Here is a 72,089-nt window from a genome sequence, read left to right as displayed (position 1 = left end):
AATTTAGATTATCTAAGAAAACACTGAAATAAAAACAAGCAACTCAGGTCTCTGATCTATTTTTATTTTAAGACACAGATGAAGGGCCATATCTTCTTCATAAGTTATCTTTCAAAAGCAGCCCCAATCCATGGTCCTAAAATTAGATCCTATCACTTATTTAACGAGGACATGTTCTGGAAACGTGTTGCAATTTTATTCCAGTTTGTATTCTGTGAAGAAAAGTTATTTGAATTACAGCTGCTGTCTTATAAATTTTACAAAATAAAATATTGGGGAAATTCGGTTTGTTAAGGGAAAAGCAGTTTTTAAGAATGATCTTGATACACATACATGCAGATCAGCCAAGCTGACCCATGCTATCCATTTGGATCTGAACTGAAATTAAAACATGCTATTAAACTTGGCTATCTGCACTAAGGATGCTAAGGGAACCTGCTAATTATTATTAGCTCTATCATATTCGGCAGTGTTGGCATCAGTATTTCATAACTAGCCTCAGAAAGTAAAATGTATAATAATTTCCTTTCCCTCCTACTTGCACAGCAGTCAACTGCCTAGGACACTTATAGGAATTTGAATCTTCTTGTGCCAGGCTAATTTTTTTCCCCGATCAATGAAGAGAAGACAGCAGATCTTCTGTGCTATTATTTCCTTTGGATCTCCTTTCCCATATATGTGTCAGTCCTGCAAACATTTATGCAGATAAACAGTTTTTATGTTTTCCATAACCTAAATTCAGTTTATGAAATATTTTCAGAATTTCCCATTATTTCTAGATGCTTGCATAGCTGCTGCTTATTATTAGCAAGATAGAAAAAAAATTGTTATGGAAATTTGTCCTTTTCTTCATAGTACACTTTGGCTTCATTTAGTGCCCCCCAAACCATAGAGAAGCTCTCACAGGCTTCATTATATACTGGCTCAAGCCCTGAGGGAATAATTCAGGAGTTCTGTTTCTGTGATCAGACATTCACTCACATGAGGATCACTGCTTCCCTTTTGCTGCCATTTTTGCTTGCTTTGATCCATTCCCCTAGTAGGCTGCTGGTATTCAAATAACCTTTCTTTCAACTACAGCAATACAAGTTATTTATTCCCAAGTCATCATTTCAGTTCTTTTCAAAATTGGCAGCGAACTATCCTGATAACATTGAACTGCACTATGAATTCTTCTTAGGAGGAAGAGCCCCAGCACTGGCACTGGCTGGAAAGCTGCTTTGCAAAAAAGGCCTTTGGGATCCTTGTGGGCCCCAAACTGAACACAGGTTTCTGCAGAAAACAGCATCCAGAGCTGCTCTAGGAGAATCCCTGTTGGCAGGATAAAGGAAGTGATCCTTCCTGTCTGCCCAGTGCTGGAGAGACACATCTGGCATGCTGAGTCCAGCACTGCACTCCTCCTTACAAGAGACACGGACATACTGCAGACAGTTCAACAGAGCCACAAAGGCACCAAGTGGTTTGGAACACCTGACATGTAGGGAGAGGCTGGGAGAGATGGAACTGCTCAAGGGGGATCTTATCAGTGTGCAAAAATGCCTCAGGCATGGGGGAGTGAAGAAGTCAGAGTCAGATTCTTCATTGTGTCAGGACGAAGATCAATAGGCATAAACTGAAAACCAACTTAAAATACAAGGAAATACAACTTAAAAATAAGAAGAAGCTGTCTTATCATAAGGGTTGTCAAAGCAAGGAACAATTTGCCCAGAAAGGTTGTGTAACCTCCAGCCTTGGAAGTACTCAAAACCTGACTGAATGTGGTTCTGAGCAGCCTTGTATTGCTGACCCTTCATGGAACAGATGTTTGCACTAGATATTCTCCAGAGGTTCCCTCTAACTTCATCTTTTCCATCATTTACTTTAATAGAACCATACTTTGTGGAGAAGGTATTGGAATGATTTTTAAATCCTTGAATCCAATTCCATGCATGTATATTACTGAGAATAATATCTGCCATCAGACATAGCAATGATGGGTTGTTAACTGTATTTGCAAGACTCAGCCTTTCATAAACTCAAGAAATTCACTTCTAACAAGTCCATGCTTTCAATTAAGTGTTGAGGGTTGTTCTTTAACAGAGCTTAATACTACACAACATTCTATATACACTTCACTGCTTAGACAGGTTTGATGGAAGGTGGGAATCAATAATTTAAGTTCTTTTAAAAATATGCATAAGTACATCACAGAGAATATAAAAACTTCAAAAAAAGGTGATATTATTATTTAATGCCTTGTTGATGAGGTTTATTTTGGTAAGCTTTTGACAGCACAAGGTAACATATCATCCTTGCGTTGACACAAACACTATCAAAATATGAAAGGATGTACAGCAGAAAAAGAACTGCATCTAAAATAGATTTTTGAGAGAGAAAATTATTTTTTTTCCTTCAAAATAGTTAGATTTGTTGTTGTTGTTCTTGTTAGAATGCTGCCAAATGACTTTAAGCAAAATTAAAAAGAATTTTTGTTGCAGTAGTTCACTCTTTCCAGGTCTATTTAAAATTCTCCATTTCTTTCTTTTATTTCTTTTCTTTATTTTTCCACTGTTTTGGCAGTATAGCTGCTTTTGTTACTCACTATACTGTGTAGACAGTGCTATTCATTTTTACATTGCAGAGCAAGGCCTTTTCCTATTTTTCCCCTGTATTTTTCCTTTGTTTGGTTTGCAATGAGCAAACTCTCTCTCTGAGAGCTCCAGAGGGCAGTGTTGTGCTGAAAGCATAGGTTCTCTTGGCTCTGCCTGGATATTTTTTGGGAACCAGGAGGCTGAATGTTATTTACTGAATGTTATTTACAGACTTGCTTGAATGGCTTAAGTCTTAATTCACAATTGCCTTGGATATACACACTTTATGGCTGGGGTCCTTGCAACAAACAAATGAGCTGAGTTTGTGAACATACTATGGTCTTTCAGGTATTCCAAATGCTGTTAGATGAAATAAATTTTTAAAATAGAGGTAAAAATATCAGTCATCTTAAATAATGCTATGTCAGATTCACCATGAGGGTTCAATGGGCTGGAATATGGATTTCCCTCCTTGTATCACACTGCAAGGAAAGGAGGAAAGAAGTCATCCCCACGAGGGTGCAAGGCAATGCTGCTCCCCTTCTCCCTCAGGAGCTGTGCAAAGGAGCAGTTTTCAGTTCCAGCTAAGGGCTCTCAGGAGCACACTGCAGTGAGAAAGCCTGCAGAAAAAGCAGCAAACTGCACAGCTCCTTCAAGTATGGTCTCTCACACCTTCTCTCTTACTTCTCCTGCCTCAATGAGGTGTACACCTGAATTACTACAGACCTGGCACAAATAGGATCACCAGGTACAATTGCCACTGCCCTCAAGACTCCTTGAAAATTTTCAGACTGCATTTTTTCTCATTTTTCAGGCATGTTTCACATGGACACTTAGTTTGTGTCTGAACTGACTGTGTGATGCACAGATGGCTACTAACAAAGGGTTACATGCCAGCAGCCTTTCAAACCACCACACTCTCCCACTCGGATCCACATGTCTACCTCTCCATGCATTTCCTCTGCTCCCTGTCCCTCTATCCCTGTGTCTCCTGTCATCTGTCCACGTCACCTCTCCTTTCTGACCACCCACACTGCTCCCAGGTACTCTGCCTTCTGGCACTCTAATTCCTGTCATCTGTATGTCCTCCTCTATTAGAATAAAGTCCAATGTCCTCCACCTTTCTCCTGCTGCAGTTCTCCCCTTTGCCCTCCTTGCAGTGACCATGGTTTACTCTTTCTTTGGTCCTCAGAAACAGCTCTTGCTGCTCAGGGTGCTACTTGGGTTAGAGGCCTGAGCAATAACAACAAAGCTAGGAGTATTCTAATTCATCAACCAGTTGGTTCAGGACATCCTATGCCACCACAGCTCTCAAGTACAGAAGCTCTTGTTTACTCCCTCAGACTGCAGAAATCCCCTTGTGAGCCATGTGTGGCTTACAGCCATAGCTGGAACTGTTCGGATGCAAGACTGCATTCAGGAGGACACTTTCAAGAGCTGGCACACCACCTTTTCTAAGCATGCTCTTCTAGCAGCAGAAATTGGACAGGCAAAACCCCCATAGCATGGCTTGAACCCACCAGACATCCCATAATACCAGTCTGTTTGGATCCTTTGCAGACAATATGCATAGGAAGGTACTATGGGATGGTCATTGGGAGCTGAAATGAGAACCTGTGACAAAGGGCATAGAGCATTTTGCACTTTAGGTTGCTCTTGAGCCTCTGTACCACTGAACATTGAAGTTAGACTCAAGAGTGGGTGCTGCAAATCTTAACAGATTTAAGTGGTCCTGGCAGGGTAAATCACTGGGAGTAAATCACATGACATGTGGGGCATGAACTCTGTCTTCCTACAGTGAGACACTCGGCAGCAAACATGGGGGCATCATGCGGAGAGAGCTCAGGACATCAATTAGATTTTTGTTGAATTTTTGTTGAATAGGGACAAATATGATTCAGTTCTTCAGTTGCTGTCCTCCATTGCCTTAAGGCTGTATTAAATGGAAAAGGAGGAAGGGTAAAATAAAGAGTTGGGCAATACTTGGGCAGATCAAGTGGTGACGGGACAGTTGCCACAGAAATACTTCAAACCTGTATCTCCAGTAGCAAAATGTTACAAGTCTGCTTTTATATTCTTTGTGCTGGATGGTGGCTGCTCTGCCCTATCATACTACTAAATTCTATTTGGATTTTAAGGATCTACTAGGAGGTGTCCCTTGCACCACGGAGGTGACATGGGCACCCCATGGGTATCTACAATAGCCTCATTGACATGAACAGCAATTGACAAGGTGCTTGGAACTGCTCACAAGTGAAGCAGGTTTTCACCATCCTCATGAGGCTGAGAAATATATCTCTTTAAAGCTGCTCATACAGCACAAGGAGGCTTTGCTATTAGCTCTGTCGATAAACATATCTCGGGATTTGTGACTTGAAGACAGTGATGCTCCATGCCGAAAAAAGGGAGTGGAAAAGAAAATGTTGCCATCTGTTTGTGTAAAAGTTAAAATTCATGCACCAGATCTCCTGCACTGTGAAAGATGAGTTTTCTCTTTTTCTTACAGTCTTGAGAGTTGAGGCAGTTTTCATATAGCAAGACCTGAAAATAGACTGAAGGGTGTTCACCATCAAGCCTCAGCCTCTGATTCAGATGCCTACATTGAAAGCCCCCAGAAATCACAGAACCTCTCTCCAAAAATATCAATCAAACCATCATCCTGTTTGCTGAAGCTGCACTGACACTCAGGTGAAGCTGTGTTGCTCATGTGAACCCTCAAGGGCCACACCAAATCTCCACAGTGCTATTCTTGCTACAGGGTCATTATGGGTCACCCAGGTTTGGGAGGTTTGGGTTCTAACATTGTATCGGTATGATACCATTTCAAATATAAAGGTTTGAAAATGACATTGCTAAAATTCACCTGAATGATGACAACATTGCTGCCTGACAGAGGTAAATTAAAAAAAACCCTCAGGTATCAATACTTGTTTTTATTTATATTAGTTTTTGGTAACCCAGATATAGAATTGCCTAGACAACTGTGACTTTGTCATGTGCAACTGCCGGCTTGCATTTTTGCAGGCACATCTATCCTGACAAAGGTTTTTCATATTTAAAATCATGCAGATTATCTATTCAGCCCTCAGAAAACTCATTGTGATTAATTCAGTATCTCAGTTTCAGGCACTTCAACTTCTGACATCTTTCTTCAGGCTACAGAGAGCTTTATTAATTGTACCAAAAATCCTGTGCAAATATTTTAAAAATATTATTTAGTACTCAGTTAATTTTTTTTTATATGAGTATGTTACTATCTATCAATGTTGTCACGAGTCTCTAGATCTCAGAAGAGTTTTTTTACTCTGCTTTTAAAACACAATTTTATTCTCTGTTTATGCACATTTATCAGTCATGTCTACTCAGAAATGCTTATATCATATCTGAGGTCAGGAATTCAGCTGCATTTAAATTATATGCCAGATGGATGGGCAATGCATACATTTCAGTTCTTTGACAGCTTAATGAACATATCTCTTGGCAAGATGAGGTTATCTGAACATCCCAAATCATCTGTCACATTTGTCTCCAAACTTTTGGGCTGTAGTCTACAGTCAGCAATGAAAGCTGACACCTACACTGTCTCATTGACTGAAAAAAACAATTATTTGCTTCCTAGCACAGCTTCTTACCATGGCCTTGCAAGTAAAGGAGGTAAATCCTGATTTATAATGAGTTTCAGAAATCTGGAAACTTTACGTAACTAAATCTCTCACCCTTCAAGTAAGTTATTTTGTTAGTCATCTAACTTAACTGGCAAACTGTGCAGAAAAAAAAGTTTTTAGCACACATTTTCAAGCTGATGACTAATCTGGTTACCTCATTTTTGAAAGACTACCTGAAAGTACGATTTGCTCTAATCTTAAAGAGAACTTTAAAGAATATTTTTAGTTTCTCAGGAAGGAAAAGTCTGAGACATGTAAGTTGAAATTTCCTGCAGAAGACCAAAAGTTGGCAAAACAAGTCAAATAGGACTTTTCAGATCAATTTTACCACCTATACACCAACAACAATTAAAGAATCTATACTTAAGGGTGTTGCATTCCCTTGGGAATGGATTCACTAGTGTTTTAAACTGGAAGCCCAAAATGTCCTTGAGTTTCTTAAAATTAGTGGATAGCTGAAAAGTTGGTTTACAGGAATCACCCAAGGTCACCTATTCACTGATTTTAGTGACAAAGCTACAGTGAGAACCTGGAAGTTACTGGCTTTCATCCTAATGGTCACTTCACCAAACCAAGACACCTTTATGAGAAACAATGATAATAAAACACAGCAGTGCTCTCAAATTGCACCAAAACTGCACTTTCACTGTTCTGAAAAGCTATCATTCAGTCTGAAAGTTAAGAAAATTGCTGGGCCAACATGCTCTAAATGTATAGCGTCACAAAGAACATAGTTTTTCTTAGTAGAGTAATATTGCAAAAGAAGCAAGAGAAATAATATGGAAAGAAAGCAGAAAATCCTGTTAAAATGGTAAAAAGGAAATAATAGTAAGTAATGGAAACTATTCAGTCATTCTTCAAGTCCCTACTGAACTCAGATGCAATACTAGCTGCAAGACATTGAGAACACTGAGATGAAAGTTCATAGAATCATAGAGTAGTTGGGAACTGGAAGGGACCCTTTGAAGGTCATCTAGTCCACCCTTCAGCTATGGGGGGGCAGTTGTCCAGACCTCAAAAGGGTTGGAATCCTTTGGTATCCCTTCCCTTCCTTTTGGCATGGGTTAGCACAACATCATTGATAAGCAGAACCTCTCATAGACAACCTGCTCCTGTCTGGCTACCCTCACTGCTGGCTCTTGCCATCCTCCTGGCAAGATAGCTGCTCAGTGTTTCTTTGTGCCTCCCCATCCCTGATTGATACCATTCCCATTTCTTGTTGTTGTCATCCTCTTCATTTTTCCCAGAGTCCTCCATCTTCTGGAATGCCAATCGACATCTTCCCACGTTACTCCAGGGACATTCATCCAAATTTGTTCTTTCTGCCAGCTTCCTGTCAGCTATTCTCACCTCCCATCACCCTTTCCAGTAACTAGTTCTGACTCTCAACACATCCTTTATGGTTTATCACCTTCTTCTGTTCTCTCCCTGCTCACCCAACCATTCTGACATCAAGCAGTCTCTTCCTTAATTTGTAAAAAAAAGAAAGAGGATGGTGGTCTGTATCCCCTTTATTTTGGTAACCATTCTGCCACTTTATTCTACCTCTCCCTTTTAAGCTCACAGACTGCAATCACTACCTGGAGTCAATGTTCTTGTCTTTCACCAACTATTTTCATTGAACCCTACTTTCAACATGACCTCTAATTACCTCCTTCTAACTAATGCTGTGAATCAGCAGTCATTTGCAGTTCCTTCCTCAGCTTCAATGTGACTTCATTCTGCTCTTCTTGGCCTATCATCTTTTTCTCTTTATCAAGAGATTCCAATCTGCTCATGTTGACAGACTACCACTGACAATTATCACTGACAATTACATTTTCAGGGAGCAGCCTTTGTACTTTCTCCCAAGCTGCTCTTCTCTTCTGAGAATCCACCCCCTTGTTATTTTTCAATTCTTTTGAAACTTTACTTTTCAATCATCTCTCTAGAAAAGAAAAAGAAAAAGAAAAAGAAAAAGAAAAAGAAAAAGAAAAAGAAAAAGAAAAAGAAAAAGAAAAAGAAAAAGAAAAGAAAAAGAAAGAAAAAGAAAAAGAAAAAGAAAAAGAAAAAGAAAAAGAAAAAGAAAAAGAAAAAGAAAAAGAAAGCAGGAATATGCTGGGATCACCTTACTCATCATATTTACCAACACTGCCTCAAAGCAAACTAAACAGTGCTGCCTCATAATTTCTTCAAATCCCACTTGTCTATATCCTTCTTGTTTATCTTTTAATTATTTACTTTCAGACAGCGGCTGCTTTTTCACAGAACCTTAGATAAAGGGGTAATTTCCTATAAAGAGGCTATCAAGCACCATGGTTATATAAATACGAATTACAACAGGACTTAAGATTTCAGTGCTGTAAGAGCATAGTATAAAGACCTTGATAAAAAGAAAACAGGACTACAAAGTTATAAATGTGAACTGGGCCTTAAAAACTCATTTCTCAGACATGCTGGCCATACATGAGTGGAATATATACATCAATTGTGTGGCACACATCCATTGTCTTTAGAAATGGAGGTTTATACATAGAATCCTGTCTTCACTGTTAGCTATAGACATTTTCTTACTAATTTCAGTATGGTCAAGGGTTTTCCATCTCAATCTCATCATACACATTTTTTCAATATTTGCAAAGGAAAAGGCAGGTAGGATATACATAACAATAAAATTTTGTAGTTATAGTCAGTGACTAGAAATTATCTTTACAGCTTGGTTTCTGATTCTGTATTAGGTTTGAATGCTAAGTTTGACAATACCCAGGTTCCAAAGCCAATATTTAAAGGATCACATGCATGACTAAAGAAAATATTGCTTTTTTTTTTTTTGTGGCAGCTAGTTTTACATGGTCTCTTCTGAAATTTAAGTGAATAAATTATTCATCAGCCAGCACTTGTCCTTAGATGGCATAACTTAGATGTCAAAACCACCCAAAATATCCACATTTGCCAAACCTGTCTTGCATGGAATGGAATGAAGGTGCTTACATAAAGAAAATGCCAAAGCTGAAAATTAACTCTTTCAGGGCTTTAGTATAATCAAATATTGCAATATTATCATCATATCAAATATTTATTTAACTGATAAAAAAGGATCATAATGCTCCAACTGAAAGTGTGTTTACCAGTTAGACTGGTGGTGTTACTGGTTTAGGGGGAACAACTGGTTTTTTTTTGATACTGCCTTTCAGTTAGTATGCCAAGAAGAAAATTCAACACAAAGTTTTAATACAAAACATACAAATTTGATTTGCTTTCTCTGATACAAAAGGATAGCAAATCTTAGCTTTCCTGACAACATGTCTCTTGGAGAAAGATCATTTCTATAGAAGTGCCTCCACAAACACTGATGTCTGTCTTTCTGGTGGTGTACAGGGGAAAGGGAGACTGAATGCTGACAGAGGGACACCGTGTGAGACATGTGCACTTGTGTGCATGTATCCTAACTATGCCAAAGAATAGGAGTGGCTGACAGATGTGGTAAAACTATGAGGGGCCTCTACACCTATCTGCACTCTCACAAAAAGTCCTCACACCAAGGCTGGGCTGAAAAGGACTTGCTCAACATACACAATCCCTTTACACACATTTCTTTCCACCTTTTACAAAGAGAAACAACTCACAGAAAACACTGGAAGAAAAGTTTCAAAAATGTGACTGTGACCAAATGATGCACTGGAGCAGATCTCTAGGCTGATGAGCTCAATGCCTGTTAGTACCATGCCAGGTGGTTGGTGGAGGAGCCAGGCTATAATGGGCACTGCTGCCAGTCCACCCCTATCTAAAATAGTCGGACATAAGGACTCAGCTGCAGCATTACACCCCACCTGCTGCAGATGTCCTTACCACTACTTAGGAACTTAGAAGGAGGCTTCCAAATTAGGCCAAAAGCATTACTTACAACTGTTAACATGGGAAGTTATTACTGAATGTCCCTCACCTTCCTTGAATCTGATTTTAAACTCACTCATCATACTCAAGTGTGATATCTCATGCCCTTCCAGGGCTTGAGCTGTCCCTACTTGGTATCAACTATACTACATTATTTTGGAGAGTCTGAGAAATATGTCTGTGTGCATATAGACTCCCTCTGGGAACCCACTGAAAGATTGCTTTTGCATATACACTATGGCAGAGATTACATTTACAGTCCTGCTGTGTCATGCTCGCACTGAGAACTAGTCTAGTAAAAAACATAAATATTGATATAAATTACCAAGATCTTGTAGTCTTTATTGAGATGAGTTTCCACAAAAGAGATGGAAAATTTTCCTAGAGTAGGGATTGTAGGAATCAAGCCAAACTTACAAGTATTAGGTTTTGAATGGTAAGATACTTTCTCCTTTTGGTTTTTTTTTGCTTTATGCCCATCTTGCTACAGCTATGACTGAATGTGTTAATCAAAATTCTATAGAACTGTACTCATTTGTGTGTGTGCTTACTTTTCATTTACATAATTATCTTACAAAAGGAGCATTTCTCCTTTGTGCTAGATGTCTTACGATGTAATTTAAAGCCACAGTTACCAAAATATCTTATTCTAGCAGTCCCACCACTATCGGTTCTATAGCCCAGTCATTACCATAAATTATTATACAGGACCTAAATATACATTTCCAGTCTCATGATGTCCAAACAGTCCTTCAGTCAAAAAAATTAAATGTTCCCTGTGATGTGTCCTAAGAATCTGCATTTAGGGTTTTGGCACAAACAGGAAAAACATCTAAAACTTAAAATGCCTTCACAGAAAAATCAGGAAACACAGCTGTAAAATGCCTTAATTTAAAAAATAGGATTTGGGTGCTTGAAACACAGGACATTCTTATGGAAATGAGCAAGAACAAACAGTGATACATATCAGCATAATCAGTGCAAAGCTACAAATGCATTGTACTATGAGATATGTATTTTAAAGAATATATGGACTTGATTAAGCATGACATCAAAAGTTCAGTTGGCAATAGGTAGTACTTAATAGAGCAACTGAGATAGCATGCATTTTCAGAACAAACAAACAAAACCCAAACAAAGTCAAGAATGAAACAGGTCTTCTCAGTCACCTCTGAGGGGGCCAAGGGGGCATGAAATCCCAAACAGCTTATAATAAGCATTTCTCTCTTGGCCTCTGTTCATTCTGTGACTTCTGTTTTGAGGAGACAAGCAACTCTCACTTTTCTGTAGCCTATGAATATTGTCTAGGAATTTCTGAGCTCTGCTAATGCTGAATTTCTCCCATCAGTACTCAGAGTATGTGCAACCTAAGTCCTGCTTAAACTCAACACGGAGTGGGTTGCAGGCCCGTGGTGGCCGGTCCCACAGGAGATGGTCTCATATAGGACACCAAACAGCAGGATTGTAAACAGCTCCTAAATAGGGATGGATACTTTTCTGCACCCTTCCACCTCCTGCCTAGAGTAGTCATTGAACATCTGTGCCACCCTTTTATACAATCTCAAGAACCTGACTCACCAAGACTATTATAGGGCAAAACTTCCTATTTCTAGCACTTTCTTCAATTTGCTTAAGGATGTGAGCATGCCTGAACTTGAGGGTTATAGAATGAAAATACACATCTTTAACCACACTGCTCTTTAACAAAGGTGAAGTAGAATTCTTGTGAAGTAGCACAGCATAGTTTTGAATAATCTCTGGAGACAGTAATAAGCCGACCACTTGGAGAAGTTCTGTGCCTAATGCAGAGTTTGAAGTTGATATCAGACAAATTCTGGTTTTATATCTCTTGTGCTTTTTACATACAAAGCAAAGTGCAAAACCCGTGATACAAAGAAGTCTCTCACTGGGCTGCAAAAGCCAACTCACTATCTAAAGACATTGTTCTTTAAGTACATAAATCAGCAAGTACAGAAAATGTAAATAATTATTTCGTTACCTAAATTTTATAAAACATGTAGATTACTGTAATTACTTCATTTCAAATGTCTGAAGATTGTTGTTACTTATTTCCTTTCTAGACTACTAAAAAGTCAAACTTATTTACTGTGACACTCCTTTGATCCTCATATAGTTATATAATTACACAGATCAGCTGAACAAAAACATCACCAAAACTGTTTACTATTTACAATGAGCAATTTTAAAAGTTCCTCTTCTTTATCCACACTGGACAGTTAAAGGCTTTATCCATTTCAAGGGATGGCTTCATCATACCTTTTTCTAAAAGGAAAATATAAACTATTTTCAGCCCACTCACACAAAGTCTTGGTGTATAATGCCAAATTCTTTGATTTGTTGCATATGCACTGCAAAATGTCATCTTGTCCTGTTTTTAATGGCTGTGGCCAGAGCACACTTATGATCATGGCTGATTTAAGTAACTGATTTCTTCACACTCAAAATCACTGAAGTATACAAAAGCAGAAAAGTTCTATTGAATTTTATTTTGAAGAGCAGTATCTCAGACTGAGCCTTCTGTTTTCTCTAAAAAGTCAATCAGATTAGTAGTGTGCACTCACAGAGCTCTCAATGAATATAAACTCGAAGGAAGTTGCCTATGTGCTATGCAGAATTGTACAGGCAACTCTCAGTTGTATGTGGGTGTGTAACCCAGGTTGCAGATTAGCAGTGCTGTGCTAAAACAAAGCAGAAAAAAAAAAAGGAAAAACACCCACCATTCTTCTTTGGATTTCTGATCTCACTTTTACTGGAGTTTAACTCCATTCCTTGATAAATGTAATGCACATAGGGAGTTCTTATCTAATGGGGACATGCTTTGTATTACCTGTGTGTTAGCTTTATGTGGGTTAGTCTATTCCATTGCAAATTTCAATAATTAAGAAATGACTGTGCAACTATGGAAGAGCCCAGCTGCCTACAGGTTTATTTAACATTTGCTAAAAATCCATTACTTGCCAAAATATCTCTCTAACTCACCACAAAAATTATCAGAGTTCCCTTTAATATCATTTTTTTAAACCCATGAATGATAAAAACCTGCTGCATTATTGGATTCCTATTAATAGAGATAAAATGTTGAGATGCTTGAAAGTCAAAACAAAAGCAAAACAAGTGAACAAACACAATGCACTTAAAAGCAGACAGACAGAGTGGACTCCTCTGCCCCCAAGGCCTAGAGACTGACAAAAAGCCATTTTATAATAAGACTTTTTAGCTGTAGTAAAAACCTTAGCTGTACCAAAAACCTTGGCTAACTGTACATTTTTTTCATTTAGAGGGTAATTAACACTGATTACGTTTTTAAAATACAATGTGCTCTTGGGCCATGCAACAAAAACAATGGTTTCCTTGTGAAAAATTTGTGATAGGGAAAATTGTTTCCTGCTGCCCTCTCCCCATTCTCATTTTTGTTTGCATAATATAAACAGCATCTACTTCACGAGCAAAGCCAGAAGACAGAGATAGGCAGTGTGCTAGCCAAGTGCCCTGAGATCCCTGAACTACAAAGGCAGCTGGAAGGAACTGGCAGTGCCTCTCCATCCTCAGGGAGGGAACCCAGACACTGACAAACCCTGGGAAGCTGCTGCAGGAGCTTTTCTGCTGGGCAGGAGGAGTGGCTGAGACACTTCTCAAGGAGCAGGAGAAATGCAATACCCAGTACTTGAAACATTTGCTCTTGTAGAAGGATGCATGAAGAGGCTGCTGAAGGGCTGTGGGGCAACAGAGGGCAGGAAAGGAACAGGGGTAGAAACCTTTTTTTCAGGGAATCTGTTCTTTTTTTTTTCCTCTCTCATAAGAAAATTAAAACTATTGACTTAACATTACCCATGAACATTAAAGATGAAGGCAGATGTAAAATATTGTGATATTCTCTGCTATTCTGAAAAGAAAGGACTACCAGCCCTGTATTCTAGCTTTGGCAATAGCTTAACTCCCATTCTAAAATGAAAGCAAAAAGCTCTTCATACTGTGACACAACAGTGAACTGAATTGGAATGAACCTTCTTGCTCCTTTGAATTTATACCTTAATACATTAGTTTTGATATGCTGACTAGGATCAAAATGACACTGATGGCAAAAAGTGCAAGCACTGCTTTAATTCATGTATACATTCAGTTCTTTGAGGAATCTCTCTAAACTACTTGACATCCTGTATCAGCGTGTTCCACTGAGTATTAACATTGCATAAAATGCTACTTTATATGTTGGATTTTAATTTCACTGAACACCCCCTTGTCCTTTTAACACTGGAGAAAAATAAATACTTCTGTCACAAGATTTCTTACTGGCACAATTCTTAAAAATCCACTCAATAAAAACTACCTGCCCTTTCTCAGATAGCAATACAGTATTGTCATATAGCCAAAGGAATTATATTAATATCAAAAGAAAACCATTTATCAAAATATTTGCTTTCAGATTTGTTTACTGTTTATTATTTTAATTTACATCAGTTGCTCCTTGCAAAACTTCCAGGGAAATTATTTTTTTTTTCTTTCCCACTGCATAGTAAATACAGCCTTCTTAGTATTTCAGAAGTATAGTACTATAGAAATGCTAGGGCCTGCTTCTGCTCCAAATTAAGTTAATGGGAAAACACCAACTAACTTTATTAAGAGTTAAGTCAGGCCCCAGATTTGCAGCTTTTGAAATTTCATAGTTGAAAATTTTCTGGCAAATCCTCAGAACTGACTACTTCTACAACTATATACTATTTACAGCTTTATTTATATATACTTCTTTATTACAATATGTAATATCAATGTTCCTTGTAAAGGTTACTATTTTAAAGAAATTAGACTCAAGTTATTGCCAATCAACCTTTTAATAAACTTAAGTGGGATGACTTTCAGAATTTTTCTCAACATATGATTCAGTTTTTATTCACTCCTTTATCTTTGACAATTGCTTAACTACCTTAATTTCAAAGCCTTTTCCAGTGTAATAAAAATGTCCTTTTGGTAGAAGTTTATTGGTCCCATTTCAAATTACGTTCTGAAACATTCCTACACTGATGAGGACTCATTATTTTTAGCATTTTTTTCTGTTTCAACACAGTATATAAAGCCATGCCTCTCACCAATCAACCTCAGTATAAAAGTGTAAGTGAGGTCAAACAGATTGCTCACCAAATCTTTGATCAAGTTGTCTGATCACATATAGACACAACTGTCTGAATTGTTGCATATGTTATATAATGTTATCACACAAATTTAAGCATTTCCATTATTGACTGCTACTTGTTGGCATACGTTAACTTGCTGGTCATAAAACAAAGGAAATACTGAATTCAGACCTCTAGTCTTGTCTCTCCCAAAATTAAGAAAAATCTGTGTTCTTTAGGACTGGTCAACTCATGATTTTGTGCTTCAGTTACACACATTTTCCAAAATTAAACTGTGAAGTTAATGTCAAATACTGTGTTGTAACTTTAAATATAACTGACATATTAGAACAGATAGATGGGTAATTATGATAAACTACACAATAGTGCTACTGCAGATAATATCATTTATCAATCCTGTGGTCCCCATCATTCATGCATTTACAGTTTGGGAATACAGTGACTGCAAAGGATAATAATTCATAATGGCTACATTCTCAGTACTTCATGCTAGCTCACTAGACAAAATAAAAAAGGTTAATTGTATAACTGGAAAAATGTAAAATTTTATTCCAAGAAAATTAACAAGCTACACAGGTAAATTTTGGCAAATGCAACTTTATATTGAAATCCACACATCTGTATCTTAAAGAAGGAAAGACTCACAGACTCTAATGTATTTCTAAAATACTAAGAAATCATAGTATATGCTTTCACAAGTTAAAACTTAAATAATTTAAAACAACCAATACACCAAAATGTGCAGAAAATATAAACAAGACTGTGCCTTCAGTAGAATAAATGCTTCACAAATTGTGCAAGATATCATACTAAGGCTGCGGTCTCCCCATGACAGCTGTCTTAAAATATAAACATACACCAACTGCCTGTGTTTCTCAGAACAAACTAGAAAGGGCGGCACACCTAGAAAAAAATCATATAATCCCAGTGATGTGCATATTGATTTTGGGAACCATTGGAGTAAAAAGGAAAAAAGAGGACTAAGTGATCTTTCATGCACTCCCAAATGACTGACCAGAGTTATTGATTCAATTTTCCTTGCTTACTTGCTTCAATGCTAAACAAAATGGAAGATACTAGATAACCCTTTAAGGCAACATGTGTTTATTCTGTATAATTATAACTGTTCAATTATGACTGGATATTATCATTAACGTTGCCTAACAGACTGATATCTAGCTTTTTAAAAAATATAAATAAGAGTCTATTAAACTTTATACCAAATCAGCAAAAAACACAGAATACAGTTAAAGGTTAGTAATTTCACTGTTAAGGAAAATGGTAATTAGAAAGAGTAATATATTTGGCGAAAAAAAAAAATTAAAGTCAAAATCTGAACAAAAATACTGCTTTGGAATGCTCCCCAAAACTTACTCACAAGGCAAACAGATTTGTAAGTGTGATAATCCAATAATGCATGGCACATCTTTAATCAGTTACAGTACTTGAGTCCCCAGTTTTCAGTCTTTGCAAAATAATAATTGTATGAAATGTTTTAAAGGTCTTCAGATGTCTAAAATTAGTTTTATCAACACATTAACCTCATATCAACTTAATTTATTAAGATGTCCAATGCTAATCTTTTTGATGTTCTTATTTTATGTAGTGATATACACAGCATTTAGCACTGATACTTAGCACCTGCTACTTTCATAATCTAGATTTCAACCACATAAAGGAATTCAGGGCAGTAGTTCAGTCCTTTGTTCTTGATTACAAACCTTCAGCAGTGGTCAGCAGGAACATGTTTAGGTTTAAAACAGGATTAGAGGTGAGCTATTGCAGAGACTGCAGAATGTTGCCCAAATCCTTACAGCTGCTGACGTCCCATTCTTGATTTTCTCCTCAAGACATGGCTACAGGCCACAATTGCTTAGCAGAGAATGGTAGTGTTTCACAAGGCTAAAGATTTACAGATGCTCCCTCATATAACACAGTAAGGTTCCCTTGGTAACCTGGATTTTCTGCAGTAAAGAAGGGTTGTGCTGAAACAGCGCCTCAGCTCCCTGTTGGAGAAAATGCAGACAAAAGGATTGATTCCAGCTTGGGCAAAACTCATCCAGACAGCGGCCGTTAGAAATCCCCCAGGTACTACAGGCCCTCTTGCAAAAACTCTCCAGTAACAGGCTACCAAATAGGGACCCCACAAGGTCAGAAAGAGGAATGTCATGATGTAGAACATTCTGCTGATTCTCTTCTCCATTTTGAATTCATCTAAAACCAGTAGCCTCCTCCTGCCTGTGGTGTTGGCGTTTTGCCTGATTCCCAGCAAGGTTGGAGGTGTGGGACCCCTTCCGAATCCAGCCAGCCAGTTAGCAGCTGCTTGACCGCTCGCTCCGGGACCGTGAAAAGTCCAGTTCTGGCTCACTGCTGCAACAAACTGGACTGGCTTCATTTTCCTGCGATCGTGAACAAAAAATATCAGCTTGAGGTAGACAAGCTGTGTGGCTAGGAGGATAAGGGCAAGAAGAAGCATAAATCCCAATGAATCATTAGCCCTGAAGGAACGATGCTGGAAAGTGCATTGGTCTTCCTCCCTAATAAATGAATAGGTGCCCACATCTAAAACTGGGGGGAAAGCCATGGCTACAGAGAGAGTCCACACCATACAGATAACAGCCAAACAAGTCCAGAAGGTCAGTCTTTTCGTATAAAAACGGTGGTGGGCAATAGCTAAGTATCTCGTGACGCTTATGCAGAACAACATGAAAGCAGTGTGAAAGCAGGACAAAACCCCCAAAAAGGCAATCACTTTGCAAGTAAGAGTCCCATACGTCCACGTAGAGCCATTTTTTACCGAGGTGAAAACAAAAGGGAAACAAATTGCAGATCTGAGGATATCTGAGCAGCAAAGATCCAACAGGAAGTAGTAAGGAGCTCTATGCAAGGTCTTATCTTTGACTAGCAAAATGGAGATCAGAAGGTTACCCACCACACTGACTCCTATTATGAAACCCAGTGAAGTCAGTTTCAGAAAAGCTGTTAAAGGAGAGAGATTTTGCAAAATGTTGTCAGCTGCATGGCTGTAGTTCGCCATAGATGGATGGATGATATGTATATTGCCTCAGTCAAGTCTCATGATCTATATTTAAGAACAAGGAAAAAATAGATCCATACATCTTACTGAAAATGTAATCCACAAACAGAACTGATCTTGTGTCTAGTCATACAGTACATCCTCTTCTTTCTGATTTGTCATGCCATCAAAATATCTGAAAAAAAATCGAGCTATCAGTTCTTAAGTTAACACAAAATGATGTCAGAAAGTGCTAGCAAAGATGTTAATTTATGGAGAACCAAATGAAGTTGTAAATTTGAGTACTATTGTTTGTTTTTAAAAAACATGAGGCTTTACTTTTTTTTTACACTGACTATTTAGTACAATTGACTATTGGCAGATTTGTCTTGTTACAGTTTCACGACTGACCAATGCCCCTTATATTTGGTAGCACATATAAATTCACAGTTAAAGCCTCAGAGATTTTTATGAATCAAAAGATTCCCAGTTTGCAAGCCCAAGAGTTAATCACTGACATCTTTTTTAAAGAATCCCCAAAGACTGCTGATATTTTGACATTACTTACATTTATTTTATGGCTACAGTATTTGTTAATGTTTTAAGAGGCAACTGCTGTGTTGATATGGATCACACCCAAAGAAACCCTGCAGAATTTATGTTTTTTAACCTAAGTCACCAAAGCACATTAATCACACAGTGTTAGTTTATGCATTTTGTAAGAGAAACAGTATTCACTATCCCCCTCCCTTCCTGCTATAAACAATAATTTTATCATTTAGCCTTTTAGATAAACAGGTATCTAGACAGTCGATAGCAGTACGCCTTAGGGTGTCGTCCCCCCCGGCCTCCCCCCCTTCTCCCGTGCTTTAATGCAAATCGTTAAAGCCTCGACATAATTCATAATAAGCAACGGTCAGTAAATACTCAGTAAATACTGAGCAAAAATAGGCAGCACAGCCAAGATATAAATGCCCACCCTTTCGGGAGAGCTAGTTTTGGTTATGCCTAAATAAACACATAAATTGTTGGGTTGGTTTTTTTTTTTTTGGTTGTTTTTCCTTTTTTTTTTTTTTTTTTTTTTTTATTTTTTGCTAATTAGGGCTCCGTGATTCCTATTAATCCTCCCATTGAATCGTACCGGAACACATTTCATGCAATAAAATAAAATAAAGAGCTGTCTGTTGCTGCTTTTATTTTTTTTTTTTTTTTTTTGTTTTGTTTTTCTTTTTTCTCCCTCCAGAGCCAGGGACAGGAGCCACAGCAGGCATGATCAGGCTCCTTCGTTATTCACACGAAGTGTTTCCTATGCCACCTCGGGTGTACAAAGGATATTCCCACTGAATCCCAGCAAAATCCTTCCATTCTTACCGTCCACAAAAGAGCCTGATTGCTGCTGTGTAAACAGAGGCTGATCAGATCATGGCATCGTTTTAAAACCATGAAATCAGGCTCCCCCTCCCCCTCCCGCCAGCCCCGCCGCTCCCCCTCCTCCGTGGAGCTGTCCCCGCGGCGGCCGGCCCTGCCTCCGCACACACAGCCCGCCCGCTCACACGCACCGGCCCCGCTGCACACTCACACCGCCGCTGACACACGCACTCACGGCCGCGGCCGCTCCCCCGCGCCCGGCCATGCAGGGCTGGACTGCGCTGCAAGGCAGCCCGGGTGCCGCTGCCTGCCATCAGCCGCATCTGCCGGAGCCGTGCGAGAGCCCCCCGCGGCGGGGAGCTGGGGAGAGCGGAAGAGGCATTGTCTGGGAGGGCTTCCATCATGCCCCTTCATTGGAAATAAGCCCCGCACCCCTGAGCGGGAGAGCCCTCTCAGCACGCACCTGCAGCCGCGGCAGCCCTCGGCGCCCCCAGCCCCTCTCCTCCTACCTGTTGGTGCCGGAGATCCCCACATGCCAGAGCTGCTCCTTCCCGCCGACCGGGGCCCGCTTTATCCTGGCCGTCTTTTCTATTCGACTCTACCGTCATTCATTCTTCTTTCTCTCAATCCTTTTCCTTTCTCCTTTTTTTTTCTTTTTTTTTTTAATTTCCCTTTTTTTCCTTTTTTTTTTTTTTTTTTTTTGCCTCGGTACCTTGGCTGAGGATCCAGTCAGTGGCTCGGGCAGCGCATGCTCGCCGCGCCTCCCCCCTGCGCGCCGAGCCCCGTCCTCCCCTGTCGCAGCGCCACAATCTCTCCCTGTAACGCAGCGGCGGCGGCCGCCTCAATGAGGGCACGGCAGGCTCGGCGGCAGCAGCTGCTGCTGTCTCAGAGAGGGCACGGCAACCTCGGCGGCAGCAGCAGCGTCCTCAGTGGTGTGCAGGCAGCCCCGGCGTCAGCAGCCTCCTCAGTGAGGGGAAGGCAGCATCCTCAGCGACGGGAAGGCAGCCTCCTTGGCAGCACGTTCCCATCGCGATGTGTAGCCGAGCTGGATTTATTGGCGAGCCTGGGCAAGCCAGTGAGGAAAGGGAGGGGAAGAAATTAGGTCCTGCGCTCCTTGTTTATGCCTCTGGGCTCCCCCTCCCGCCCCATTCGCTTACGACGGGGGTCTGGGAGCGCCCGCCGCGCTGCGCGTCGCAGCCTGCTGTCAGGAGAGGGACCGGGCGGTTTCTTCAGCTGCCGCTGCTCGATGCTCCCGCTCGTGGCTCGTTTTCCTTCCTCCCGATTCCCACCCGGTGAATTCCTTCTTCCTGACCCCCGAGCCAGGGAGGGCTCCTTAACAAGTGCCGCTGTTCGCGGAGGGCGCATTCGCCGCGGGGCCGTGAGGACGCCGCACCTTTCCTTCCCCCCGGCAGCCCGTGGAGCAGCTTCCCGACGCGCAGCCCGAAGCCGGCGCAGAGCCGTCAGCGCGCTCGCTGCATGGCGGCGGCGATGAATCCGGTGTCAGCCTGTTCCGTCCGCGGCAGGGCCCGCGTTCCCCCTGGGCGCGCAGGGCGGCAGCGGCGGCCGCCGCGGAGGAGCGCCGCCCGAGCCGGCGGCCGGCGGGGATCGATCCCGAGCCGTCCCGATGATGTCATGCGGGCCGGTGGGCCGGGGCGGCGGCGCCGGGAGGCGGCGGGCTGGAGCCTGGGCCGCCGCAGGGGCCTCCCGCCGGCCCCCGCACCCGCTGGCACTGACCCTCGCTGGTGCCACCGTGGCAAAACCAGGAGGGAGAGGGAAGGACTGGGATTCCTCCGCCCTCCCGCCTCTTCGGTTCGTGTGGAAATTTATCCGGGAGAAGTGGGAACATGAAAGACATGCCCCAAGAGTAATTCGCTTTGGCTGCAAGGCAGTTGAGGAACGGCTTGTTTTGGGTCGAGAGATTTGGATCCTGAGGAACTTCTTCGCTGGGAGCTTCCATTCAAGCCAGAATAAATCCTTCTGTGGGACAGATTTATAGGGTTGATTCATAATGTGTGTCACATCCGTGAGACTGTTAGTAGACTACAGGCATTTTTTAAGGCTGTTGTCAGGTTTGGGTTCTTTTTTTTGTCACTCACTAAAAGGCATTGGAATTGGTTGCCAAACCACAAAATTAGCTTCAGTAGCAGCCTGACCAAGCCTAGAGGTCTCCAGCTACTGGAAAATACATGTATTTAAAACCAACATCACACTACTTCAACCATGTGACTTGTTTCAGATGAAATTTATTCTTTGGCAGAAAACCAACACAAAGCCCAGGTGCCACACAATTTTAATTTTTTTTTCTGCAAACACAATTATGAGGACGTGATGATGCTCATCTTTGGGGTGGCAGGGGTTAGCTTCACTTTTAAAAATTGCATTGTTGTTAAAGTTACTACTTTAAGTTGCACTTCTCATGTTGCAATCACCTAAGCTGTGCTGACCCCCCTCCTTTCTTTCTTGTTAAATATATCAACATGAACATGGACCTTTGAAGTCATTCTTAAAACGTGAAGGGCAAGGAAGTAGCTTTAATGCTCTCTCTAATGGAGAGTTCTCCAAATGCCATGCATGGAAATGAAACATTTGCAATGCAAGATTAGGAAGATTTATATAATATGTAGTACTGAATGACTATAGTATGGTCATGGTCAGGGCCTATTCTTACACTTTGGTATCTGTAAGAATGATGATTTTTTTTGTTAGGAGTAAACAATGCAACACAATCATCGTCATAAAATAGATCCAGTGACACAGGTTTTAACTTTTTTTATGTCTGGGCTTTCTTTTAGAGATGTTACAAAATTATGTTGCTACACAACATTTTAAAACTCAGTCTCCTTTTAGACCTGCAACAAACTGCTTAGAAGTAACCTGTGAACTTCAGAATTCATTCAGTGTTCAACCACCAGTTCAGCATAAATCCATTTGTCATCACAGGCGTAACCTGAGAACAAGTGTTCCAATTTTGTTCAACAAAATGTAGACATCCAGATTGAAGTGCCACATAACAAAGTTAGTTTCCTATCACAGAAATCACTGAGAAATGCATTAGGGAGCAGATTATCTCGTTCTGAGTCACAAATCTAAAGTCCATCATATGGTTTGAACTCCATGCTGTTTGTCGTAAGGGTAGAGTCACTCAAGAGAAACCTTTGTTGCAAAGTAAGAAAGTGGAGTGACATGATGCTGTGTTAAACTGTTGCATAAGTAGCTGGTCACATACTCCACGTAAGGGAAAAATATCCAAGAGAATCTGGAAGGTGAAGGCAGATGTCAGAAAAAGATGGCTCCAGAACACAAGAACAGTTGGAACATAGGGAGAAGAGATATGTACAGACAGGTGGTGAGGTCTATGCTAGCTAGTTCTTCAAAACAGCTGGACTAGAGATATGAAAGGTTCAGGAAAAAAAGTGTGAGGCAGCCCAAGTTGCATAGTGAGTGGATTAGGGTTAGCCAAGAAGAATTTCTTGGAGTTTTGGCACAAGGAAGGATCCTGGATCTTGAATTAATTGTCCACCACACAATATAAGGGGGGGTAACACTAAGGGCAACACAATGGAGGCTTCAAAACACAGAAGACCCCTGGTCCCAAACAAGCATATTAGAAGAAGTGATCACTCTTAGGAAAGTAAATAGCTTTCCTTGACTTTTTTTCTTTTTATACTTAGGTACTGCTATGCCCCATGAAGGAAGGGTAGAAGAAGAGAGTGTAATACAAGCACAAGCAAGAGGGTTCATGTAGCTTATTAAAGTTAGCAGCAGACTGACTAGAACTTTCACTAGAAAATTAGAGAGGCGAGACAATTTTGCTGATTTTCTGATTTAGATCAAAGATAAGAACCATCTCCAGGTTTGGACAACTCTACTATAAAGTTCTTGAGAGTTATGGCACAGAGCTCTTTCATTTTTTCCTGTTTGAGTTATTTAAGTATCATGGCTAAGAAAATAACTGGTGAAATACTTAGCTTTGTTAGTGGTGACTGAGGATTCTGTATTCCAAGTCTTTATGTTTTTTTTTGCAAATTAGATACTATTCAAGAATGTCCAAGGAACACTGTTTAGTGAATTGGATCCACTAAGTCCATTCCCAGATCAAGATAATCTATTTGGAGAATCCTACTTTGATATTCTCAGTCTTTGATATCATCTGCAGGTCTGGGCAGTTCTCTCCCTCTCTCCAGTGAGGGGATGCTTGGGTACAAATGGCCAAGGAGCCAGGAACGAGTGCAGACATGGGACACAGTTCAATCCTATTGCAGAGGAATTTGTTGGTGTGTTAGCAGCATTTGGGGTAGTTGCCAGCTGTTTCTTTTGAGGATATGTGCCTTAAAATTCACAGTTGTGAACCAGGTCAGGATGCTGCGTGACTCCCATGGTTTTGAACCTTTCCTCAGAATGGGAGAGGGTTTTGAAAAGTCTGACACTGAGAAATCTCGCTAATGGAGTCTGAGGTAGAGACTGGGTTAGAAGAAGGGGTAATGATTAATGTTGAAAAGTTGGGTTGAGATATTGTCCTCACTAAGGTCATTAGTGTCCCTCAATTATTTCAGTGGAATGAGGATTTCAGCATGGGGCCAGAAGTTTTCAGTAGCAAAAACATTTCAGTAATTAATGTGTTTACTGACTGTCTTGAAATTTGTATATTTGCAGTATCAACTCGTTTTGCATAATGTGAATTTAAGCACTGTAGGATTTTCCAATATTTCTACAACACAGGAGAAATAATCTACAAGGTGTGCCTACCCCTGTGCAGAGGCCAGCACAAGATTTATGTATTGCTTGAGAAATTGTGATAGATGCTACTGAAGTGCATCCTTTTTAAAGGGCTCACGGAATTTTTTCAAGGGAACTTTCTTGCCTGTGCAGTAGATTTGTGCAACTTTGGAGCAGTATTTAAGTAGGACTTATATAATACAGAGACCTGTGTAGGACCCCTGCACAATAGAGAATGTCACCTGCAATATATTTGGTTCTTATCCTTAGTAAAGTGTTTTCAGAGAAAAGACATTTTTTGGCAGTGTCTGGCTCCAGGGTTGGCTCTCAACACAAACATAAATTTCACCCCACACTAAAAACCTCTTTAGTGGTCTCTGCCTCAGTGATGCATGTTTTCACCTACAACAAAATTGCATTCATGTGACTATAAAAATTCTTATGGATAATAATTATATTTTTAATGTTATCATTCACCCAGACCCTCTAATGTTTTGTAAATATTTCTCAAAAAAATTATTTCAGTATTTTAAAAAATATTTCATAGTTGCCTTTGAAAATTAATTTGGTTCTTAAAAGTAGATCTATGCTGCACTTTTACACAGGAATAAATGAAGGTTTAAATACAAAAAAACTTATCTGCCAAACATCTGAAAAATGCTTTGTCCTGCAAAGAAAAAACTGTTCTGCATTACTCTAATAGGAGTGAGGCACCTGTATGCTTCTGAAAATCCCTTTAGATACTTACCTGTATCCTTAGGCTTCTAAATACCTTTCACCAGTTTGTTCACTAGGACTGCATTTGAAAGACTGGACACATCTTTTGCATTTAGGTTTTGTAGATAAACTGCTACATCAGTGTTGCAGTGTTAAGTTGTTTGGTTACATTTTTTTCATAGTGGAGGGTTGGCACTATCTTATGTGTCTGTATAACAAGTCTTTAAATGCGAATTATTCTGAACTTGCAGTTTTGTTAGTGGGAAGCATTGAAATTCTTATTCCATCAACAGTTTTTAGTTAATATGGGCAGCACTGTAAAGATGCCTCAGTAACAGTGCCTACAGCAGGACCCTCAGCTGCAGACCTCAGGAAGTCTGTTTTTACCTGCACACCTAGATAGGAGAAAGAACCTCTTGCCAGAACATCAAGAGAATGTGAACCAAACTTAGTAAAGTTCCTGCTATATCCAGTCTCTCCACTCTCTTTCTGTGCCAGAAAACCTGTTGGTGTTTTGGTAATTGAATGTGGAACAGGAGGGAGAATACTTTCTTTCTCTATACAAAAAGTAAAATACCATTCCTTACAAATCATGTAGATGGGATTTGTTGAAGCATATGCATAGACACACGGAATGGTCTTACAGAAATAGTGATTCATTTATTTAATGTATTTTCATCTGCTGTTTAATTAATCCAATTAATTGTAGATCTTTTAGTATAATCTACAATAAAATATGTCTTTCAACCACTGTAAATACATTCCATTCCTTATTTGTTTTTCTCTGCATGACATACGGTAATGCGAATACATCACAGTGGTACAATTCAACAACCAAAATATTTGAAAGCAGCTGAACACATTAGGAATTCATGACTAAATCACCATGGGTAAAAAGTATGGTTTTTGTGTGAGGTTTATCTAACAAATAATATGCAAACAGTCTGGTGAAAAACAGGTAGAAAGTATTCTACAATTTATAAGTTGAATTGGGAGCACTGACCCAGGGCCAGGCTAATGATGTTTTGTTTCTGATGCCTGGCTAAGCAACCTTGGCCTCTTCAGTGACTGTTCCCCTACCTTACCATATGGTATTGTATCAATGACTTTTTGGTAGAAGGGGAGCATGCCATACAAGAAAAGGTTTGCTGTCAATGCAAGCCAGCACCTCAGGACCACTAACATGGAAAGCTCTGTTAAATTACTACAATGTTACAGTGTTTTAGAAGTGCTGTCTGTTAGCTCTAGAACGATTTTCTTTTTTAAACAAAGTGTTTGGTTTGTGGTTTTTGTGCACCTCACCCCTTCTCAGGGATTATGTTTTATAGTCCTTTTGTCTACGTGATTTTAACATTTGATTTTCAGTAAAATGCTTTCCTACAGCTGTACAGTACTTCTGGTTTACCTTGCTAAATGGAAATTCAGGTCTTGAAATCAGCTAACCCTGCTGAAGCACAGAGCAGCTCTGCAGTGTCATGGTCATTAACAGTGCCAATCACAGCGTTCAGGAACACATTTTTTCCTACCACCATTATAGGTACCAGTGGAGCACTGTGGAGCAAAATGAATGGGGTTAGTGACATTACAGAACAGAATGCTTGCCTTGAGAGACAAACTTGAAAATGGTTGAGAGACAGGGGAAAGATGACTTCTTTCAGCTGAGCTGTGTCCAACATTTTTATGCATCCAATATAAAGCACAGAGAGACTCATGTGAGATGCACATAACTTTACCTGTTATGTAAACTGAGTCTATTCCAAGCTCTTTCATAGTTTTCCAGCATATATGGATATGTGGAATATTCTTTGGCTAGGGGGACTGCTGGGTAAGCAGGTTTTTTTCCATGCCTTTAGTGCTGTTGGTTCACTAGAGATTATTAGCATGTAGTTGGGGCCTAATGAAAGGAGTGATTATGGTTCATTATTTTTCATATACCTTCTGTCATAAAGCTATATAATGCCTAAGTGAATTTACACTTATTTCTTCCCTTCCTTCTCTTTTAAATCTGAAGGCTGATTTTAGTGAAGTCTGATACATGAGCAGAGAGGTCTCAGAGGCTGGTGAGGTTCCTATAAATTTTGTGAATATAGATGTTGGCTGCTTGTCCTAGAGTTTACCTTTTACCCTTGGCTGGCCTCCAGTTTCACACTGGCCACACCTCCCTAGGGACCCTGGTCTGTAACTGAGGCTTCAGTATACAGAGATTAATCTGCTGGTCAAAACTGGCTGTGGCCTGGAGTTCTAGTCCCTTTCTTGTTTGGTGTCTTGGTGACCAGGCTTGGCTAGGCTCAGCTGTGCAGCTGAACAGGACCCTGGATATGTCACTGTGGTTTCTGCATGCGGGGCAGAATGGCAGGTAGCAAAGGCTGGTTTTGTGACAGGCTGCACTTCCTATTGACCAGCTCAGTATCAAACTGGTCCACAGCCACACTGCTGAGCTCCTCTTGCCTCTGCTGCAGTTGCTGCACCATTTCTTCCTGTGCTCATGGAATTATTTGCATGACTATTATCAGTGCATTGGGATATATGTCAAATCAATCATTTTTGTAGAGCTGAGATACGTAAATATTCCATTTTCTGCTATCTTTAAGGTAGGTTAGAGGTGAACCATGGACAGTGTGTTGTAGGATTAGAGAGACTATTTGACAATAGAATTTTCTATTTCCAGCAATGTACTGAGGGGGGATTTAAAAATAATAGGATAAAATAGGATAACTGTCACTGACATCTTTCAAAGCTGTCTTTTAGGCTGTGCTTAGGGACAAAAATTAACAGTGTCAATGTAAGAAATATTTATTTTTTGCTTATATGACCAGTTCACATCTAGGAATTAGCCTTCCTACAAATCTATTGTTCAAGTTTTAAGGTAACACATACAATATACACTTTATATATTTATGTATAAATATGATATATATACATATATGTGTGTGTATTAAATAGTATTGTGTAATAACTCTGGATTGATGTAAAGCTCTGTAAAGAAAACAGAAATTGATTTAAAAGGTATACTGCTGAATGATAATTGCTTTGAATGCACAAGATGGAGGCAATGGAGAGTGAAATCTGTAATGTCTGAGGTGGAGGGTAAACATTGGTTTTGCAAGCAGTTGCCATGAATATATGTTGTACTATCAAGCTTTAGGTCTTATGATCGAGAAAGTGAAAATAGTTTTGGATATTCATGTCAAATCAGCTGTTAACTGTTCACTGCAAATAATTTGATATCTAGAACTATTTGCTGTGGTCCCATGTTGTCAGTTTGTTAGATATAAAGCAAGAAATATTCTCATTTATATGTAGAATAAGGAGAAATAATTTTAAGTTTTTATACTTGTGGGGATGCAGGGAACAGTCTCTCAGTAAAGTCAGGTCATCTTTTTAGGAAACACAACAGTTTGAATTCTGCAGATACTATCAGAACAGCACTGTGAGGGCATGGTAGGAGGAACTGCATGAATGCATCTCTGATGTAACTCCAAAACTGTAAATATTCATTTACTACTGCATTGCCTGTTTGATGGAGGTATGAAAGAATTAATGTTTTATTTGAAATGTTACCTGCAAAACTAGTCAAGCCTAAATGTAGCAAATGGCAGTATCTTTTGCTAAATTGGACTAGTATTTGCATGTGGTCAGGCAATGTTTGAGTGTAGTATTTAAAGAAAAGAGTGAAACATTGAGCAGAATCAGGATGTTGCACTGTACTAGATAAGACAGTCTGCTGGCAGGAGAAATGCATGGAATCTCATCCCAGCTACATCGATAGTTTAGTGCTGGTTTTGCTTTGTTTTCTCATTGATTACATAATGTAAAGCTATGGAGCTGAGACCAGGACCTAAATCTTGCCCTAAGGGGCAGGTATCCTAAGCAGCAATCATGGGCATCAGTCTCTTTTGTCCACATCACACTCTCCCTCTCTCATTGCTCTTGCATTTTAATAGCAGGAGAATCCAGGATAAACAGGAGACCATGCTTTCCAGGACTGTGCTGTCTAGTACTTCAGATAACTTTTTTTGAACCTAGGGGATTGGGCTTGAATTCCAGATCTTCTGTTTTGTGCAATGTCAGTAAGTATTAGCTGGAAAAAAAGCTGGTTTTCCTGCAGCATTGGGGAGTTCACTACTGCTGCTGTACCTTACCTGAACACAGCACTCAGGTCAGGCTCTGCTAGGGACATTGCTGGGAGCAAGACATTTAGGTTATGCTCTGTGTCACATCTGGACCACTGGGATTCTGCGCTGCACACACTTGGTCAGTTCTGCATGTGAAAGGAAACCTTGCATCTTAAAGTCTAAAGGGCAAATGTCAAATGTCAATTGAAAAGTTAGCACTGATAAGTCTTTCTGTTGCTGCAGTGAGGGATTTATGAGTCCTTTTCTGAAGGATTTTGCTGAAGTCATGTTTTAGATAATTAAACTACCTCTTAAGCTCTTACAGTTCCTCACTGCATAATTTTATTAAGTCTCCCTGTACTTATTTGTTGTCCATTATTAAAAAAAATGTGGAAATAGAAGATCCAAATAATATTAATATGTTTTTCCTAATCTGAGATATGTATGTGGACAAAAAAGTGCTCTTTTAGTGAGTCAATACAACAGCTCCTCTCAGTACAGTGCCAGCAGTAACCAAGTAAAACATACCTGTTGTGTAATTCTGTGCTTCATTACAAGTTTAGTATTAATGTAAAGCTTCAAAAGCTAACAGAACATTTAGTTGATATACTGTATCTCTCTATTATAATATCTCTTCATAGATATGCATGCATAACAAAACTGTGGCTATTTGAAGAGTTTATGTAAAACTTATGAATTCTCTTTGAATTTACGGATCCTCAAGATATATCTGCTTCAACCTGCATGCTCTATATTGATGAAAAGAAAGTTCTTTCATTTTTCCTGGCCTTTTTAGTGCACTGAATTTTCAAAGGACACTGCCATAAGGCCAACCATGGAACATAATGAAATGCCACCAAGCTGAAATCAGATGGAAGACGTTCAGACATCAAGAGCTGGCAAATGCTCAGAATGATTTATATTACCAAAACATGGGTTACATCTTGGGAAGAGAAGCAAAAGTTAAAAAAGGGAAGGTAAGTTAATGGCTGTTTTCTGGAGTAAGACATAAGAAATCAGAGGAAAAACTTGTAGCAGGAATGTAAGTTATTTTCTGCTGTCACAGCCAGACAGAGACAGTTGAAAACATAAAATTATTGGAATTACAAGGATAGATTAAAATTAATTTTTGACTAACTTAGACAAACCTAGTTAGATAATAAATGGACATAGGATAACCTTCGGTAGATACAGTGAGAAGTTGCAGAGAGCGAAAGTAAAGGCCTTAATTACGAAACTTTCAGACTTCTGGTATACTTGGCAGTCTTGAAATACAATTGTGAACAGACTTAAACCAAAACTATTTTTAGGTGAGGTAGATTTTCAACCCTTAAACTCTTTTACCTTTACTTAAAAATCTGTAAATTGGGGTATGGTTATTCAAGTACGGCCCCTAGTGAACAAATGCACTTTCAAAACAGAAAGCACAATGCTTCTTTTTATTGTAAAAAGCCTACATGTTAATTCATCCCTGGGGGCTTCTGAAATTGAAAAATACTAGAGTAAGAGGATGAATAATTGCTTGTACTAAGAATATGTTGAGATTTTAACATTGAACTTCTGAGTGCTAAAATGAAGAAAGAGACACAAGTCTAGTAGACTTTGACTCAGCATTATGGTTTAAGGCTTAGGTATGCTGTGATGTGAAAAAAGTGCATTATATAGCAGTTTTGAGAAAGGATTTCTTAAGCCTCTCTACCAGGGGATGGTGAAAGATTTGTTTTGGTCTGTTCTGTGTTAGCATCCTAGAAGGAACTTTTGGAACCAGTGTAGTTTATGGGTTTCTATTACTTTGGTTGTAAGTTTAAAGAAACATATATACTTACAATACTCTTTACAAATGTCCCAGTTTCATAAAAGCTACATCTTTCTCTGCCTTTGAAACAAGACCAGAAATAGTTCCTGTAAGCAGGTGACAGGGATTAACTGTTTAAAAATGAAAAATGCATTTTTTCACTCTTAAGGCTTATTTACTTAGAATACATTTTTTGTGAAACCAAGTTGTAGATTTTGAAGCACAGGACAAAAGGAAAGTGGGGCAACATAGATAATGAAAAAACAAAAACCCAGTGCTATAAGAGGACACAGAATTCTTACTGACCAAATTGCTTAGCTACTACTGTGTGAAAGAGTACATTTAAGGTATGTCTGTCAGTGCCTCTGCCCTGTTTCTAGGACATTTATTTCCCAAAGCCTGTATTTTGCAGTGAATTGGGCAACTTTCATTGTCCTGAGTTACAACAGTTGACATTATTAAGGCAGCAGACTGGCAATTATTATGTACAGTCAATTTCAGATTATTTTGGTAGTGTACATAATGATCACAAGCTTTACATTCACTACTGGAAGGTCAGTATCCCTTTGGAAGTAGAAGGGATTTTAATTATTAATTCCCATTAAATTTATTGGGAGTTAAGCAGAGAAACCACTGGCAAAACTCAGGAAAATTCAGATTTCTAATCCTTTACATTTCTATTTATAGCTAAAATAATTTCCTTGCTGGTCCTTCTGACATTGAGAGCATGTAATCCTTTTTACTGGGATTTCAGTGTTACTTTTGGACAGGAAAAGAAAACTTCTTATTTAATACACAGAATCTCACGTAGACTAGGTGAAAGGAGTTCCTAAGGAACAGTTTGGCACCAACACAGATTGCTTTTATTACTGAAGCAGTAAGAACAACAAGGCAGCAAGGTAAGCAGATACACATCAGTTATGTATGGCACACATACATTAAAAGTGTGCAAAGAGGCTCTTTATATCAGCATGGTGTCCCTGGGAGTGTGTTGACTTGGTTTTCCTTTGCCTTTCTTGCTAAATCTCGGGGAGGCAAAACAATAGAGTCTTAGTTCAATACACAAGTTCTAAAGTATATTTGTGGAATAAGAGTAGGGAGAATAATTTTCTTTCTAATATTTATTAAGATGTAGGTCAAATAATTTACTGGTAGCAGACTGAGAGAAAAAAAAGACAGAATCTATTTTAAGAACCAATTAGATTTTCACATAAATGGAAATAAGAATAATTCTACTGCATTACACAGAAGTATAAGGGCTGGTGCAAGGTCAGAATGAAGCCTCTTGTGTTTTCTCTTCAAAATGAATTTAAATCAGGATGACTGCACTGATTTCAGCAACTTCAGGCTGTTTTTAAACCAGATAAAAATTTGGCATTCAGTTATCACAATAAATAATTCAGCTAAAATTTTTCTAAGGAAAGAGATGTAGATGAAGACTAATGTGGATGCAGTTCCCAATGAGCACCATCTGGTGCAAGGTGCACTACTGGTCAAATGCAGGGACCCCTCCACCCTATCAACGGATCTACTGCATCCAAACCTGTATTTTGTATTTGACCTTGTCCTAAACTCTCACTGATGCCAATGGGAACTCCATGTGCAACAAGGTCTCTTATTCTGGCTATCAAATCTTAATATTTTCAAAATGTTGACTTGGGCAGGAGTTTACATAATTCACTTTTGGGGCTTTACACTGAAGCAGTTGAATTCCATTTGGAGTACAGTAGTAGCCCCATAAACCCATCTCTAAAAATCCCACTCTGAAAAGAGGATTAGTGTACATGTGTTGCATTTTCTCCCTTTTTTCCATAACCTTTTAATGCCTCAGGGATTGAGTTTCACTAGACACAGTGGGAGAATCCTGGTACATCTGGTTTCCCTGTGGTCTTACATGATGACTGAACAGCCTCACAGCTTTTGCAGTCAGGTTCCCTATGGGCTCACACTGTGATTAGATTTGTTCACCACAAATATATCCTTGTTTGCAATGAAGATACGAATGAATTGAGCTTCTGTTTATGCATCCTATTTACAACTAGGATTTCATAGAATCATACAGTAGATTAGGTTGGAAAGGACCTCTGGAGGTCACCTTGTACATTTCTTGGCTCAGACTCCTCCCAAAAATGATTTCTGTTTTCGCTTTATTTTTTTGGATGGACAATTTAGGATATCCCTTCATCTGACAGTATCCTCTGCTTTTCTACTTCTCCTAGATGTATTCACCCTAGCCCACATGGATGTGTATTTTAAAGGATTATATACTGGATTTTTAAAAGTCAGGTGTACCTAATTAGCAATATTAAATTTTGAAATGTGAAAATCTGGCATGGAAGGTTAAAGACGTATCAGCCACACAGCTATTCCTGAATGTTTAAACAAATAGCTCATCACCTATTTGGCTTTCTTCACAGTAGGAGATGAATCTATGGAGCAAGAGGGTAGCAGTGGGCTGGGCAAGCATTTGGCACCCAGGGAGACACAGCTGCCTGTTGCTTCCGATGCAGGATTTGAGGTTAGCCAGCATCCTGTGCATCAGGACAGCCTGCTGCCACAGCCCTGGCATGGGGGATTGTTGTGGCAAAGTTATGTGGGGTTCAGAAGGCACTATGGTCACCCCTTTAGAAGAGCTTGATTTCAATTTAAGACAATAAATTATTTTGGGCTGACTTCATTGAGATTCACACTAGAGCCATAATTATTACAAATAATATGCACTTGTTCTCTGAAAAGCACTTTTTGTAGATTTTTAATATAAAATATATTTTTGTGATTTATGGTGTATTTTCTGCAATACTGTATTGTATTCTGCAAATATGATAGGATGAAAGACATGTCTGTGTGACATTTAGTGCTGAATAGTGGTTTCTCATTGGCTGCTGGTCCATATATACAATCAACATCCTTAATTTTATTTTTTTAAATTATTACTTTTTATGAAAAAAGACTTCTTTTTTCAGTAAATATATACCACTTTATAGATTATATGCTGTCTACAAATACTGAATAGACTTTTGGAATTTGATCACAAATGTCATTTCTGAAAAGATCACAGTTCTAAAACACTTAATTGTTCCTTACTTTTCACACAGATGCTATAATAAATATGTGCTGTTGAGGAAAAATGAGTCAATATGGCTTCTGCTGATCTTCCAGGTCATTTAATAAGATAAAAAATAAAATTTAAAACTGCTACCATGGGACTTATGAACAATCACGTTAGGTTAAAGACTGAGAAATAAGTGCAGGTATTGAGCATGTAATTTCCATAACCATATCAGTTCAGAAATACGTTGGCAGAAAATGTCCTTAAAAAGTTCTAGAATTAAAGACATTCTCGTTTCACAGGTAACTCATGAAATGGAAAGTGAAAAGAGTTTGATAAAGTGATCATTCTTCACTTTAATTCTGCTGAGATTAAAATCGGTTATGTTTTAGGATGGTTGCTTTTCTGTGAGAGGGTAGGGAATGACATGGACTTATTTATTATCAGCACCATCACAGTGTGTACAATCAGCTGCACAAACAGAAAAACGGAAAAACAGAAGAAAAAGACATACCCTTCTCTTCTAAGTTTTACAGAACTGTGTTCCTCTGCAGTGTTTTACCTCCTTCAGGAAAAGAAGGTAATTTTCATGCTTTTATACTTGCCAAGTGGAGTGTAGCAGTATTAATATGTATGTAAAATTTTAGTGCTTTGAATGAATGGCAGCTAAGAAAGCTGCCAGTACTATTGGTTCCAGTTGAAATTTCTAAGACAATGACTAGTGAGGAGGAACACGGCCAATACAGGAAGACTGAAACAGAACACAAACTTTAACCCAACCCAGCAGCAACATCTAGTTTTCTGCATCAGTGTGCTTGTGGACACAATTCTCTCTTTCCTGCCTCTAATGTTTGCAGCTCCTAGGTCTAATGGAGGGCACTCTGCCTCCAGGCCTTCACTTATGCTGTGGGAAGGAGCAAAATTTGCTGATGACACCAAGCTGTGTCATGCAGACGACCCATCAGAGGAAGGGGGTGCCTTCCAGAGGGACCTTGACAGACTCGAGTGGTGGTCCCCTGTGAACCTCATGAAGTTTGACAAGCCCAAGACCAAGGTCCTGCACCTGGTTCAGGGCAATCCCAGTCACAGCTACAGGCCGAGTGGAGAGGCAATTGAGAGCAGCCTTGCAGAGAAAGACTTGGGGGGGATGGTTGATGAAAAACTCAGCATGAGCCAGCAGTGTGCACTTGCAGCCTACAAAACCAACTGTGTCCTGGCTGTATTAAAAGGAGTGTGGCCAGCAGGTCAAAAGAGGTGATTCTCCTGTTCCACTCTGCTCTTGTGAGACCCCACCTGGACTACTGGGTACAGTCCTGGTGCTCCCAACAGAAGAAGGGCATGAAACTCTTGGACCAAGTCCAGAGGAGGGCCATGAAGCTAATGACTGGAGCACTTTCCCTAAAAGACAGACTGAGAAAGTTGGGGAGGTTCAGCCTGGAAAAGAGAAGGTTGCACAAATACTTCATAGCAACCTTCCAATATCTGAGGGGCACCTAAAGGGAAGCCAGAGATGGAGACTTCATCAGGAACTGTAGTGACAGGACAGTGAGAAATGGGTACAAACTGAAAGAGGGGAAATTTAGTTTAGATATTAGGAAGAAAGTTTAACTGTGATGGTAGTGAGACACTGAAAAAGGTTGCCCAGGGAGGCTGTGGATGCTCCAACCCTGGCAGTGTTCAAGGCCAGGTTGGATAAAGCCTTGAGCAACCTGGTTTGGTAGGAGGTGTCCATGCCCATATGGCAGGGACCGTTGGGACTAGATAGTCTTTAAGAGCGATTCCAACCCCTTAACACTCTATGATTCTATGATTATATGGGTCTCTTTGCTTAGCACACTAAAGGGACATTTGGTTTTATTTTTCCCATGAGAATCTCTGTTTTGATCTATCAGATGAATGATCCAGAAACAAAGGGCTCTGCTGAATGTCTAGTATGCCTGTATATTAATGTGACAGAGCTTCCCACACATTTTTCAAGTTCCATTACAGAGAAACTGAGCTGAGGAAACAGTACAAGGTTTGGAAATATTTTGAATGCCTATATAATTTTATTGCTCTTTTAATTTTAGGTCAAAGAAAGATGTACTTTTATGTTAATTACCATATTTTGCCTGGTATGTAAATTCAGGTTGCTTGCAGGAAAACTTGTTTTCCAAATGTAATATTTAGTGTTACTGTGTATTCATGTGAACCGAAAATCTTTGTAATTTAGAGACTGATTACATTCTTTAAGAATTGAACATTAAGCAATGTAGTCAGTATCTAATGTACTTAAAAACTTGTCACTTAAAAGTTCTGAACATTGATTTTGACAGGAATTAAGTAGTTTGTGCATCAGTAGTCATATCAGATTTGCCCAATATATTGTGCTGCATTTGGTTCTGAATTAGTAGTCTCACTTTTTTATTCTAGTGAACAACACATACTTCCTTTTGACTTCAAATAATTTACTTTTTGTTCAAGTGTAAACTGGGAGGACACCAGACTCAAGCTCTCCTTTCCACCACTCCTAGCAATCTCATCATTACACCAGTTTATATGTGCTAAACCTTTCATCAGATATAGTAAAAGAAGGTTACTTCTGTACAATAATAATTAGTGCATTTACCATTTAGTGTAAATTGGTTCATCCATTTAGCAATGTTTATCTTATTATAAACAGTGTACTCCCCTTTCTCACATAGCTTATGTAAAGAGCATTATGCAAAGAGGAACCAGGGCTTCAGACTGTGTTTAACTGTGTCTAGTCAGTAGACAAGAGTCTGGGCTAGTCCCGGGACAGCTCCCATGGAAAGGCATAGCAGCTGAAAACCACAAGCACAACACACTCCAGAAAACTCAGTGAGTATCCCGGAGATACCATCTGCTTCCTCTGACTCCATCGTAAGACAGTGATTCTCCCTCCACTTTGCTCCAAGGATACAACTGGGATGCAAGTATTAGTACCTGTAAACATATAAAGGCCCTTGGGAATGCATGGAACTGCCAGGCCTCACAACAGTATTAAAGGAGCAACAAAACAGCAGCAGGATTTATTTGAGTAGGAGAAAGTGTCCACACACCTAGAGAAGCAAGTGCATTAGGAACTGTGTGAAACCTTTGTATTCCAGCCTCAGGTACTGCTGTACACAGCAGAATGGTAAGGCCTAGCTGGTGTGCAGCACTTGAAGGTATGTCAGGAGAAGTGAAGGCCTTCTGTCCACTCACAAAGAGACTGTTAAATGTTTTAGGATGGCCGTGTTTTAGCTACACTATTGTTAAAGCATATGGAAATCATAGCAGTCAAAAGCTCTTTCTGGTCCTGCTGTTTTTTTTATCAGAGGGTAGGTTGTGTTTGTTAAGAGGTGGACATTGCCAGGCTGCTTCTACTTTCTGCTCTGAAAACAGCTACTAATAGTACTAGCTTGGTGCACAAAGTGAACTGATTGGTGCAGTAGCTGAAGTCCTGAAAGAGCTAGAACCCTGTTTTCACAAAATGCTGGGATAAAACTAGCTCTTAAAAAACTTCAAATAACTAGAGCAATAGAACATAATATTTCATTAAAAGAAAAACAAAACAAAACAAAACAAAACAAACCTCAAAAAACCAAACTAACAGAAAATGGTCCTTTATATCCTTGCATCTCCAGCAAGAAAAATGACATAAATAGCTTTTCTAGTATAACTACATAAGATATGTTGAAAACTCCTAGTCAAAAGGAAAAATAAATACTTCAAGTTTTCCTTGTACCAAACAGGATTCTTCACAACTACAAGCTGACTGCGTCAAAGTAAGGGGACCAGCTCCCTGAAATGCTTTAAAGTAACAGTTACTGAAATGGGATAAACAAGTAGGAGCATGAGAAGTAGGAACATGAGAAGTACAATCACTGCACAAATGTTAACTGAAATCATACCTTATGATACATTAGTTCATAAAGTTATCCAACATAAGCAAAAGGAGGTATCAAAATAATAGTCAACAGAAGGAATTCCAACAGCAAGTCACTTGTGTCATGTCAATTTTCCTTTTCATAAGAATTACTGCATCAAGCTGTTGACAAATCATACATCAAAGTTTATTAAGACAGAGGAAAACCAGGGGTATCTGATTTTACACTCAAGTAATTGACAAATGCAAGTCTTTAACAGTAAAGCTTCTATCAGAACCCAGGAAACAAAGCCATCATGCTGTGCAAACACCTTTCAATGAAGTAAGTACAGCTTTGGGCAAATAATACAATGTCTCATATCCCTATTGCCTGAAGATAATTAAATTTGTTACAGTTTTGTTCTCCTGCAGTGAAACTGTTGCCCAACTCTGTGAAACTATTGCCAGGGATCTTTTCTAAGGTATAGATAAAGGAATCTGTGAAAATCTGCTTGTGTTAAAATGTATTCTATTGAAAGAGCTCTTCTTAATAGTTTACTGAAAAAACGGCAACACCTTTTTAACTTTGGGAACTATAAAGTGAATTGAGTGGCAATTTTGTGGTGGGTTTTATTAGGTATTTTTGGTTTTGGTTTTTTTTTTTTTTCCTTTTTATTTGTTTTGCTAAGCTGGAACATCAAAGATCACACTTCAATCTGTGCTTGCACCACCCAGTTGAATTATCACAAACAGGATCATCTACTCGTGCTAGGCAGCTTTCAAAGGTGATACTTCTTTCTGAAGGTCGTCTTAGGGCTGTAAATTTCATTTCTGCCTAGTAATTGTGCATTCTGTCCCTTTCTTCCAAAAATGGCATGCAGAAATCAGGATCTGTAGAACATGAGCTGCCCAGCCAATTACTTACAATTACTTACATAAGACCTGCCCATAGCCATTGCTTTGTGCTCTACTGAACAGAGGCACAGAAGAAGTTGAAGAATAGTATCAAAACATATAACTCTGAAAGATAAAAGCCAAGATTTCTAGCAAAGAGTGGCAGTGTCCACAGCACAAGATCAGAAGGAAATTCTTTGAGCTGTGGAGAGCTCATCTTCCTATGTTCCTTATTCTGCTGCTGTTACAGATTGTGCTCCTTGGCTTGAGCTGGAACTCCCTAACTAAGTCAGAGAGACTTATGGCAGGCATTCTTGGCTGAGCCATTTCACCTTTGGTACTTAAAGAAACAGACACACTACTGTCTTTCAACCATATACCACACAATCTGACTAAACATGAATAGAATAAGACTATTTACATCTCCAATTTTGCACCAGAGTTTTTTACTTTGGTTTTGGTCCCAGTCTTCTGTGGAAGTCATATGCATCAGTTAGAGAAGCCTAAATGTTTAACTAGCAACATAGGTTTGTCACGAGGAATACACAAGAACAATGGACTAAATGACTAAACCCAGAATTTTAGCAAGTTCTTTCTACATTGTAAAAGAAACATGTGCACAATGCTCTTGGTATAGTTCAAATAACCTTCTAATACAGAAATACACAGAATTCTTCATTAAAATAGTTAAGTCTTCAGTTTTGGAGAAAAAGTGCAAACACCAAATGAACTAAGCCTTAAACCTGGTGTACCTAGAAAAAAGCTGAGTACAAAAAATAAACAAGAGACAAAAATCAATATTCCTAATCTGATTTACAAAGCCTTACATGTACTTTTCTGTGAAATACAAGCTAAGTAAAAATGATGATCTCATTCTTAGGTGTATCTGCTTGGTAATAAGAATACAGGCTACAGGAGTGGCATATTCTAAAATAAAAATACTCTAAAAATATTCTAAAAGAAAAAAAAAAAGCCTTTCATGTTTCCTTAGTTCTCTTAAGTCTCATCCATGTGACAGCAGAAGTGAGCTGTTAGGTGTTAACTGTCATTACAGAGAATGTGAGCATGAGCACACAAGTTTAGAGCAGCTCGCTCGCTATCTAGTTAGGACTAATTTCAAAACTCTTGTCATCTTGACTGGAAGATTAATAGCTGCTTCCTCCTGATTTAATATTGAAACCAAAATTATGGAACTTGTTGATGGCCTCCCTCACATGCTAAATTTATAAACTCTTACTGTGAGCCTCTCTATAGTTTTACTTCCCCATTCAAAAAGTTTTTACCCTTCTCTAAGGCAATTTAATCACAAACACAAATTATCTTTTTGTAATGAGGACAGATCATACAAATGCCTTTTACTAATACAGTCATGTACTGTCTTGACTCTGTTGTACTGAACAATAAGAGGGGTTTGCAGAAATATCTACTACATTTTTTTTGAAAGTTTTCCAGAACCAAAGCTCAGTCACACCCAACCCCAAGCTGTGCTCAGAAATTCATTTCATCTGAGCATTTTCTTGAAGTCACTGCTGTCCATTCCTTCTCCTTGCGTACAAGCCAAGGCAGGCGCAGAATCCGACAACACTGACAGCGAGGCCTAGGAGGAAGGCAATGGTATCTCCTGCGTCCAGGGCTTCAACTACTGGCAGCACCAGCAGCAGTGACACGAGGACCAGGAAAAGCTTTGAGGTGCTCTCGGTTGAAGGCATGCTGACAAGCAGCTGACCCCAAGGGGCAGTTAAATGAAGAAAGTGGTGGACAGCAGGTACTTCACTGCTATCTACAAGGAAAACAAAAGGAACGTTACATGATTTTCATTCCTCCTCCCCTGGATTTGTCTTGCCAAAGCCAAGTGATTGATGATTACAAGTATCTGTGTGGGGCACATGAAATTTAGGTTTTATCTTCCTAATTACCAAAGTAAATGACTTATTATCATGAGACAGCCACAGTGGATTTGCTATTTCGTTATGTAACTCTGTGGAAACTAATCTTTTGAAGACTTACCGTGAGGTAAAGTCAGAACAGGCTCTCCTGCCTGCAGCTACCAGAGCCTGCTTACCTGTGCCTTGCTAGGCGGGCCTGTTTCACCAGGTGTTTAGGGCCTGATGGCTGCTGCACATCACTCACCCACACTTCCTAACACCGGCCATCCTCGGGATCCGTGAGCATGGACAGACTGCGGCACACTGGGAGGGCGTGAATTTAACCTCCTGGGCAGTGCCACCGTGCTCACCCTCACTGCGGGACAAACGTCCGTCGTGGTTCCTACAACTTGGAAAGGCGCTCCCAAGGAGCTCGCCGGGACTAGCCCGGACAGCCCTTTTTTCAATACTTCTTCCCACGGGGATGGCTCGTTCGCGGGGTGCACACTACAAAAAACCGCGCCGGGACACCCGAATAAGCGGCTGCCCCGCTCGCACTCCAGCGGAGCCAGCGCCGGACCCCGCCGGCTCCGGGGCGCCCGCGCTTCCCCTCCCGCCGCCGCGGAGCTGCGGGGCGACCGCTCCTTGGGGCAGCCCCGGGCAGGCCCTGCCCGCACGGTGCCCCTCAATCACCTCCTGCCGCCGGCTCCGGGCTGGGGCCGTCCCCGCTCCGCGCCGCCCGCGGGGCGCTCAGCAGCCGAAGGCGCCGGCCCGCGCCGCCCCGCCGAGCTCCCGCTGCCCGGCCGCGGCCATGACAGGAAGGGGCGGTGGCGCGGCCGGGGGCGGGCATGACCCGGCCGGGCCGTCTCCGCTCTGCTCCGTTCCACTCCCGCTGCGGCGCCCGCCCGCTTCGCCCCCCCGCACCCCCCCGTGATTCCCGGGGCGCCTCTGGGGGCACAGGAGCCGCCAGCAGCCCGGGCGGCCCCAGGCCCCGCCGGTGGCCCAGGAGCGGTGCTCGCCAGGCCGGCCTGGGCCTGGAAGGATGCGGCGGGGCCGGGCGCCTCCCGGGAGCCCCGGCCGGCGGTGCCGTCTGCTCCCCAGGGCTGCTCCCGGCCGGAGCCTCGGAGTGCCCGAGGTGCGATAAATGGGACCGTGAGAATGTCAGAGAGAGAGCAGCGGCCACCTGCCCTCACTGCGGCTCCGTTGCAGTGGAAGTATAGAAAAACGCTGATCTTTTTTGTACAAATAAACGGGTAGAAGAAGTCACCATGAGTTTGCATCATTTCAGATTTTGGCCCTTGTGATAACAGTACTAGTATGTGCCATCATAACCAATTCCTACTTTGAGGAAAGCAGTTAAAGCAGTTTTATACGGTGGAGAGCAGCTTGCGGCCCTGTAAAACAAAAAAAACTAAGGGAGGTGTTAACAGGTAATTGAGAGCACTCCCCAAGATCTTAGCTTGTCCCAATTTTTATCTTATTTACCCTTTGCATAAGGCTGCTTGTAGAAATTGCATATTAGGCTGTTTTGTTGCACTAGGTAGTTCCTAAACAGAGCCCTGTCTTATTTTTCAGTGGCAAAGGTGTGTGCCTAAGTTTAGATAAAAGACCGGTGAGCAATTATTATAAGTTTCTAGTATGTCTCTTTGGAGTGCTCAGAGAAATAACCCAAAGAAATGGTGCTAATTTAATGTCAAAATCAGTATAGAATGTGAAATTCATTATGACAAGCCTTAACTCATGACTGAGAACCCATGTGTTCACAATGTTCCCTATGACTTCTGTAAAAAAAGTAACTTTTATAAACACTTCTCTTTGGCAAAACAGTTTCTGATGTGCTTCTTTAAAGAGAAATGGAGATCCAGATAGGGCATTCAACGTACATACAGCTTTGCCTCTGACTTGTAAAATTTCACTTTTATTGCTTTTGAACAGCCATTCGTCATGGCTATAGGAACTTCACACATCTGAGGTGGGATGTTACTATTGTGCCAATGATAATTCTTTAATTCATGCCCTTCTTTTCCCCATCAGTCAGGATCCATCAGCTATCAATTGTCATAAACGATAAATTTCCAGGGATAAAAACATCTTTTTGGTACTTTATTCCAAGTACCATCATCTTTATAAGCAGCAGTGCCTAGACTCTGATAATGCAAATAATAATGAATATCAGTATAACTCATAACCATCCTTTTTATTAATTAAATGCCTATTTCACCGTTTTTCAGATCTTAAATATTTGATTCTTCATGTTCAGTTCTGAAGGCATTTTCTCAATAAGCTGATGCCAGATAAGTTCACGGGAGAAAAATCTGGAAATTTCTGAGAATATTATAGCATGGAGAGGAGTAACACCATGATGCCTTGCCCATTCCCTAATCAGTCACAGATAAATCATAACCCCTAAAGAACCTGAAGAATGCAATCTGAAGTGCAGGATGTGTCATCTCCATCACTGCTGTCACCTTAGAAGAGTGGGCCTTGGAGTCCTGGCCCTCTTAGTTCCTTGCCTAGTCAGTCTATTTACTGCATCCTGCACTGTTGACAAGTAAATGTTACACTGTTCTGCAATGTTGAATTCATCCCTCTAAATTCTGGTGCTGTATTTGTTGTTGCCACCACTTACCAACCAAAATTTTCACTAGTTGTCATTTAGTCCCACAAAACAGACTCAGAGAGATTGAATAATGCCTTTCAAGTCTATCTTTTGTAACTAGAAATATCAGTACCTAAAAGCTGTGGCATTTTTGGAGCTATTTTGAAGGTGAGGAGTGTAAAATCCAAGAGAAAAACTGGGCTTAGCACACTCCTCTCAGTATCTTAAGAACTGTACATTCACAGGCAGTTGAAATGACACAAAGTACAGTATGCGTGTAGAAAATATTGATTGTAAGATATATCATTTATTAGTAACATGGAAATGCCATTGAGAGCTAGAAAACAATGCAATCTGAAGTGCCATTTGGTGATACCTCTTTGGCTTATTAGCTCCTTCAATGCCATTGCATTTTGTAGCTTTGGCTTCAGAAACAGTGCTTCTTTGGAAAGAAACCAACAAAATCCAAACTGTCAAGGAGGCTCTATTGGTTTTTATGCTGTCAGAATAGCAGAGAAATGTGTATTCAGCTTCAAGCTCTGCCATCAACTTCCTGCATCACCTCAGGCAAATCTTCCTTTTGACCTATCACTGCTTTGATTGCTTAGCTCAAGCTATTATGTAACTAATATTCAGAGGAAAGTCAGAGAATTCCCAGAGCTGACAAGCTAAAGCTTTGTAAATTTTGAGCACAACATTAAGGAGGTAGGTATATTGTGAGACTGGAAATTGAAAATAAAGTGTACTTTCTGGAGCGGAAAAAGTTATAATCAGCTACACCCTGAAGGGGGTATTTGTGGGATTTTTGGGTTGTTTTTTTCTTCCTACTTCTTGGTTCATCTAGTTTTTTGAGAGCCATTTGTTTATTGCATGACCACGCTGATCTGATGTCATACTATCCCCCCAGCCAGCAACCTAGCCCCACACATCCACTGGCTCCCTGCCCCACCAGCTTTTACCCTTCTGATTCTCTCTCTTGGGAGAGAGAATCAGAAGGGTAAAAGTTAGAAAACTCATGGGTTAAAATAAAGACATTTTAATAGGGAATAGCAAAAGCTGCACTCCCAGACAAAGCAAAACAAGGATTTAATTCACTGTTCCCCATGGGCAGGCAGGTGTTCAACCATCCCCAGGAGAGGAGGACTTCTTCACACATAGCAGTTACTTGGTGAATTGGGTTTGCATGGCCAAGCTTTGGTAGCAGAGGAGCTACAGGGATGGCTTCTGTGAGAAACTGCTAGAAGGAGTGGTAGAGTGGCTTGGGGGGGCATCTGACACCCAGCCAAGCTCAACCCACTACACTTGGGAAGACAAATTCCATCACCCCAACACGTCATCTCCTTCCTCCTTCTTCCCCCACCACTTTACATACTGAGCATGATGTCATATGGTCTGGAATGTTCCCTTGGTCACTTGGGGTCACCTGCTCTGGCTGTCTCCTCCTGGCCACCCATGGACCCTGAGCTCCCTTGCCAGTGTGGCAATATTAAAAGCAGAGGAAGCCTTGGCTCTGTGTAATCCCTGCTCAGAAACAACAAAAATATCCCTACATTATCAGCACTGTGTAAAGCACAAATCCAAAAGACAGCCCAGTACCAGCCATTGTGCAGAAAATTAACTCTACCCTGGCTGAAATGAGCATGTCTGAGAAGCTTTCTGAATAATTTTTGACATCAGTTGCACTGCTGTAATGAAAAAGGCTAACTCTGGTTATAGATAAGATGCTGACTATGGGGCAGTGATTATCACTTCTGCATGCACATGTTCACCCTTGAGCTACTTTTCTCTGATGATACTTAATCTGACATTTTAGCTGACTATCACTATGTCCTCATCTTTTCACTTCAATCATAGATCTACATCCAGTTTTTCTCCTACAAAAAAGCATTACTTTCTTAATTTGGACTTCACCATGTCTTTCTCCTTCTTTGAACAAACAGGCTCTACTGCAACTACCTAATTTTCTTCTGCAGAAAAAATCTCAAAGTTTAAATAGAATTAATTACCTCTGTCATTAACCTTTTCCATATTTGCTTCTTGGTCTGCTGTCACACAGATGTTGATTTCATTGTTTCTCTTACTTCCTCTCTTATCATCCCTTCCCCTCCTATCCTGTGTGTCTACTTCATCCTGCCTATTTTCTTTTCTATTTCTCAAAGTCCTTAAGTTTCCTCTCAAATAAAGGTAGGTAGTCACAAATCATCCCTGTCATAATGGATTCCCTTCCTGTTTCAGGGGGGAAAGAGATCACTTCATCTGTTTTGTTCCTGTCATCTCTAACCTCTCCAATCATGCTGTTCAAAACTGCTCTAATCCTACATCTCCTTCAGTATGGCTCAATTCTTCCTCCATCAGCTGGATATCACATTAATATCTCCAGTTAACAACTTAGACATAAAGGCCTGTATTTCATCATTGGCTCTGCCTGATGGACTGCTTTAGAAACTCTTATTCCTCTTCCCAAATCCAGCAAGCACTTAAAAACTCTCAGTGCACTTCCAAAAAAGTTATCCTTTCCCATTTCTTCTTCACTTTTGCTTTTTGAATCTTTAGTGCTGGCTTCTCTGCTGCTGGGGATGTGCTAGGCTTCCATCTGTGTTTTTTTCAGTTTTTGACTGTCTAGAGATTGTGCCTTGGATGCTCCTATTGACAAATAGTTTTGAATATCATCCATGACTCATGTTTTCATCTTCCCTCACTTTTTATTCCCACTCGATTGTGTTGAAGTCTTACTGCTTGTAGCACAGGCCTACTAACAGTTCTCTCTGCCTGTATGACTTACTCACGTCCTGTCACTCATTGTGACCCCTGCAGCTTTGTTTATTCAAAGTGCTGCTGCAAAGGGGTGTCTCTCTGGCTTCTCATTTTTACTGTGTTCCTTCTCTTTTTTATCCTCTGGTGTTGCATTTCCTCTTTTTCTGTACCAAAGACAATTTTCTTCTCAGTTCTAGAAGATCCTTGCAGTATAAGCTTCCTTCATTCTGGCTTAACCTATTATCATTGTCAGGAGGTTAACTTCCCCTTTTCTTTGTCACCCTGGCAGACTCCTTCTGATCCCTTCAAGAAGCAAAAGTTGCTTCTTTCTGAGAGCACAAGAAAGGCTTACAGAAAGAATGGTGCTTTTTTTTTGATAGAAAATTCTTTCCTTTGGGGTCACGTACTTCCTGCTGTCCTTTATACAGACATGAAAAAAAAGGATTAAAAAGCCCAGTGATTCCTTTTCCCTCAGTCCTTTAGCCCGGCAGGGGATCTCCTCTGCCTGCTGGAATCTCTTTGAGCTCTCTTGCCAGCACTTGAGAGATGTCTCTGTGCAGTGCTGGCTGGGGCAGAGAGACATGCAGGCAGCTGCCAGCCCTGCAATAAAAAAAGCTCTGGAGCTGGTGCTGGCAGGAGGCAGGAGCAGCCAGACTGCAGGAGTGAGTGCAGAGCATGCCAGCCAGAGTTAAACACCCATTGATTGACTTCCCCACTGAACTCCACAGGGGAATGTGAGAGCTACTCATCAATAGTGGTAAATCTGGGGATTCCCTGTGATTATTATGAACACTGTCATACTTTTTGTGGATTACAAGAAGCAGGTTTCTTGGGGTTTTGTAGAAGCATAACAAAAGTGGAGGTAGACATCGGCTGGAATGATGCATCCAAACTACCTCCAGCCTTGAGAAAGTAAAGTCTGAAACTGGTCTTCCTGATTTCAGTGTTTGTACTCTTGTAAGCTATTGAGATGTTCTCACATTCTTCAAGAGTGCTTCCACAAGTAATTTGAATATTTTATATTGTTTGTCTGTTTCTTTTTGAGAAAAATGTATTTTACAATATTAGCTAGGAAAAATGTAACAGAAACAGTTCAGCTTCAGAGGGCCTGGTGATGACAACTTTGTTAGTATTGAATGGTAAATAAAAGAAGATACTATTTAACATAAGAGAGGTTGAATAAGAGTTAAAGGGGGAGTAGCAGTGCTCATCTACATCACATTATTTTCTATAGTAGATCTTTTTTTTTTCCAAGCTATGCTGTCAGATATTTTCTTCACTTCTGTGCATATGATTGTTACAAATCGGAGGAGTTTCTTGAAAATTGAAATTGATTTTAACATCATAAACTTGTGTAATCATCCATTTCAAATCTAGATCTAATCAGCATTTGGATACCTGTTTACAGGAAAATATCCATAGTGGTGGGTTTTCTTCCCCCAATCTTTAGGTATTATTAGAAATAAAATTTACCTTCTTATGGAGTTTGGGCCATTTAAATCTAAGCATGAATGAATTCATTTTAAAATGAAAAAACAGACATCATACAAATTGTCCCTCGTATTTGTATGCCTAAAATATGTTTTATTTAAGATTGGTGCCCTAAGAAATGTTTGTTGAAATTAGAAGATGGTTTGGGAAAACAAGAAATTGCAGTTAGGCTGAAGGTGGTCTATCTTTGTCAGATGAAAGAACAAAATTCAGAAGGAGGAGCTGTGCTACATGCCAAAATTCCTTACCTAGGGAAGGAGGATCACAGAACTGCTGACTGTGAAAGGCATCTCTGGAGATCACTTAGTCCAACCACTGGTTTTGAACAGCTCAAGGGATGGATACTCTACACCCTCTCTGGGCAGCCTGTTGGTATTTTGTCTGCTGTCATGGTGAAGAAGTTTTTCATGTTTAAATGGAGTTTTCTTTATTTCAGTTTGACTCCATTGACTCTTATCCTGTCACTGGACATCACTAAAAAGACTGGCTCTCTTTTCTTTAAGCCCCCACCAGGTATGTATACTCACTGCTGCATATATATATGCATTGCTAACAACCTGCCTGCCTTCTCCAAACTAGTGCATCCCTCTAATTACAGTTTCTCCTCACATGCCAGATGCTTCAGGCCCTTAGTCACCTTCCTGGCCCTTTCCTAGACTCATTCCAGTCATATTCATGTCACTCTGTACTGGAGAGCAAAGGACTGGACCCAGCAGTCCAGCTGTGTCTCAAAAAGTGCTGAGTGGCAGGATCACCTCCCTTTAACTGCTGGCAATGCTTGTCCTAACACACCTGAGGATGCTGTTGGCAAAAACAATGTCCCTACAATGTTGCTATACCTTATAAATTCTACACTGCTCTGAGGAGTGGAGAGGTTTGGGAGGGATTTATACACCCCTTGATGACTCCTAAAGTTACCACACATTAAATACTCTGTGGTTCTGGGTCAGTAGTTGTTACATGCTTTTGTGTAGTTCTTGCAATGGGTCTTTAAAAATGCAGCTCTGGTCATCGGCTCAGCACTTTTTCTAGACAATCTTTTAAGACTGATGCAAATCTTTCAAAAGCCTTTTGTCATGGACCACTGTCAAGAACCTGTTCAGGGACCAGCCTGCTTAACTGTTATGCCTGAAGATTGAACAGTCTTGATACACAGATTTTTATGGAATTATGTCTAAGGCAAGAAGTAATTAAATTTATACACAGAATTAAAAATTAACAAAGCCCAAAGAAGAAAAATGGTAAAGAATAAAAATATCTGAGACATATATTATGAAACTATAACTACTCTTCAAAGAGAGAAGTCATAGGCGCAGATCACTCTATTGAGAACTAATTAAAATATGGATGTTCGCCTTGGATGTTTTTATTTAAGGTTTCTTGAATTCCCTATCTAAAGTATTGTCTTATTGTCGGATATTGGAGTTGTCCAATTGCCTTCAGTATGCCAAGGAATCCACCTGTATCTAAAAACAAGTAATTGTTCTTCCCAACATTACCAAAATTCCATAGATTTTCTGATGCATGTGCAACAGTCCAATGGTAGTAGTAAGCCCATGGAAAAACCTATAAATAATTTAATCTAAAGTAATTTATTCTAGAAGCTACATAAAATTGTTTGGTAAATGCTTAAGTTTTGCTGTTACAAGCTAAGTTGTATTTTCTTTGTGGAATGTATTTCCTATATCTTTATCATAAAAGGTCCTATAAATACTTTGTAGAAAGCAAAGTCTGGGTTATTTCAATGCTAGTCAAAAAGGAAGTGGCATCATTCATGAAGGGCACATTGAATGAGCCAACTATCTGTTTTCAATAGCCTGCTCCTTTTTCATTAGTAAAACAGTTTGAGTTTCATTGTTGAACGAAATACACAGCTATTCTTACAAAAAACAGTGTGATTCAGAAAACTATAACTGCATAATGCCTTTGTGTTTCACATGTTACACAAACTTTTAAGGGAAAATTTATTTAGCTTTATTACCAGTCTGAAAATTCATACCATAAAAAATACCACTGGGGAGGTGTAAACTGAGAAAAACAGTTCTAAATACATGTAATTAAAACTGATAAATCTCACCTTAATTACTTCAGTAACCATTGTGATAAAAACCATAAGACACGTGAAATATGGAAGCTATATAGATGTGTATGTTTGTAATAATGTACATAAAAATAATACAATAATAATGATAGCCAGATTGGTATTAGAGCACTCAATCCAAACTCACTAGCCAAAGTAGATGAATCTTTTTTTCCATAGATTTAGTGCAGTTTGGGTGTTGCTTAAATATTAGCTTTCCTGTATGGATTTTGTGGTGTGTTATGAAGAACAGCAGGGACAATTATCCCCTGTTTACATCTGAGATCATCAAGACATGTAAAGATGAAATTAATTTCTGGAATTCTTGCAGAAGTTCAACAGCAAAGTCACGGAAGGATCCTGTGCCTTCTTTTCTTTCCCCACTTCTCCTCCCGTTGTAGCTGGTGGCAGCTTCCACAGATTTATGTGGGAACAGAAAAGGAAAATACTTTTGTGAAAATGGACCATCTCTGTCAGGATGTATGAAATTTCCTGCCTAAACCACAGTGCTCATGAATGTCTGAGGAAAAGTCTTCTGCACTTACAGAGTTCAATCTTTTCTGTGCTGACTGACCTTACGTTCTAGTGGAGATTCGAAGATCACAAAGATGTGATGGAAGCTGTAAAGATATATGTAATATACTTCTGTCACTATTTCAGAATTTATTTGTAGCCTCCCTAATTACAAAACATTTTATTTTACTAATGTTCAAATTCAAATGGGATCAAGGCTACTTCCCTTAAAGGGATATTTGCTAGTTTTTGTAGCTCTAGAGCAGTATTAGGGAAAATTACGCACTTTATGCATTAAGGATGTATTACTTCTCTTCGGAAGTGTTCTAGAAATACAGTCTGCAAAGATTTCATCTGTGGTTGTAAACTCATCAGTATCAGCAGGACAAGACTCAAACTTTGTCAGTTCTTAGATAAAATACGCAATGCCATGAAAATATAAATGTATGAAATACATACAGAAAATTGTGTTTATACGTATATAAACATATGTATGTGTATAAGTATGTTTGTGCATAAATACATGTATCCTCTTGAAGTATTTAGGATGTTTAACTTCCCCCTTAGTCTGAGCAGTATGAGAGTCTGCACATTTTGGCTGACATCCCATGAAGCCCTTCATCAGTCACATGCATGAACATGGAACACAGAGAGTCATTTGAGTCAGCTGTTTAAATTTACTCACATGCTTGATTGCTCACAGAGTCAGGAGCAGTACATTTAGAACCTTGCCAGATCAAGCCCTGAATATGTATCCCAGAAAACAGAGAAGGCACTAAATCCCTTCGACTAGTATCCTGTTTTTTGATAATACTTTTCCAGGTGTCAAGGTTTGATTTTCAGTGTGTAGGAGCTCAGCTTTATGCCTGACTGTTATGTACTGTTGCATACCTGCAAACAGAGGCCTTTCAGACAAACTTTGTGATTACATGCAAACATGTAGAAAAGATATCTACGATAAAGACCTTTTGAAAATAGGTTCTATTATGTAATGCTTCCTGAGCATGTGGAGAGTAAACTCCTAAAAAAAGGGATGACAGGAGACTACTGAATTTGAAACCAATTTTGTCTGAGCATCTACATTCTAATGCTTTTGGCTAAATGATAACCCTATGATAAACTAAATGATTGCCTATTTATTGTATTGCAGAATATTTTGAAAATATTTAATAGGTGATTTTAATTGCTGATATTCATGGTCTCTGGGGTCTTCTTTTTTCAGTATCTCTCATCCTCTGGAAGTGTCAAGTACTGAGGGATTCAAAATTTATTCCGACTTATGATTTGGAGTCCAATTTGAGATAATAAGTCACACTTTCTCTTCCTAGCTTGTAGTAATGTAGCCTCTTATTTATCCATGATTGCAGGAAATGAGAAAGCCTATATCCATTAGGCTGTGTGTTTTGGAACACAATAGCTATATGCAGATTGGTTTTGACATTGCTTTCATTAAGAATATTGTCCTTTTGATTCATGCTTATTTTATTATTTTCAATGCATCAGAAAAGATTTATGCAGATAGTGGGGAGGACATAAAGAAGAAGATTGTATTGGTCAAAGAGAGAGATGATAGGAGCATGGACTTGTATTTTAACAGGAGGTATGGAGTGAAAAGGTTTGATTTTGATTTAAAAAGAAAGCTATGTCAAGGCCAATTGACATGCAAATGCTGGTGGAGTTATTGTTGGATAGAAGATTGTGCTGGACCTACAGATAGTGGTTGTGTTCTTCATACTATGGGAAAGAAAACAGATTAGTTTTGGTGAATGTTCAGATGTGGTTCAGATATGGTCGTCATCTAAATTTATTGCTGTAAAGCAATAATTTCTGATCAGTTCTGTAACTTTAATTGTAATTAGAACAGGCACCTTGTGCTTTGATTCTGAGGCTCTCTGGGGAAGTCTCACAAAACTAGGATTATGTGGAGAACACAAGAGAGAGGCTAAGAGTTAACTTTTTGTTTATTTTTTTGTTTGCTTTCTTCACAAGAAAGCTGATGACAATCATTTAACTTTAGCAGAGTAATTCTCAGCTGAGTATGGCTGAAAGAGGAGTAGTGGGCCAGGCAGGATTTGAATTAGCACACACATGAAAGGCTGTATGACACCCAAGCAGCCACTGAAAAAAATTCTTCATTCTTAGTTTCACTGCTCCGACAATTTTTTTACAGTGAAAGGTCAATGGCTGTTACTGAAAGTTTTCCATGTTGTAGTCCTTCAGATTGCACAGGAATGCTTTTTTCTCTGTGCTTGGTCTAAAAACCTCAAAAGCAAGTCCTTGTGACAGTAGTATATTTGTAAAATATTATAGTGTGCAAAAATGTCTCTTTGGAAGATGAGGAAAGTTACCTGGACTATTTAATAATCCAATAGTGTTTGGCTTTATTTATAATGTCTCTGTGGAACGTCAGTTTTCATGCTGTCTACATGAAGGTTGAATGATAAGCCCTTGATGTCGGTTTGTGGGAGGAAAAGTATTACTACTTGTTAGCATTGTAAACCCCAGTGAGTGACTAATAGAGAGATTAGTGCTTTGTCTGCCTCTGGAGTTAATGTGTTGAAGAAATTAAATACATATTCTTTTCCTCCATTTAACTGATACTAGAAACATAACTTATTCCTGTGAACGGAATTTATTTATTACTATTTTTCTTTCTAACAGTTTTTTTAGGCATCTGCTCTGAGTTTAGGATAATTCTGAAGTAGAATGGACCTTCTTCATTTCTTTGGTTCACTTCCTCCAATTGACATTTCCAAGCTGATAAGATGCAGCAAGTCATACTTCCCTGAAGAAGCAGTACTACAGAAAAGCATATTATCTAGCCTTTGGATGCAATAGGCCTTATGATGAGATGAGTAATGAGAGAATAAATGTTGTATAATCCTCCCTGTGATCATATAAGGAAATTTGGCATAGCACCTTTTTTTTTTTGGCTATATGCTTACTCTTTCTATGAGTTACTGAAGTCAGCGTTGTTTTCAGTGTTTCAGTTGTGACATCAGATGATGAGTAACTGAATCTGAATAAAAGTATTGGTGACTGTATCAATTTAGCAGTCGAAATTTATTGATGAAAAAGCAGTAGACAATTTACATTATCATTCCCTGAAAGCCCTGTAGTCATAACCCTGGCAATTATAGGTCAAATTCATCAAGAGGACTTATTTCCTGAGTGTATCTCCATGTGATACCACTGTCATCAATCTCTTAACCAGTAAGTGTCTATAATCATGCCACTAGGCATGTGCAGAACCATCTGTGAGTTGACACTGCTACATGGTTAACAAGCTTCCTGTTGGTTATTCAAGAGACATAACTGGCAGCTCTGTAAAAGGGATCCTCGGTGTGGCTGTAGGGATCTCCACTGTGGAAGTGCAGCCCCAGACTCTAGCTGAGCTCAAGGTGCAGATCAGCTGGATGTAGCATTCACCACAGCCTAGGAACCAGGTGTATGAATGCCAGCATGCATACACAATAGTGTACTGTGGGAAGCAGCCCAAAAGATTCAGCTTCACATCTTTACTTGAGCCCAGTTCAAAGTAGGAACTCAAGCTTGCATTTTTGACATAAGGCAGGTGTGTCCTGGCTGCCAAGCTGCTCTGCCTCTTAGGAAGGCAAAGTGTCCTTAAATACAGAGAGATGTACAATTGAGTGTTTCAGTCAAAAATGAGTGGGTTAATTCAGAGAGGTTAGCTGCTTTGCTTACACCCAAATTTTTCCTGTGGAATCAAGTTTTTCATAGCTTCTGAGGATCTCATAGAGCAGGTTTCTGGCTTCTCCTCACCCCTGGAAGCACAGGCACAAGGCTATGTCAGCATGGAATTATGCACCAATGTGACCTGGCACTAGTAGCAAGGGGCTTAGCTGTCTGGTTATCAGGTTGCAGGCATGACTGAGAATGTCTCAGAGCTGGGCACTGTTGAAGAAACATATAGTATCCTCTGCTTGTGGCTGTGCAGTGCTGGGGATCCTGCCAGGGGTCAGGCTTAGTCCATGTTTGATTCATTTGGCAGTGTGGAGCTTCAAGAGCTCTGCTGTGATGCTCACAGACATTCTGCCTGGGAAGCTCAGTCTCTGAAAGCAGTATTGTCCAGTGCCATTTTTTCCTCTTCCTGATGATGATTAGTATTAAAAATAGCTGTAATTTGTCATGCCATTACAAATAAATTAAGGTACCACCAAACAAATACTATGCTGACCATGTTTATTTAATCTTTGAGTTGCTCTTGGATGAACAAGTCTGTGGTCTCTTAGCATAAGTACTTTTGAGGGTGGCAGGTCCAGATACCCATTTATGCCATGACCAGTTTGATGTGATTAGTCCCTATCTGTGGCCTTTTCTGGCACATTTCACAGTACTTCCTTTTCCCCAGTCTCCTAAACACTTTTTTCCATCTCTCATATTTGTTGAGAAAAAATCTTGCATAAGCCTAGGGTCAATCTCCTGAAAAACATATGCTGGTGACTAGTGTCTTATCCCAGAGATGAGCAGTGTTCTTTTCAGGAGACGGTGGCCGCTCCTACAATACTGAAAGATCTTTTTTAAGCCCAAATTTGTCTTTTTATCATCCTGCAGTTCTTCAGTAACTCTGACATTGTTTTCTTACTGTGCAGGGGTTTTGTTTTTGTTTAGCAAAGTGTCAGGGGCTGTCAGCAGATGATTCATTGATATAATTTTGTGATTATATTATCTGTGAAGGGAATTATAAAGAACCATGAAGACTGATATGAGTGCATAGTGAATGGAAATGCAGAAGCACCAGAAAGAACAACAGAAAACTGGCATGTATTGATGACACCAGTACCAGCAGGTCGTCAGGATCTATGTACAGCATCTCAGGATACCCAGATCAGAAACCAGGAGACACTGAGTAAGTCCTTAGACTTGAAGACTTGATGGAAAAGAAAACTGAATTGCATTCTCTTCCTAAGAAGTACAGGAAAGCACATCCAAAACCAGCATGTCATCACTAACCTAAGAAGACCCTAGAAGACATGATGAGGACCCGGTTGCTGGTATCCCTATTCTTCTGTATCACCCATCACAGAAAGACCAACCACCTTGGTATTGGTTGATTGTTTTGACATGTTTTATTCTGTATTGAGAATGAACATGGTCTCAATATCCTATAGGTAGTCACATATATAGTTTTAAAATGCCTAAAATGTCCTCCGAGCTATAAGCCCATTGTCAGACACTGCTGTCTATAGCATGTCTGGCAAAAGCAGATTTGACAACAAAAAATTCTCACTGAACTGCAGTTGTAGGTATTGTGGGGAAATGCAGTAGGAATATCTAATTTTTGTCAATCAGTATAAAAGCTAGAAAAATCTAAACTAGATATCATGGCAGTAACTTCAGCCCTTCATTTTGATAATTTTGTGGTAACAACTCTTTGTCAAGTGCTCCCTCTGGATAAGTTTGTGGTCTATTTATTGTCATTGTACATCCAGGCTGATGAGTCTTTTAGGTAACTTGTGCAAATTCTCAAACTTTTTATTGATACCACTATGTCATATACATTATGTGGTTTTTTTTGTAGTTGCACTTTCAGCTTACCACTACAGACATCTGGAAAAGGAACATTGGTGGTTCTTGCAAGAAACTCTTGTGAATCTTTTCTGTTGAAGCAGGCACAGTGATAGTCTTAGATTACTATGAAGTACCCTATCATTCTGTAGAATTTACTTCATTAATTCCAAAACACAGAATGAAAATTATATGTTGCTTTTGTTCAGCAGTTTGAACTGTTTTTGCATCTTCCCTCAGATGAAAATGCCCTTTATGCAGGGTCCGTCATAAAAAAAATATTATATTTTCTACTGGAAAGTCTTAGGTGCCCATCTCCAACTCAGCACCTTCCCAAGATGCTTAAGACTTGTGCAACAAGATTTGACACTTCTAAGGCCATTAGCTAGACTGTTCCAAATGCCTCAGAGAAAATATTTGATAGACACATTGGATAAATTTGATAAAATATGAGTCCTACTTCTTTGATATTTTATAAACTGTAGGTAGTGATGATGCAAAATTGTGTGGCCTGACTTTATCATTGCTGGTTGTCAAAAGTTTATGCACTGTCTGTGCACCTGGGAAAAAAATAACCAGAGTGATCAGTGGTTGCTCTCTCCTTCTCTCCCAGTATGGTTATAGTAGGAGAGGAGTGCTTGGGTGCTTCCTGTGTTTCAGAGCACTTTTCCAGCACTGTTCCCAAGCCTGGCAAATACAGCTTTGCTACATTATGTGTTATAACCTTCCATCATGTCTACCTGGAATAACACACAAGTCAGTGATTAATGTTCAGACTCTCCTTTCCTGGTCAGGCATGAATAAATGAAGCTCCCATGACCACTGAAGAGAATGAATAGTCGGTCATGCATGTTAAGATCCCTGGACTGTATAAATCTCTGTTAGAACAGAGAAAAAGCTCACCAACCCTGTCCCAGCTGTCCTGCAGAAGAAGGCAGCATCTGGCCAGTGATGTGTTCTGTCACAGCTGGTCAAGCAAATGGCTGTATTAAACACCAGCTGTGAAGTATCATAGTGCTAAAAGCTTGCCATGTTTCCTATACCATGTCCACTCTCTGGCTGCACTTTGGTCCCTTAGTACAGTGGGCTGTGAACATAAAAAAAAAAAAGCTTTGAGTGGCACATCAAAGCTCCCTCACAAAGAATCCGGGCATTAAAAGACACAATCTCTGCCCCAGAACTAACAATTGATCTGGCTTTATTTAAAAAAAAATCTTTTTTAAAAGACATCTCAGATGATTGACCCTGAGCTGGACCTGGTAATGGGTGGGGATCTACACTCTATTCAGTCTGCATGTGGCTTTAGGTCAGCACTAGGAGAGACGAAGAGAATTTTTTCCTAAGAATGTGGGAGTGAGGATCCAAAGCTTGGCAAAGAATAGCAAGGGCTATGCACCCAGATGAACCCAGCAGTCCTGCACCTGTGTCACAAGCTCTAAGTCCTAGTTGTCACACAGCCCCACTGCATCATGCTGCTCATGCTTTGAGCATGCTCACCTTTGCTCTTGCTGCTGAGGAAGACTTGTCAGAAATTATGGAGAATGGTCACAATGGTAAAAAAAAATCCCATTGAGACAGGATTTTTAGCAGCTGAAGCATTCAAGTGGAAAACACAACAAGAAAAGGTGTAAAATCTTAAAGGAAAAAACCAAGAAGTTTGGTCCAGAGTTAGCCTAGGAATCAGAGTCATTGAGTTATGTCATCATTGTTATCAGCCCCAATGGAGCTGGTGGGACACAGCAGCTCTGCAACTGGGAGTACTTCCAGTCAGCTGCAGAGAATGAGCCCTTCCCACCTGCAAAGACTTTGGGTTGGTAAGCATACTAATGCCTAATAGCTACTCATTATATATAATTACTTGCAAAGAGAGTGCCAAACTGAAGGTGTCCAAAAAAACTGCCCCTCAAAACAGAATGTGACAGCGAGGAGCATGAAACTGGAGGTTAAGTAAATGATTGTGTAAAAATGATGACATACTGCTGTAAATTTTCTGGACATCAGGCTATGGAAAAGCAGAAAGACTTAGTGTATGGTTTAGTCTGGAGAACTGAAGAATAGACACCAGCAGTTTGCCACCATGGCCAGTAGTAGAGGTAGCAAGGAGTCATACCAAAAGTGCACTTATGTTTAGCAGGGTGGGCTCCTGGCATGCTGAAACTTGAAAGATCCCTCTCTGCTCTCATTATTTCACTGCATCACTTTCCTCTAAGAGCATCTTTCTTGTTAATAATAATAATGCATAGTAAAATACAATTTATTGGTTTCACAGCAGAAAAACAGAGAAAGGTGCTACTAAGAGACCCTGACCTGCTTCAGGCAAAATGATGGTAACTGCAGGAGTTCTATAAAGTATACAGAAAGAAGTAGGTAGTTTGCAAAGTTCTAAGAAAGGGAAATACACATTCATGGAGAACATAACTCATGTCTTCTTCACTCATCACACTGATCACCCATCAAGGCTGATGGAATTTCTCAGTATGCACTACAGATGTTTTCTCTGAGGCTTTCCACACTTATTAAATCTTAATCTTTTAGCTCTTAATCTTTTAGCCTAACCCCCTAATCATTCTTCCTAACCTCAAAATTCATTCCAGTGCTCATTTACCTACTTCTTGTAGAATTTTATAGCTTACATCTAGAGACTCTACTGTAGGAGATAGCTGTCTTTAAATTGGTTCTTCTTGGTGTTTATCAGAATTAAGCAGAACCTGAGTGGACAAAAAGGTAATTCTCATGTCCTACTATGTTTCTGCATTCAATAGCTACTAATAATTCATGCTGCTAGGTATTTAGGATGCTTGCATTGATATTCCTGGTTATTGACTATTACATAAACCTCAGCAAGTTATTTTTGTCAATTTACAAGCACAAATCTGTTTTTCTCTTCTTTAATCTGAAATCTTGTTATTCTTGCCACTTTTTTTCAAGTCTCCTGTCATTCAGATGATTGAAAAAGGAGTTAAGACACCTTTGTACTTTATGAATGCAAAGGTATTTCTTTACATTGCTCCTGGTTTCTTCTTCAAAATTGTATATTTAAAAAAAAATCTTAATTCCTTAGGCTTGCTCTTTTTAAATCAGATATTCAATTTTATTCATTCATATTGTCCTAAATTTTCAGATTTCTCAGATTTGCTGTTCTTATGCATTGCCAACACATCAGAAACATAAAATTTCTTGACATTTCAGAAATTCTTCTCGCAGTTTCAGAAGAATGGTTTTTCTAATAGAAGAACTATTTCAGAAATAGTTCTGCCAAGGTTTTGACACAGAAAAGAACTCTTGAAAGCAGTAATTTGCAGTTTGTTCATCACAAATTCAAATAAGAAAATAGGAAACCCTTTCCCTATGATTTTAAGCCATGTGGCCCATGTTTCCATAAGTCATGATCTTTGAAAGTAACTGTTTTCCTTACCCACAAGATCTAACATCTTCATGGACTTTGACCACACTTTTCCATTTTCTTTTGGCTTACTGGTAGATTTCTACTTCCTTTGTGTTCACTATTGAGTGCGTAATTAGAAAAAGACCTTGACTACAGTACCATAATAATATCACTGTATTAAGAATATGAAAATAATTTACTTGCTTTTCAGGGATAATGGAGATCTTTGACCTTTATAAAGTGGTAAAGCTTGCCTACAATGCAGATACAGATCTAACAGATCTTGTTATTATTCTTGTTATTATTTTTTCAAATAATGTGAACTTCTAGGTACCCCCAAGGCTTGTAGTTAATTGCTTCTTGTCAACAATAGCTTTTTTTGTGTATATCCACAGAAGTGCATTTCAGACTCATAATGAGTTAATTTATTTTGACTTTCCTAAACTCAGAATTGGACTATATTATATAATTTAGTGCCAGGAAGGAACTTCTCTTTTGAAAATAAATTAAATGTAAGAAATTTATTTTTAAGCAAAATATGATGCAATTAAGGTAGAGAGGAGGCCAGTTATAGCATGTGATAAATCCTTATGCTTACTAAAAATCAAACCAAAGGTTCATTTTGATTGTTACAAAAGACTAGTTGTTTATCAAAAATAATGATAAGTTAGCATGTTTGTCTTGTGTTACCTTAAAACCAGGGGATGCCTTTGTTTTAGTGGGAACTCATCAAAAAGAGTTTATTAACACACTAGGTTACTAGTTATGCTCTCAGTTATAAGAACATGTTTTCATGTTCTTAGAATTTATTGGAAGGTACTGTGGGCAAAAGAATGAATTATTAGTAAATAGCAGTCCTTTATAACACAGTGAGATATTTTCAAGAGAGCACAGGGACAGGACAGATGTACAGATTTATCAGCAGAGGGAAACAAGCTGTAGCATCCCTCCCAGCATCACCCAGGGATTCTGGGTTTTCTATCCCATGATGGAATTCACAGCCCCTCAATTCACACTGCCTCTCATCTGAACTTGATTTCAGATTAAAGCAAGTAGTTAAATACATCTACTTGTAGTCTGTAAAATGTTTAGACTTCTTTAGATGAGCTTTATAACATATAAAGCAAATACAGTTGAAATATTGGGTGCATTTGGATGTATTCCACCAATATCAAAATAAAAATCTTCACATTAGCTCCAGCCATTAAATTGTCTTGCTTTTCAGATTGGTGAATAACTCCTAGAAAGGATATTGGCATGAGTCATGAAATTCAGATCATATTCTTTGTCATTGATTTTGTTCCCATTCCCCATGGCAAGTCTTTGTGCCTCAGCTTCTTCTCCCATTTCTTACTGAGGCAGTTGATGATCTCTTTGGGACAGGAATTGCTCTTGACTCCATGATAGTAGAGCACCCTGAAGGACAGACCTGACAGTGAGAGGATCAGGTGAACTAGTCATGTCCAAAAGAGATGCAATATGAATTTGATCATGGTCACTGCCTTTGAGGATACACATACTCTCAGGCATCCACGATAATTTTCTTTACACTTCTCCCTTGGTAAAGACATGCGGACAGTTTTGACAACTTACTTAGCTGCAAGCTTATCCTAAGCTCACTTGCAAAAAGTTGTTTGGCTGTTTTTACTTGGAATATCATATCTGTATTTGTATGTATATCTATGTGTGTATAGATATTGTAATGCTATATGTGTATTTAAAGAAATATATATGTACTTAAAGAGGGATTGTACTAATGAAATGGTACTCTAAGACACTGTTTGATGGATTTATTTTCTTCCTTGGAAATGTTTTATACCAAGAAAATGACAATTTATGTATTTGTATCTCATTCTGCTATAAAAGAAGGAATGACCAAATAACACAAATATAACATATTCTGCATGTTTAGCAGAAATGTGATCCTCTTCAGTTTAGAGACAAGGACTTGCAGAGTTCAGATTTCCCAACATTTGTCCATCTATTCAGAGATCTAGTGCTATGCCTTGCTTTTCTCTATGCCTCACTGTACCAAAATGGTATCATGTCCAATTGCAGGCTTACTTCACAGCAGCCCAGATCACAGTAGCAGATGTCAATGTTTAGTACTGACTGCAGCTTTAATTGATGACAATGCTCAGTGTAGAAGTGCATTTTAGGGCACTGAAGATGGACCAGAGATTCATATTCTTCAGGGGACTGATTAATTTTAAACGTATTTCTTTCCTTGTGCCTATTTTTAGTATAAGAACAAATCATTTTCATATAATTTTCTGTTCTGGTTACAATATTAAGGATGTCAAGGGAATGGATAAATGGATAAATGTTCTGCTATTTTCTCTTTATTATTATAATTTTTCTCATAAGATTGAGAAAAAAGGGAGAATATAATGAGAATAAAAATGCACAGTATTGAAGCATTAAAATTTGGTGATAATTCATTCCTGAGACTGACTACAGCAAGTACAGAATGCAGTGTAAGATACATTAATTTTTCTGACAAAATCTGTAGAAGGAGTAGGAAATGGTATAAAGGTCATTTACTCTTATTGAAGTTGTCCTAAGGTGCAGTCTCATGCCCTCTTAGAAATGTCCATTGTGACAACATAGCTGTGGATATTTTATTTGAAAGTATTAATCAGTTCAGAGTTATTTCTAAGGTATAGAAGCAATACTGGGGTTTCTGCATAGGTCATTAATTTTACTTTAAGAAAATGAATATCAGTGTATTTTCAGACTGTTTAAAAGAGATTTTCAAAGGAAAAGGTAAATTTCTAGATGTTGACATTGATATAGGAATTTTCTACAATGTTATCTAGCTGTTTTTACATTTTTCCTTTGTGAGTTTTAGGTCTGAAATACTGTGTTATTTACATCATTGAGAATAGTTGTGGTTCAATTTAGAACTCTTCTCTTCAACTTAATCCCACTGTGGCTATCAAGATGTGGAATAATAGAGAACATTTTTCCCTAGTAATTCTGGCATGAGATTTGTGGGCTTGAAATATGCAGCTTGAGATTATATGTCCAAACAAAATTTAGCAATAGCAAACACCTAAATAAGGTGCTATTAGAGCACAGAGCATTATCTCTTTCCCTTAATTGCTTCAGTTGAATTTAACATACTTCCACTGAGAAATTGTACCAAAAACTTTACTGTTTGGTGATTAACCAATAAATAGCTTGTAGTACACTTTAGCTTCAGACAATATTTTCCCTGCATGAGAAATCTCAATCACTCTGCCAGAAATGTTTAGTCACTAGAAATGCTGTAATTGTCCAAATGGATGAAAAATTACTATATGCTAGGCCATAGTTTGCATGATGTTAGGATTCTAAGGGGGTTTTTTGTTATTGTTAACAGGCAAGGGTTTACACAGACCCTGGACTAAGAATGAAGGGGTAGCTGAGCTTTCTGTGGGGCAGGGTATCAAGGAGCTGGAACAAAGCTATCTTTATTGTGCATCAAACAGCCAAAGCCTACCTTAGAGCTGCGGAGAAATGGAGATTATATTATCTCCCAAATGGTTGTCATGAGACTAACTTGAAAGAAATCTAAATCTGGTAATCTGTCACCCTGAAGGAGCCATGTAGTAAGGTATTTAAAGAAGCTAAGGTTAGAGTAGCTTCATTTGCAATTTAAATTTCTTACAGACTATTTTTTGAAAGTACACACAAGGGTCCTAGGTTGTGAATTGTTGTTCAGTGGGGGGTTATATTTGATCTGTACTAAGGTAGTATTTTTCAAACTATCTTTTTCCTATGCCTGGCTTTCCCCTGCATTTGTAAGGAAAAATTCAAAGGTGTGTACACAACCACCACCACATGCCATGCTCCAGTTTCTGCTGATGCAGTCCTGGCACTGCTCTGGGATGGCAAGGCTGCCTTCAGCACTCTTGGCTGATTTCTGCCAGCAGTTCTCACTCTGAAGTGGGTCTGGAGACAGCAACCTGACTAGAACACATTCACACATTACAGCTGTGTTAAGCATATCAAACACAAGTCATGTGAAAGGGCTGGCACTAAGCTAGATCTTCCTTGGTTAATTTCCTAGGAAGGGTCTTATCCTTAGCTTGTGGGTCTCCTGCATAGTGCTGATGCCTTTTTCTGGTCTTTAAAAAATTGGGAGTCAGACACAGTTAAGGTATAAGGGGTTTTTACTTTGGGATTTTATTAAGGATCCTTATTTTTGCACCACTTCATCAAGGCAGGATGTGCCACAAAGCACAGGTAAAATATATCGCATATATAATTTATAGACCTTACGAATTAGCATATCTAATAAAGATGCTCCAATAGCAGGCCTGGATAAATGGTGTGGAGGAATTCATTTGAGGAATTTCTCTCTGGATGGGCCAAATTTTTAGTTTATGGGATGTGTTCTAGAGAGGACCTTGGTTTCCCAGGATAGTGCAGGGTTTTCCAGACTCTTACTAGGAGGCCTTTAGGATGTTTGGTCTCCTGGCCTAACAAAATACAAGGGTTATGCTAAGTTATTAGACTTAAGGAATTACAAGTATGCACGTTAAGAATATTGAGGATAGATAAAAGGTATATAAAAGAAAAGACAAACAATCATCTTGGCATCACTGCAGAGGAAGCCAAGTAGTTTGAATCAGGAGTTTGGATTCCAAGTCATTAAAAAAAAACAGTGCAGGACTCTGGACTCAAGAATTAAAAAATTTTGGGGGGGTTTTGGATCCCGTAATGGACTTGTGGGTGCTTTGATGGTTGGAGGTTATTTTGGCACAGTGATCATTAAATGATAATTTTTGATTTTTGTAGAAGTTAGGAGGGCAGACTTGGGCTTGTTTAGGAGACTAGTTGTGAGCGTACCTTGGGAGGCAGTCCTGAAGGGCAAAGGAGTCCAAGGAAATCTGGGCATTCTTCCAGAATAAAATCTTCAGACACAGGAGCAGACTGTCCCCATGTGCTGAAAGATGAGCTGGCAGGGAAGAAGTCACCATCCCTGAAGGTATTTAAAAGACATGCAGATGTGGTACTTAAGGATGGGGTTTAGAGGAGGACTTGACAGGGCTGGGTTAAGAGTTGGCCTCAATGATCTTAGAGGTCTTTCCCAACCTTAAAAATTCTATGGTTCTATAACATGCCAGGCAGCAAGATATATTTACAAGATAAGTAACTAGAGTTTAGAACCACAAGTTCCATTCTATTCACTGCTTTGTTAGGATGACTTGAAAGTTTATTTTAGTGAAAGGCCCAAACTGATTGATCAGATTTTTCTTTTCTGGTAAGATCTTGGTTCCTCTCTGCTGGATATGTAGCAAACCAATGTACTTTTATCTTTGTCTGCTCCCATTCTGAGCTATGATAAACCCATCCCTGTTCTTTAACTGATGAGAAGTACCCCAAGGCCTTGCTGCTCTAGCTGGCAGTAGATAAATGGTTTTTCCTTGGTATGGATAGTTCTGGAAATGAGGATTGTCTTTGTACATAATCTCACATAAGTACCACAGATTCAGTACTATCCTGTGGGAATTATGACCCTGCATGGTATGAGCACCATCAAGTAGGAAACATGATTGAAGGGAATGATTCCAACCACCATTATTTGAACAAATGAGGATTTTTAATGTAAGGAAAAAAAAAAAGATATGTGGATGCTACCAGCCTAAGAGGGTTACTTCCCATTTCACCCCACTGTGTTGAGATGTTTGAGTGGTCCAATACTTCTCAGTAACTGCAAAACCACACCTCATTCTTGCCACACAGGCTGCCTCTGGGCTATTCTGATTCTGGCAACACCACCAAGTTTTTGGGTATGATGTGACAGTCTCTGTATCCCCTGTGCTGTTTTTGCTTCTGTACCATAAAGTGATAATTATGCTTAGGTAGTATGCAAAATATATACCTACCAGCCCTTCAAATAGCTTTAGATAATTAATTGGTAATGTTTGGTCACTGTTTTTAATGTAGTCCACATATTATTGTTCTTTACAGCCAATATATTCTTTCATCTACAACCCCAAAGAGTCAGACTTGTTCAGTAATCAAAAGTGGAGCACAGGTGGAACAGCAAAGCTTGAAGCATGTTAGAGACCACACCAAGGATAACTCAGGACAAACAGCTGGCTCAGGAGCCAGAGGAAAACATCACAAAGAACAACAAGTGAGGCCAGGACATGCAAAGGGCAGGATATATATCCCCCAATTATGGCAACATCCTATTTACTTTGGTGACTAGAAACCCATGCTGAGCCAGAATGAATTTCTTTTGCAAGACAGAATTTGTTTATGGTTAAGAATAAATGATCATTGCTTTTTAACAGCATACCAATTCTGACGCCAACATGAAGACAAAGGGGATTGAAATTTTTTAGCTTCTCTCAGGTAAATGGGTCATACACTGCAACAGCCTAGACCTAGACAGTGTCCTCTACAGAGTGAGCAACAATGTCTAGACTTCTTCCAGTCAACTCCTGACAGAGAGGAAGGAACTAATGATTGAAAGAAAATGTTAGTCATTAGAGCTTCAAATTTGTGGCCTTCATTTCTTGCTAGAGATTAGATACTTTTAAAACAATATTTTTCATTTTAAAGCTTCTTTAAAAGCCTAATAACAAGAAAGTACTATAATGAAAATCCATATAATGCTGATTATATTGTCAATAATAATGGAAATATTTCTGTCAGTTTTCATGAAAGTGGGCTAAAGTATCATAGTGTCTCTGCAGAGAAATTGCCAGCTAAGTGCATTTATTTTTCTGGAGACCTGTCAAAACCTAACATGGCAGTATGTTCCTTCTACATGAGATGAAACAGCTCCACTGCCAGTAAGAATATGTCAACATGGTACGTTTTCTCCTCTCTGGAAGTGGGCAGCTTGATGATTGCAGCCAGATTGTGACACCAAGGAACATTGCTGTCGACTCTACTACCTCAGATCTGAAAGGAAACACAAAGGTATGTCAGGCTGAATAATCTTTCCCCCTCTGAAAGACAAATTGCATGTCAAAGGTATCACTACACACTAACTAGCTGTGTGGTGGCGAGATGCTTTTATCTCTGTTCTAATTTAGTTCTGGTAAAACAAATGCACAAAATGAATAATTTGGATTTGCACTTCCTGTATATTTCCTTGTTAGGTTTGCAGATGAGTCTCTCTTGCATAAGCCACTGCAGAGACATCTCCCAAAGCTAATCATCGAGTCATCAAATGTTAAGGGTTTGGAAGGATTATCTTGTCCTAATTTCCACTGTCATGGGCAGGGGCATCTTCCATTAGACCACATTGCTCAAGGTCTTATACAGCCTGTCTTTCTGCTGTGGCTCTCTGCAAGGGCAGCATTGCTTCTTTTGCATGTCTATTAGCAGGTTTGGAGGGGTGCTCTGAGTATGTTTTCATTGCTACTATTCTTATTTTTAAGCTACCTTAAATACAGTTTTTTCCTAAGAAGAAAGTCTTCTTGGAGCATATTGGAAATTACATTTTTCATGCTATTTTTCAAAGAATGTGGTACAAATGATATAATAGTGTAACATTTTGTACTTCTGCAGAAGTCTACATTTGCTAGTCTCAACAATAAAACCATTTTCTCATGTATGGCTTTAGACAAGTGGATAAGCACAAATCTAGGTCTGGTTCTTCTCTGTCTTGTCTTGGCTTTGCCCTTGCAAATATGGTAGTTTTGCTAAAGAAAAAGGGCTTTTCTTTTCCTTCCTGGTGAAGAAACTGACTTCCCTGGATCCCTGCTTGTGTTCAGGGTGGGCAGGAAGGGCTGGAGGGCGCACTATGGGCAGTAGAGGCTGGTGACAGAAAGTGTCAGGGCCTAAGTCCCTGTATGAAGGAAGGGGATGTGTAAGACTTTTCCTGGGCTTTCCAGGCAGCAGTGGTCTTTACATCAGTGCCTTGCTGAGCAGGAATGTAGACACATGCAGAGAGCAAAGCTTTACAGGCACATTTTTCTTCAGTCATGATAAATACTGTATGTTGGAGATATGGCTAAGTAAGAGCAATCTGAAGATGGTCATGAAGACAGTTTGTAATTGGCCCCCACAAAACTCCCTGCTCTTGTTCTCCAGATACCATCTCTAGGAACATTTACTATGGTTGTGGTTGTGTACTATCTTATGGTGGGGACAGAAGATTGTGTACTATCTTATGGTGGGTGCAGTAGTATTAGGAAAGTTTCTTAATTAAAAAAAAATGCAAAGACAAGATTGTTTCCCTCCTGACCTGATGTGGTTTAAGATATCATGCTGCCCTTTAACTTCTTGAATGATGCAGTAAGATGGATAAATATTTTATTTTCTTCTGAAATGTTTTTTATGCAAGAGAAAAAATTTTCTCTTAGTTCACAGAGGACAGTGAATATTTGAGAGATTCTGGTACAGTTGTTTGCACCTGTATGCAACACTGGCTTTGCTAAGGAGTTCTGTACAAAATAGTTTGGATTCACGTGCTATGTGATACAAGAACTGCTGCATGTCAAAGAGGCTGAAGCTTGGCTCACATATGGCACTAGGAGAAGCAGCAAGACACAGCAAGACACAGCAAGACTGTTTTGCTGGACACAGTTGGCATATTTAGCATAGACTTACTTGTAGGCAACCACATGTTGAATGTCCAGCCAAAAAAGTCACAAGTTGCAGATGTTCTAGGAAAAGCCAACATGTCTGCCCTTGTTACTCAGGTGACACACACACTCTATCTGCAGATCATAAGAGTGATGATCTGCTTCCAGAAATATGTTTTTGTGGCAGAAGTTGAGGCTGATCATGGCCAGGAGCCACCTCATTCTTTAACAGGAGTCATTATACCCACTGAAGGGATCCCAGATCCTCAATACCAATTTTCTCAATGGAACAGCTTGATTTCCTCCCACTGTGCTTGTAATAGCTTAAGACTGAGTATAAGAAATAGATTTCATTTCAACAATCACAATATTACCGTGATCTTCTTTCAGTCTCGTTCATTGCTGCTGTTAAATTCAGAACACATAAAGAGGCAATAATAGGGCTATTTTTTCAGAGTAATTTACAGCTGCTGAAGGTGTGTGCCTCAGCTGTGCAGTTCTGACATAGATACCACTACTGGTGTGCTCTCTTAGAAGCTGAAAAAGTTTTAAAATTTGTTTCCCCATACTACCATGTGTCTTTGGGAACTGTGTCTATTTCAAACCAGACAGATATTGCTCTTGAACTTACTAGAATTTTCTGCATTTCTTTTGTTGTTCCTCAGTCTCTGAAGTTTGTATACATATGCTTTTGAATGTACATATTTACCCTGTGTTTTAGTATTTGTTTGAGAGCTTCCCCATTGTACTTCTAATGTTTCATGTTGTCAGGTAAATCAAATGGCAACTTCCTTGTTCTGCTTCTGGCTTAAGTTAAGCTTTGCTTATTAAGCTCAATCAGTCCTGAATACTAGCAAGCTGTTGCTTCTCTCCCTGATATCATCAGCACACTTAAATAAGTTACTACACAAGTTATGTCAGATTTTCTGAATTTTCCAGTGGCCAGTCATTATCTGGCAATAAAATCAGAAAAAAAATCCACAACCCTTGCAGTCTATATTTATTTCTTGCATTTATTTTTTTTCCCTAGAGGATTGTAACTGTTGATATATGGTTTGTATACTCTTATGTATCATCTGAAAAAAATGCTCAATATTCAAAAGACAAAGGCATTTTCTTTCAAGGCTATAGGTGTCTTTGTCTTGGCTTCTTAGTATAGGATCTCTGTTAGAAACTATACTCTTCACAGTTCAGCTCAGTGCTCTTTTTTCCAGTAGTTAATTTGGAAGTTGGTGACCTCCTTTTTTGTATCTTCTTCCATGGCTTAATTGCCTGCTTATCACCTATTATAATTTAATGTTTTGGTTTGGTTTTTTTTTTAAATGCAGAATTCAAGGCATTTTTTTTACCATTGTCACATTTAGGATGGTAAAACAGGAAAAGAATCATGCAGTTAAATATGAAAATAGTTTCTGCAATTTCTTCACAAGCATATTTCCTATACTTTGGGCCACATTTTGAATGTTTCTGTAGAACTTAATCTGCTCTTGTGCAAGTGTTGATTGATTACTACTAGAACAGGGCTTTTGGCAAGAAGTGAGGTTGGCAAGTTGCTTGATAATTACTAGAGTGTGAAAGCCACACAAATGCATGCATTATGCAAAGAGCTCAATCTCAAACCACATGTATGTGTTTCTCTTGGAACTGATTATAGAAGTCAGTTACACTATTTAATGGGAAAAATAAAATTAGAATTGGTAATATTTAATGCTGAAATATCTAAAAGTGTTGAAATTAATTACAAAATAATGTAACCACAATGTGTAGGAAGTCTTCATCTGCTGCATTTGTTGCTAAGATGCCTCCTATTCCTTTCCTTTTTCTTTAATGGTTTTAATATGGAACTTTTTCGGAGAGCTTCCTTTTGAATTTTTTTTTCTTTGGTGATTTAACTATAATTCTGGTCCAAACATTTCAGTGAAATGAACCATTTACAATTTGGTGAGGGTTTTTAATTAAGAAAGATTAAATGAAGTTACAAGTAAAAGTGGGAGAATTTTAATCTTGAAATAGAAGGAGTAATTTCTTGACAAAATATCAAGAAAAATGCAACGAAAATAAGATTTAAATATTTTAGTATAGGACAGTGTCTACTGTTATATTGGTATCTGCAAAAAACAGGACAGAACACTGGTATCCAGGAGAAGTTCTAATCCTGGATTGCCATTTTACTGAGAATGACATCTGGAGAAGAATATTCACTGTTTGATATTGATTCTTTCTCCAAATCCATTGTAGCTGCGTCTCACTTAACAACACTTCAGTTTTGCCCAGTGAGGCATAACTTCCTACATAAGGACTGTGCCATCTTCTGGTTTCCTCCATCTTCCTCTGACCTGTGCCTTCTGTTTCCTCTTCAACTCACCAGTGCCAAAATGATGCATCAGTTTGACTCCGTCATCAATCACTCAAAAGTGAGGAAATGAGCTTCTCTAGAAGTTATTCAACATCTTCTAGACCTTTTTCTTGAGATAAGAGGAAACATCTTTTTATAAATGTCTTTTTCTGTCACTGGTCATTGGGCAAGTAACTTGTACTGTGATGTCCAAATTTTTAAATACCTAAAATTATAGCAAATGAATCTTACCCATCATGATTTAAATCAGAAGTACTAGTCTTGGAAGAGATGTACTGCTACAGATGGAGAATTACATGTTCCTAGTAAACAGACTTGTGGGGATCCAGACTCAGAATCTGACAGATAGTCTGTGATTAATGCACATTCACAGGAGTCATGCAGCAGTAGAATCACCGGGCTCCCTTTAAAATAGCCAATTGCCCATGGAAAATGCTTTTTTCCTAGCTTTACCTGGAGTTTGTAGATATTCAGAATTTAACCATTAAAAAAGCTGTAAGAAATGTTTTCCCCAGAAAAGCTCAACATCCTAGCTTGAGACAAAAACACAGTTTTTCAGGGTATGGAGGAAAAAATTATGAATGCACTTTCTTTTTTTTTTTTTTTACTGTGGTATTTGACTGCATTGTGGGCTGCTCAGAAGTTCTTGTCTGAATATCTTAAGGTCTGGGGATTTTCAAGGAAATATAGGCCAGCATATGGATTTTAGAGCATTTAGAAAATTTGATGATAAACAATAAGGTCGTCTTGACATTCAATGTGGTGGTACTGTGAACCAGTGAAAGCATCTATATTCAATCATGAAAAGTATACACAGGTCTTGTATTTTGAAAATTCAGTGGGTGCTTCTGCGCGTGCATGTGAGGATTTTTTTTGGTATTTCCACCTTTATTTAGATTACTCCAGAGGTAATGTTCTCTTCAGAAATCCCTGTGTTCTCTTCAGAAAATGATGGCTATGGTTTGGCCTTCTTTAAAAAGACATAGAATAATTGTCAAAAAGAGCATCAACTAGCAAAGTTGCTGTAAAAAACTCTGGGTGAGAGTGGCTGTTTTAGGATTATTCAGTTCTTCAAATAAATGGAAAAACTAAAGTATTTCCATTAGGATCTGAGCATCAAATATCATTAAAACTATGAAACACTGGTTTATGTGGAGGGGGGTGATTTTGTTATTCATAGATTCTCATCAAAATGAGTTGGGAAGCAGTTAAATATTGAATGACATGGAGAATAATATAGCTATTTATCACACCTCATCGCACCTTCATGTACTACTGTACCACAAGTATAGCTTGAGATCTTACATGTTTTGAGACAGGAAATATATTTCTGTGGATAGATTGAGGCACAAGACAATGGGGCCAAGACTGAAAAAAAAGGTTGTGAGGCTAAATGAATTCTAATGTTTTTTCCATTGGTTTTCCATGGGGGTATTGTCTTCAGAAATTAGCTCTCTACAAGAAAGAGCATTATGTATTGTATGCATTTTTTGCCTCTTCAACAAGTGCACAGTCAGAACATAACATATGGTAACATCATAACATAACTAGTCATAGACTCATAGAAAGGCTTGGATTGGAAGACACCTTCAAAACCATCCAGTTCCAATCACCTTACTGTGGGCAGGAGCACCTACCACTAGACTAGGTTGCTCAAAGCCCCATCCAGCCTGGCCTTAAACACTTACAGGGATGAGGCATCTATTGCTTCTCTGGGCAACCTGTCCCTGTGCCTCACTATCCTCACAGTAAAGAATTTCTTCCTAACATCTAATTACTCTCTTTCAGTTTGAAGACATTGCCCCTGGTTCTGTAACTACAGGTTCTTGTAAAAAGTCCTTCTCCATCTTTCTTGTATGTTCCCCTTCAGGTACTGGAATGGGTCCCCAAATGAGGTCACCCCAAAGCCTTCTCTTTTCCAGGCTGAACAATCCCAATTCTCCCAGCCTTTCCCCACTGGAGAGGTGCTCCAGCTGCTGTGGTGATCTCCCCTGGACTCTCTCCAACAGACTGATGTTCTTCCTGTGATGGGGCTCCAGAGCCAGAGTGCTGGATGCAGCATTCCAGGTGGGGTCTCACCAGACTGGAGCAGTGGGGCAGAAGCTTGACTGGTTGGCCATGCTTCTTTTGATGCAGCCCAAGATGCAATTGGATATCTGGGCTGGGAGGGCACTTTGCCTGATCAGTGCAGCCTCTCATGCA

At 39.4% G+C, this 72,089-nt stretch overlaps 2 protein-coding genes across 3 annotated transcripts; both read right to left on the bottom strand.

Moving 5' to 3' along the window:
- Positions 1-14,269: 14,269 nt before the first annotated feature.
- GPR85 (G protein-coupled receptor 85) lies at positions 14,270-20,748 on the bottom strand. Its single transcript, XM_009086747.4, has 2 exons — positions 20,152-20,748; positions 14,270-18,470 (listed from the first exon to the last, which is right to left on the bottom strand). The coding sequence occupies exon 2, from the start codon at positions 18,293-18,295 to the stop codon at positions 17,183-17,185; it is 1,113 nt and encodes a 370-aa protein (XP_009084995.1). The 5' UTR covers positions 18,296-18,470; positions 20,152-20,748; the 3' UTR covers positions 14,270-17,182.
- Positions 20,749-38,068: 17,320 nt separating this feature from the next.
- Positions 38,069-41,469, bottom strand: SMIM30 (small integral membrane protein 30). Of its 2 annotated transcripts, none has more exons than XM_050969782.1 (2): positions 41,337-41,469; positions 38,069-40,558 (listed from the first exon to the last, which is right to left on the bottom strand). In XM_050969782.1, the coding sequence occupies exon 2, from the start codon at positions 40,485-40,487 to the stop codon at positions 40,302-40,304; it is 186 nt and encodes a 61-aa protein (XP_050825739.1). In that variant the 5' UTR covers positions 40,488-40,558; positions 41,337-41,469; the 3' UTR covers positions 38,069-40,301. The 2 variants fall into 2 exon arrangements, with proteins under 2 accessions (XP_050825739.1, XP_030094468.1); XM_030238608.2 differs by lacking the exon at positions 41,337-41,469 and adding an exon at positions 40,909-41,241.
- Positions 41,470-72,089: the final 30,620 nt, after the last annotated feature.

The sequence above is a fragment of the Serinus canaria genome, chromosome 1A (assembly GCF_022539315.1).
Source record: "Serinus canaria isolate serCan28SL12 chromosome 1A, serCan2020, whole genome shotgun sequence".
In the NCBI taxonomy this organism is placed as follows: Eukaryota; Metazoa; Chordata; class Aves; order Passeriformes; family Fringillidae; genus Serinus; species Serinus canaria.
This window is presented reverse-complemented; position numbering and strand designations above follow the sequence as displayed.

What these genes read in the sequence shown, in the direction of transcription:
- SMIM30 (XM_050969782.1), bottom strand. Translation starts at nt 40,487, where the DNA reads ATGCCTTCAACCGAGAGCACCTCAAAGCTTTTCCTGGTCCTCGTGTCA.
- GPR85 (XM_009086747.4), bottom strand. Translation starts at nt 18,295, where the DNA reads ATGGCGAACTACAGCCATGCAGCTGACAACATTTTGCAAAATCTCTCT.